The 72089-nt window shown below is 43.0% G+C and overlaps 1 protein-coding gene across 2 annotated transcripts; it reads right to left on the reverse strand.

The window, feature by feature from the left end:
• Window positions 1–20111: 20111 nt before the first annotated feature.
• Window positions 20112–48500, reverse strand: GDA (guanine deaminase). Of its 2 annotated transcripts, none has more exons than XM_075279111.1 (13): window positions 48291–48500; window positions 47293–47380; window positions 42118–42240; window positions 40350–40360; window positions 39877–39984; window positions 38030–38137; window positions 36423–36520; window positions 34958–35025; window positions 34741–34821; window positions 34570–34635; window positions 21601–21716; window positions 21228–21255; window positions 20112–20233 (listed from the first exon to the last, which is right to left on the reverse strand). In XM_075279111.1, the coding sequence occupies exons 1-13, from the start codon at window positions 48477–48479 to the stop codon at window positions 20163–20165; spliced, it is 1155 nt and encodes a 384-aa protein (XP_075135212.1). In that variant the 5' UTR covers window positions 48480–48500; the 3' UTR covers window positions 20112–20162. The 2 variants fall into 2 exon arrangements, with proteins under 2 accessions (XP_075135212.1, XP_075135205.1); XM_075279104.1 differs by having other exon boundaries at window positions 21598–21716; window positions 48291–48462.
• Window positions 48501–72089: the final 23589 nt, after the last annotated feature.

The raw sequence follows: 72089 nt of genomic DNA on the forward strand, positions 1-72089 counted from the left end.
GAAATGTCACCTTATACGTCAGCCATTTCAGATCCACCTCATCCAGAGGTTCGAAAGGAGTGATACAGAGTGCTGCTAGGACCGTACTGAGATCCCATTGGTGGACAGGAGCAGCTACTGCTGGTCTCAGCCTAGTTGCCCCTTTAATAAAGGTGCTCACTAAAGGATCCTGAGACAAACGCCTCCCCAGAAAGGCAGACAAAGCGGCTACATGTACCTTCAGGGTAGAAGTAGCAAGCCCCTTGTCTAGGTTGTCCTGCAGAAAGTCCAGGATCACCCTCACTGTGGGATCGGAGGAGTCATGATCTATGCACCAGGCGTTCAAGATGTTACTGATCCTATGGTAATTTCTGTTTGTAGAATCAGCTCTGGCTCTAGCTAGAGTCCTCAGGACACCTTGGGACAGTCCTCTATTCCTTAATAGGGACTGGTCAACCTCCAGGCTGTCAGGTTGAATCTCCTCAGATCATGGTACCTCAGCTCTCCTTGTGTTACCAGATCTGGGAGGGGGGGGGGGAGCCTCCAATAACTGCTTTGACTCATCCACATAGACTGGGCAAACCAAGTCCTTTTTGGCCAGAACGGGATTATGGCGATTCCTGAGACTTGGTCCTGTCGTATTTTCATTAGTACCTTGGGTATGATGGAAATTGGAGGGAAGATGTATATCAGCCTGACCCTCCATGGGGTGGACAGGGCATCCACTGCCAAGGGGTTGTCCTCCTGGTAAAGAGAGCAGAAGGGTCTCCACCTTGTCGTTGAGTTAGGTTGCCATAAGGTTGACATCCAGGAGACCCCATCTCTGGACGATTTGTTGGAATACATCTTGATTGAGAGACCATTCTCCTGATACAGGGATACCCCGACTCAACTGATCCGCTACTATGTTCAGGGAGCCTCTGATGTGGACAGCGGATAGGTGGGACAGGTTCTTCTCTGCCCACAAAAAAAAATAAGTTCGCCTCTCTCAGAATGGCTGGAGCTCTGGCGCCTTGCTTGTTCAGATATATTACTGTCATCATGTTGTCTGATCGTACCTTGACTGCCTTCCCTTTCAGAAAGGAGGCGAAGTGCATAAGTGCCAGATAGATTGTTTTCAGCTCTTTTAGGTTGGAAGTTCCCTCCTCTGGATTCCTCCATTGTCCCTGAACGGTCTTGTCGTCTAGGTGAGCTCCCCATCCCGTATGGGATGTATCTGTTGTCAACAGGGTCCAACGAGGTTGAACCGAGGACCTTCCGTCTTTCAGGTGTCTTCACCATCTGAGGGAAAGACGGGTATTGAAAGAAAGGCAGATTTTCTAGTGCAGTCCCCGTTCAGACCTGTTCCACTCAACACTTCCATCTGGAGGGGATGCAAATGCCATAAAGCCCAAGGGACCGCCCTGGCTGAAGATGACATTAAGCCGAGGACTTGCATGGTGATACGGATTGTGATCCGTCGGGTCCAGAGAAGGCATTGGGCGGAAGCTCCTATTCTCTCTTTCCTTGGGTTGGTAAGAAAAGTCTGCATATTCTGGGAACCCAGAATGAACCCTAGGAATTTCTTCTGGGTAGATGGCACTATTTCCAACTTCTCCCAACTGATTAGCCAGCCCAGCTCCTGGAGAAAGGCGATGGATATCTGGAGGTGATGATGGAGAATTGAAGTAGACTGAACTTTTATAAGCCAGTTGTCGAGGTAGGGAACCACAAAAAAGGCCTTGTAGACTGAGGGCGGCAGCAACGGGTGCGACCATCTTGGTAAAGACATACGGGGCTGATGAGATGCCAAAGGGCAGTGCGGTAAACTGAAGGTGCTCTCTGTAGCCTGCTATAAGAACAGCTATTCGTAGGTACCTCTTGTGTGGCGGGTAGATAGGGATATGTAAGTAGGCATCTTCCAGGTCTAGGGTGACCATGACCTTGTTGCACAATAGAAAGGTGGTTACTGAGTCTATGGACTCCATTCTGAATGGTTTCCTTTTGATATGACGATTGAGAAACCTCAGATCTATGATCTTGTGCCAACCTCCTGTGGACTTCGGAACCAGAAATATGGGTGAATAGACTCCTAGACCTATTTCTGAAGGAGGAACCCTTTCTAGGGCCCCATGATGTACTCTGCCACAAATGTTTCTAGGCAGGACTCCTGTTCCGCTGGTAATGACCGAGTAATGATGAAGCAGTCGACAGGGAGTTGGGTGAATTCTATTGCGTATCCACTTTGGATAACCTGGAGGACCCACGGATCTGTTATTTGATGATGCCACGGAGAACCGGGAAAGTCGTCCTCCCACAGGAGGACAGGCCACAGAGAGCGGCGTCCCATCAAAAGCTCTTCTTTTTGGGGTCTTCCCTGGAGGCACCATGACCTACTCCACTAGGGCGATATCTGAGACACCTCTGGGTATGTTGAGATCTGTACTGCCCCGAGCTGCGACCACTAGAAGGGGGAGGTCTTCTGCCTATGGCGGCTTGAGGCAAGGATCTGTCTCTGCCCTCGGCCAGCCCTTCCATTAGGTCGTCCAGCCCCCGGCCAAAAACCTTCCCTGGTTCAAAGGGGAGGGAGCAAAGTGAAAATTTAGAGGCGACATCAGCCCGCCAGTGTTTGAGCCACAAGGGCCATGGCTTTGGATGCCAACTTTAGTTGCTGTCTTGAGGATTCCCTTAAATAATCTGGCCAGATGGATTTCGCCCATGGAGGCTAGGATATCATCTCTATTGACACCCGAGTCAATGTCTCGTTCCAGACGGTCTAGTCGCTACCTCTTTAGAAGCAATGGCCACTGCTGCTTGGGCTGATGCAGATAAGTAAGCCTTCTTCAAGGTCGAATCCACTCTCCTATCCAAAACGTCCTGGAGGTTAGAGCCGTCATCAATGGGCACCACGGTGTGCCGGGATAATTTTGAAACGGCCAGATCCACTTTAGGTGGTGGTCCCCAATGATTCAGATGAGAGGAATCGATTGGGTACATTGATTTGAAGGCCCTTGTTGTCATGTAAGCCTTCTCTGGGTGTCTCCACTCCTGTTCCATCAGGTTGGCCTTGGAGGCATCCACTTGAAAGGCCCTCTGCGTTTTAGAGGTGGACGCAGAGGCTTCCCCCTCACCATCCTGGTCCCACGACCGGAAGGCCCTCAGCAGTTTGTTAGTTTTATCCCAGTGGAAAATGGGCCTGCTAGAACTAGAGGACTGATTATCCAAGGAACTGGATTCGTCCTCCACGTGTAGTCGCTCCAGAGAGGGTAATGAAGCGGAACGCCTTTCCATGCGTTGCTTCTTAGAGAGCTGAGCCAGTGAAGAACGTATATCTTTCAAGGAATCGTCCTGCAAGGAAAGATCCATGTAAACGGCCAGAGTGGAACATCCCACTTAATGGCTCCTGTACTCACCATGTACTCCTTAACCCATGCCACCATATCTCTATTGGAGGTTTGCTCCTGAGGACGTCCTCTACGTTGACGGCAGCGTGACCATTCATAGCCTATAGGCAAAACTGGGCGTTAGGACTCCCTTAATTGGGATTTTTAGATAGAGGAAAAAATAAAATAAAACCTCGCCACCTACCGTCAGGCAGTAGTATATCACAGTCAATGCATGCCGGGTGTTGTCTTTTTGAAGACATTCTCCTCCTCCCCTGATCACCGGGGGGTGTAGTAGAGGAGGACATATTTATAATCCGGCGAGAGGTAAATTTATTTATTTTTTTTGCGGTGAAAACACCTATACATGAGACATGAAATGGAGTACATTTTTAGGAAAGAAATACTGCAGCACTTACCCACTGTGATGGGACTCAGGATTGGAATTTACCAATTTCCTTTAGAGGTTGCTTTTAGTAGCTTTGAATACAGCTGAAACACACCAAGTCTAGTTTAGGATTAAACAGAACTCAGGGGAACCCACCAGTAAAACCAGGAGGCAAAGCATTTACTGAATTGCCGGCTTTTTACCTTCCAAAACCCGGAAGGGGTGTGGTTAGGTCTGCATTACTTTCCTATTATTGTTACCCTCTTTCCTCTTTTACTCCACTGTCAATCCCTGATTCCCCTTGTAATTCGCAGGGCTTCTGCCCCTCTGCATTATTCTTTGCGTGGTCCTGGAGCGGAGAGGAGAAGGGGCTTGTCGGGGGGCGTGGCTCCACAGGACTCTAACCCCGAAAATGCCGCAACTGTGTCTCCACAGAGGAGAACGCCCGGAACACTGCTCCCGCTAGAGGCGTTCCGCCGTGCCGCTCAGTGCAGCTACCATCGGCGGAGTTCAGAGCCGAATACATCTGAATCATAGCCCCGCCTCCCGCATGAACCTACATCAACAATATCCGATCGTCGGCAACTATGAGTTGAAAGATGCCGTCTGTGAGGTTTAGAAGGCTCCCGGAGCACTTACTACTGTACATGCTATACAAGGAACTGAGGTTGGCAGCGCGGAGGAACAGTGGAGGATTCAGGAGGAAGAGTGGCCTTACCAGTAAGATATGCAGGTGCATTTCTCTTTTCCTTTTTTTTTTTCTTTTTAAGAGGACATAGTGTCCTCCCAACCTGTCCGGTCCTTTCAAACAGGACAGAAAAAAAAAACACACAGTGGGGAAGTATCTGTGCCCTCTTAAAGGGTCAAGCCATGTGAAGTTAATACTGGCTAATAATGGCAGACTTGCACATGGGTCTGTCACACAGGGGATCAGGTCACGTGTTGTAGGTGAATGGGGTCGCAATGGGGAATAACGGAGGCAAACAAGTAGGTGCAGAGCTCTTCAGCATTCCCAAGCACAGATGGGCTGCCCTCTTTATTTATGGACCACCAAGAAATATGATTGGTTAACATACATTTCAATTGGTTTTAGAGGAGTTATACAATTTCATGTTTTTCACAACTTATCTAGTAACTATGGCTACTTAGCAATTGTTAATACGCAAGTGGCGTATCTTATGTGAACATAAGGCTACTAGCTAGTGTCGTTTCATAAGTCAGCTAGTTTAACAAACAGCAAGACGTCATTTTCTTGTTTATGCATCACAAAAATTAGAAACATATAAATATAGTTTCTGATCCAGGGTCTTGTAGAACCTTGAAGGGGGTAAATTAGTGACTTCTTCATCAGAGACATTTCCTTTCTGTTAAATGCACTCCTGTCTTTGGCTGAAAAAACTACAGCAAAATCTGCAACAAAAAAGCTCCATTTCCACAATGTGGGGTCTTTAGGGGCTTTTCTGGCTCCTAGTGCCTGTTTCATACCCATGATCTATCCACCTGAACATCACACATATCAATTATTCTGGCAGCCAGAATCTGCTGCAGTGGACAGGGAGTGGATGTATTCTGTTCATATTCAAGTAATAGGAGTGTAGCCGCAGGCTTGTCTATTGTATAGGGTTGTGCCAGAAAAACTGAAACTTTGCTCCTAATACTTGATTCACTTTCAATCCCCTTCAGCAGTTTCTGGCACCTGGACACTGCTGGAACAGCTCATCTTTGTAGCAACTGAGTGTCAGACCCCCACATATCTGATACAGATGACCTATTCTATATTAGGCTTGTCATGTATTAGGGGCATTAAGAAAGAAAACCTTTAGGAAAGGGAATATAATTTTTTAAAATATGGTTTGTTTACTTGCACTATGTAGTAAAATAAAAATTACTTGAAAATTAAGCTCCATGTATCATCAAACAAGAGATAGAAAATTTACATAATTAAACACAAAAACAGAAGTCAGGACTTTAAAATCTACATGTTGTGAGAGAGTGAAGGGTGTGGTCTGGGAAGACAGGTATATTCCAGCCAGGCACCTAAAGGGTGTTTGGTAAAGGCCCACACCAGGGAGGTCAGCTGACTAATCAAGGCCTGATAATAGTCTGTGTGTGAGGACTAGGAGCTGTGACACCACACTGACAGAGCTGATCTCTCCATACCAAACCTACAGAGCAGGTACTGTCCCACCCGTTGTTGTTGCCAAGGTGGGAGACTGGTAGCCAGTCTCCGGTATAGTCAGGGAAAAGTTTCCTTATGTTTAAGTTAGTTCTCAGCCGAGAAGGGTTTTGTTTTGGTTATTTGTGCTTTTGCATAGGCAGCTAATGCACTCAGGGGCGGATCCAGGGCCGGGCGAGCCGGGCAACCGCCCGGGGCCCCGCACCCAGCGGGGCCCCGCTGCAGGGCCCGGACCTAACAAAACGCAGGTTGGGGGGCGGAGCCTGACCGCGCATGGAGAAGGACGCTCGGAGCTAGAGCTCCTTCAATTCGGGCCCATTACACCTCGTCTAGCCTCTTTATAGCAGCCCCAGATGGGCAAAACTAACAGGGATCGGTCCCTGGAAGGCCCGAGCACACCCAGGGTCTCCAAACAAGGCGATATGCAGAAGTTCCTGCGGAAAAAAACACTTACCCCTCCGGCGAGTACTCACAAGATGGCGCCGGCTTGCAGGCAAGACGGTGAGTTCCTGGAGGATTCGGAGGAAGACGGCACTCCTGATACAGATGGCGGAGATAGTGGGATTGTCAGCGTGTCCAAACTCTTTTTACAGAAAGCTTTGACCAAAGCTCTAGACAAAGCGGTGTCTGAGATCAAGACTGAAATACAATCTGTTGGACAACGGGTGCAGGCCTTAGAAGAAGCATATTCGGCGGTAAGATCTCACTCTGATATTATTGCAGACCAATTTCAAAAGCATAAGGACATGATAGACAAGTCTTTATTATTAGTTGAAGATCAGGAAAACCGTTCCAGACGTAAAAATATAAGGATAAAAGGCCTCCCTGACTCTGTTTTAGCAGAGGACTTGCCCAAAATGGCGGACGATGTTTTTACAAATTTGCTGGGGAAAGAGAGGGCCCAGGGGATTGTAATAGAGCGCATTCATAGAGCCCTCAGGGCCAAGCCCAAACAAGGAGAACCACCGAGAGACATTATATGTGGCTTGCTGTCATTTGTGGACACTGCGGCATTATTATCTGCAGCCAGAGTGAAAGACCAGATACTTTATGAAGGTGCAGAGATTTCTCTATATCAGGATGTAGCCCCCTCCATTTTGAGCAAACGTAGGATGCTGAGACCGCTACTGGAGGTTCTTAGAGCGCGTAATATACCATACGCGTGGTTGTACCCATTTGGACTTGCTATCACGCTCCGGGGCAGACGCATTACGGTCCACACACCGGAAGACCTTGACCCGCTTTGGCATGTACTAGATATCGACCCACTACCTATTCAGTCATGGTTACCTACTGCTGATATTGATCAGCTTCCCGACCTTCCTCCGTTATCCACGTGGAATGGATCAACAGCCAAGTCGCCGAGAATGAGAAAAGCACTTTCAAAATTGAAACAAGTTACGTCTTGATATGGACTCCCTGGTCTCAGGTTTATTTTCTCAAACTACGTGCCTTCTTTCTTATAATTACCTGGTTTGTTATGTGTATTGCAGGACATCCTAGAATATTACTCATGGTTCCGGACTGTCATGCACTTTTCTATGCTATGGTTTAGAGCTTTATTACTTAGCTACTTCACTATCACTATGGTTTGCTCTTTTTCTACCCTATTTTGTATTGTACTGCATATTGCCATTTGTTGTATTTTTGGCTCTTTTGCCCACGAGCCTGTTCTGAGACGAGGTGTTCTGGGCTGGATACCGATCAGGAATATACTCCTACCCCCACCTCATAGTTCACCGACTTGTGTTTATTGATACCGCTGATCCCTCGGTTTGTCCTGGGTCTCACTTTCTTGGTTCCTCTTTTTTGGCCCTTGAGGTGTAGAACTAGGGCACCCCTTGGAATCGCAAGCTCCCTTCCTGACCCCCCAACCCTCCTTGCCCCTCCGTACCTTTAGCCTCTTCTTACCCCCCCCCCCCTTTTTTGTTTTTATTGGGTACACATTGACTTCTTTGTCCCTTGGGGATTTTCGTCTGGTACGTGCTCATTACAGATTTGTCTTATTTGTGATTAAGCTTCTCCACTGTTCTTTAGAAGATGTCCCCCCCGGCTAGGACCGAGCCTTCTCCCACACAGCTTATAATTTCTTCATTCAATGTGAAAGGTCTCCACTCGCCAAATAAGCGACATTGGGTTATGAATCTGTCTAAAAAGATTGGAGCTGATATATTGATGCTTCAGGAAACTCACTACTCCCAAAATAGCATTCCGAAACCCCCTAAATCACTATATTCCCAGTGGTTCTATTCTAATAGCTTGGTTTCTAATTCTAGAGGAGTGGCTATCGCCGTTAAGAACTCCTGTCCTTTTATTGTTACAAGCCAACTCACAGACCCAGATGGCAGATACCTCTTTCTTAAGGGCTTTCTTCACGCTCGTAAGGTCACATTAGCTACATTTTATGCTCCGAACAAGAGCCAAATCCAGTGGTTATGTGATGCTATTCAGAACCTTTCGACTTTCTCGGAAGGTGAAATAATCCTGGGTGGTGACATGAATGTGGCTTTAGATCCCTTCATGGATACGTCCACCTGTAAGTCAGCTATCTCCCAGAAAGCATTGCGGAAACTTCACATTGCCTTGCAGGATGCTCAGTTGATTGATACCTGGAGGTTGGTGAACCCCAAAGTGAGAGACTACTCCTTCTTCTCCACTCCGCATAATTCCCACCAGAGGTTAGATTATGTATTTTGCTCCACATCCTCTGCATCCCGGGTAATCCAGTCGACCATAGGTTGTATTAGTGTGTCTGACCACGCCCCTGTCACTACCACCATTGCTTTCCCAGACCTTCCTTCCAGACAATGGACGTGGAGGCTTAATGAGTCTTTGCTAGATGATGCAAACATAACGAAACAAGTAGCGGATTCATTATCTGAATTTTTTAAAATGAATGATACTCCTGATGTGAGTTCCCCAATCCTCTGGGAATCCCATAAATGCTTCATTCGGGGAGTGCTTATATCGAAGGCTTCAGCCAAGAAAAAAGCTAGGCAGAAAGAGATCGATTCCTTGTTGGCCCAAATATCGGCCTTAGAAAGGATACACAAGCAACAAGCGTTGCGGAATGTTCACGCTGAGCTGCTAGTTCTAAGGGAGAAGTTAAAAAAGGCATTGAATGAGACAGCTATGAAGAGTTTTTTATATTCTAAACTCAGAATTTATACACACGGCAACAAAGGCGGACGCCTTATGTCTGCCATGCTTAAAAAAGAGAAAGAAAAAACTCATATCGCTGCAATAAAAACTGCCTCTGGTGCTCTTGAGAGAGACGCTGAACGCATATCGGAGGCCTTTCGCGAATTTTATAACAATCTTTACAATTTAGACTCTAACGACACAGCCTCTCATACTTCAGATAGTAGTCAAGCGCTCACAAACTTTTTTAGCTCAATCTCACTTCCTAAGATACCCGAATCAGAACATTCTCAGCTACTTGCAGAGATTTCGTCGGCTGAAGTCCTTAGAGTCATAAATTCATTCCCAATTGGGAAAGCCCCGGGACCAGATGGCCTTCCATTGTTGTATTATAGAAAGTTCTCAGAGCAATTACTACCTTATATCACTAAATTTTGCAACTCTCTCCTACAGGGACAGTCTATGCCACGGCAAACGCAGGAGGCACATGTTGTCCTCATCGCCAAGGAAGGAAAAGACTCGCAAGAATGTGGCAGTTATCGCCCGATATCTTTGTTGAACCTGGACCTCAAAATCTGGTCAAAACTCCTGGCGATGAGGATGAGATCTTTACTCCCAGGCGTGCTATGCGACGAACAATCGGGCTTCGTCGCGCATAGAGAAGGTAAAGACAATACTATTAGACTTTTGCACGCGATGTCCATAGCTAGAAGAGAAAACACCCCGTTATTACTGCTTAGTGTAGACGCCGAGAAGGCATTCGACAGGGTGAGCTGGAGTTTTATGGAAGCTACTCTCCTGTCGTTTGGCTTCCCGGCCAAGTTTGTCAAAGCTATTTTTACATTGTACGAACAGCCACATGCTAGACTGCGGACGAATGGTGTGTTGTCAGATTATTTTGCCATCTCAAACGGCACTCGTCAAGGCTGCCCGTTATCACCATCTTTATTCGTTCTTACCCTGGAGGTGTTACTGCAAGCTGTAAGGCAGAATGTTAGGATTCGTGGCTTTTGTGCTGGGGATGCATCGCTCCAAGCTGTAGCTTTCGCAGACGATATATTGTTCTGTATATCCAACCCAAAGTCAGGCCTACCTGAATTACTAAAAATTATTCACATGTATGGACAGCTCTCGAATTACAAGATGAATGTCTCTAAGTCTGAGATCTTAAATGTGTCTTTGAACAAAGCAGAAGCTGACAGATTGGCCAGTACCTCCCCCTTTACCTGGAAGGCTGATACTATTAAGTATTTAGGAGTTCACCTTCCAGCCGATCCCGGAAACGTTTATAGATATAACCATCTCCCTCTTTTGTCCAATATCAAAAAGCTGTTAAGGGAATATGATCTTCCCATGATCTCTTGGATAGGCCGCAGGAACCTCTTACAGACGTACATAGTCCCTAAAATATTATATACTCTCCAAATGCTTCCTGTCTATGTCCCACCCGAATTCTTTACCTGTTTACGCAGACTTTTCTCTTCTTATCTATGGAAAGGGAGAAAACCTAGATTGCCTTACTCTTTCCTGACTAGAGACAAGCGAGATGGTGGACTGAGTCTGCCGGATATCCACTTGTACTACAGAGCGATACAATTGTCCAGATGGATGGCCTACACCTATCCGTCAAAATGCCCCTCACTTACGACTCTAGAGAGTATTAACCACGGCCCTCGCATGTTATATTGGTTATGGTTGCCAGAACGCAGAGATCTCGCGAAGACAGATGTGGATATTCTCTTGAAGGGCCCAGCAGAGACTTGGTGTCTCTATAAAGAAAGACTGGGAGGTGGTACCTCCATTTGTACGCCGGCTAGTTTACTCCCAAACCTCACCTCCTCTTGCAGGTTTCAGACGCCTCAGTGGTGGATGAGGCTCCGCAACTGGAAAGTATCAGATCTAATACAAAATGGCTCTCCGCTCTCTCAGGAGGAATTACAAGCCAAGCTATCTGTACCACATCTCACCTTCTTGGATTATGCTCATTTTGTTCATGTTGTAAATACCGCTCGGAAGCAGGTAAATCTTTCGAGATCACCCACTAATTTTGAGAAAAACCTGACAAGTAAATTAGACTCCAGTAGAAAGATATCGATGTGCAAGATGTTTTTATTGCAGCAGGAATGCCCTTCCAAGCCCACTTACTTGAGCTCCTGGGAACTGGAACTTGGAACTGCATTCACAGATCAGGAATCTGAATTTATCTTGACGCATTCCCACGGTTTCTCTAGGTGCGTGAGGTTGCAAGAGTCACACTTTAAGGTTGTATCGAGGTGGTACAGAACACCCCAGTGGCTGTTCCACAGACAGCTCTCAGAGTCAGATGTGTGTTGGAGATGTAAGAAGGCCCCAGGGTCGATGCTGCACATATGGTGGGGATGTGAAATTATACAAAAGTATTGGTGTGACATCTTGGAACAAATCTCTGTTATCACGAACAGCAAACACGCCTTCGGTCCGGCAGAAGTCCTCTTAGCCAAACCCTCTCTTGAGTACATTCCCTCTAAGAAAAATTTGACCACACACTTACTGGAAGCTGCTAAATCCCTTATACCACTACATTGGTTACAAGATTCTCCCCCTACTGTAAAAGCCTGGAAGGAAAAAGTATATCAAATAGCTAGGTTCGAGGAGCTAATCAGTTGGAAGGAGAGAACTCACGATAAATACTTGTGGACCTGGTCCCCTTGGTGGTCTTCTTCTACCTGATTCATGTCAATGGTTGCCCTATGACCCACCCCCCTCCTAATACCCCCCCCCACTCCCCCCCTTTTTACCCCCTCCATCTACTGACTCTACACCCAATTTTTGAGATCAGTTGATATAAGATTGGCTTACAAACATCTTCATACTTCCCCACGTTTTCCATCGTTGGTTGGTGTTATGTTTCTGGTTTCTTTATGTTTATTGTCTTTTATTTCCTCACAAATTATTTACAGACTTTACCTTTTTAGGTATTGCGCTATGTCTACAGTGTACAATCCTTTTTGTTTTTGTATTAGAGTATGTATGTGGTGAACATTTCTTCTTTGTAAAATGTTGTAAAAAATCATAATAAAATGAGAATTGAAAAAAAAAAAAAACGCAGGTTGGGTCAGTCGGCAGGGCAATTGCCGAGGGCCCCAGCATTTGCAGGGGCCCCCTGTCGGTCCTCTATCAGTAGCTGCAGCTCCCTGCGCTGGCTGCTCTCTGTTAGCCAATGCTGCAGGTACACAGTAGGGAAAGTATATGTCGGAAGCACACAGTGTACCTGCAGCATCGGCTAACAGAGAGCAGCCAGTGCAGGGAGCTGCAGCTACTGATAGAGGACGCTCCACTCAGTGCTCTCAGGAAGCTCCTCCTCACCCCCCTTCTCTGGCTGCCCTCTGTCAACCAATGAGAGGGTGAGAGCCCAGGAGGCGGAGCTTATCGCTATACAGAAGATGGACCCTGCCGTCCTGCATCCTGCCGTCTGCACTGGAGGAAGAAATGAAGAAGGAAAATGAAACTAAAGCTACACAGGTACGTACTGGGGTTACTATACTTATTAATGTCAGGCATTTGGGGGGATTACTTGTGTTTTAGTAACTCCATGTGCCTCATATTAATAGCAGTTAACCCCATCATCTCCCTCACATTAACCCCTGTTTGCCTCACCATAAGAGTTACTGATATGTGAGACATATGGGGGTAATAATAATGAAGATACTTTATTATTACCTCCATGTCTCTCACATATCGGTAACTCTTATGGTGAGGCAGACAGGGGTTAATGTGAGGGAGATGATGGGGTTAACTGCTATTAATATGAGGCACATGGAGTTACTAAATTGTAATGCACATGACCAGATTTTTTATCCACAATTTGTCCTGGTATAGCGGTCAGCGGGTGACGTGACAGTATTTAGTCCTGTAGGGGCCACTAAGGGACATAATACTGTGTGCAGTGGCCACTATTGGGTATAATACTGTGTGCAGGGGCCACTATTGGGTATAATACTGTGTGCAGGGGCCACTATGGGACATAATACTGTGTGCAGGGGCCACTATTGGGTATAATACTGTGTGCAGGGGCCACTATTGGGTATAATACTGTGTGCAGGGGCCACTATGGGACATAATACTGTGTGCAGGGGCCACTATGGAACATAATAGAGCGCGCAGGAATGCGTAGGAGGGACTCGGTTGAGATCTTCGGTGTCGGGGGGGGCCCATGTCAAAAGTTCGCCACGGGGCCCCGCCATTCCTAGTTACGCCACTGCCTGACACATTAGGTATACTGTCCCTTAAAGTCCCGAGGTCCGCCTCCACAGCCTGCTGAAACATGGTGTAGACCGGAGCCCGGGACTTCAAGGGATAAAAATTGGGATTAGTATATTGTACACCTACTTTACGCACAGTTTGATCATTAAAAGATGCATTTTCCTATTGTAATTGAATAAGGTTCAACAAAGAAACCTGTTCACGAAAAGTTAGGTCAATAAACATGTTATCACACATTGTGTTATTAGATTAAATATCAGATATAGATTCACCCACAGATGATGAACTTTGCTCACTGTCAAAAAAATGCCTCTTTACGGTAAGTAACCTAATAAATTTATTGATATCAAGCAAAGTATTGAATAGGTCAAAATTTTGACTGGGAACAAAGTTCAAGCTCTTAGCAAGAATACAATATTCATCAGGAGAAAAATCAAACGAAGATAAATTCACAACATTACCTGGTTAAGAAATAGTTAATTTTGAGGAATCAGACTTGAACGAGTTACATATTTGTGATGATGATTTATGTTTTCTTCCTGATCTCCGTTATCGTTTTTTGGCAGTTTGGAGAAGGCCCCCTTCAAATCTCAGGGACCTGGAGCAGTTTGCCAAAGAAGAATGGTCTAAAATTCCAGCAGGGCATTGTAAGAAACTCATTGATGGTTACCAGAAGCGATTGTTCGCAGTTATTTTGTCTAAAGGTTGTGCTACCAAGTATTAGGCTGAGGGTGCCAATACTTTTGTCCGGCCCATTTTTGGAGCTTTGTGTAAAATGATCAATGATTTTAATTTTTTTTCATTCTCTTTTGTGTTTTTTCATTGCAAGCAAAATAAATGGAGATATTAATACCAAAGAGTTTGTGTTTGCAATCATTTTCTGGAAGACAATGAGTATTATCTGACAGAATTGCAGGGATGCCAATACTTTTGGCCAACACTGTAGAACTTTTGCATGAGGATACTCCAAGGGTTCTTAATAGGGTTGTGGTTAGGGGAGGATGGTGGCCACACCATGGGTTTCTCTCTTTTTATACCCATAATAGCCAGTGCCTCAGAGGTATTCTTTGCTGTATTGTCATGCATGAAGATTATTTTGCTATGGAAGGCATGTTTTTTTTTCTTTGTATCATGGAAGATGGAAGAAAGTGGTTAATCAGGAACTCTAAATACTTTGCAGAGGTCGTTCACACCTTTATGGACCCTAAAGGGGCCTACCAGCTTTTTCTTCATGATTGCAGCCAAAAGCGTGACTCTGCCACCTTATTGCTGATGTCGCAGATATGCTGGGATATGGAGGCCATCCACCAACCATCCACTATAAGACTGGTACAAAATTAGTCCTCATGTGTGTCTTGGCTCATTGCAACAGTTTGGGTAAGAAATAGCTTTATGCACAACTGCAATCCTCTGCCGGATTCTATACCCTGAGGTTCAGAGGACTCCAAAATCACCAGCAACTTCAAATACCTGTTTCCTGCTTTGTAATGCTATTTTATCAGCTGCTCTATTAGGCCAGGGCCCCACGGGACGTAAATGCTGTGATTTGCCCGCAAAATCACAGCGTTTTACAGTGCAAGCAAAGGGGATTAGATTCATGAGAATCCCATGCCCACTTTGCGGAAAAAAAAACGCAGTGTGGACACGCTGCGATTTGCAAAGCCGTTGCGGCTTTGCAAATCGCAGCATGTCAATTATATCTACGGAAACACCGGCGGCTTTCCCATAGATATAATTGTAACAGAAAGTCCGCAGAGGAAAACTCTGCAAACTTTCTGTTGAAAGCGCTGCAGAAAGAACCGCAGTGCGTTCACACCGCGGTTCTTTCCGCAGCGCTTTAGCGCTGCGATTACGGCCCGTGGCACCTTAGCCTTAATCTGTTTTTGTTTGGCAGAAACCTTCCTCATGATGCCTTTACCTGCACAAACCATTATGTGCTCTGAATAAATCACAAATCTCTCCACAGTACAATGATCAGTATTAAGTTTTGTGACATGTGTAATGTTTTCATACCTTGTCCAAGACATTGCATGTGGAACATGGAAGGTCTCCTTTAATTGGTCTCTCCTGGTAAACTAATTATCACATATCTTAGAGATTAATTTCAGTGATCCAAATAGCCCTGAGATACAATATCACCCATGGGTTTAATTGAAAAACACAAAATGAACTCTCTATGACACTTAAATCCGATTTGCATAATAATTTGGAACGTGGTGTACTGTGTAACCAATGAATATGGTGTCATCAGCACCGAGAAGAGGCCACAGTATTCTAGAGTGCTGTCGATTCTTCAGACAGGGGTCCTAGGTGGCAGAACCCCATGGAATAAATATTGGTGACCTGCCCTATGGATAGATCATCAGTAGTTTAATCCCACAAAACCCCTGTAACCCGGGGGACAACACGGTGGCTCAGTGGTTAGCACTGCAGCCCTGGAACCCTGGGCTCGAATCCCGCCAGGAACAACATCTGCAAGGAGTTTGTATGTTCTCCCCGTATTTGCGTGGATTTCCTCCCATTCTACAAAGACATACTGATATGAAAATAAATAAATGAATAAATAAATAAATAAAACGTACACTGTGAGCCCTATATGGGGCTCACAATCTACAAAAAAAAAGAAAAGAAAAAAAACCTGTAATAACTGAGTATTTTTAAAATAGCTTTTCTTAAGCTGAGAACATCTGATCATTCTTCTGTTAGGGAAGTTTTACAAGACTGTGTCTGCACCAGAAAAGATGATCCGTATGTCAGCAGGTCTGAGAGTAACTTGGCTGACCTGAACTAACATGCTGAGTTCAGTTCAGCCGAGCTGCATTTGGGCAATGTGAAACCAGTCTTAATCAAAGACGTTTCATAAAATTTCTCTTCTCATGTTATATTCTCCAACATACATTCATCACAAATACACACAGATTAATAATTTATAGATCAAAAAACCCCACAAAGGTTTGATTAGAAATGTATTATCTGCACGTTTGATATTTATTATGGTGGAATGAATATTACATTTTATAATTTGAAGAATAAAGTACACCAAACACTTCAAATGTTTTTAGTCAAAAGATACAATACTTAAAATTACATAAAAAAATAGTAATGATTTAAATTATTAGTAGACTAGTATCTAGTGTGACCAATAGAGATTGCAGTCTATAGGTGATCCACTTAATGGTAAGGTTCCATGTTGTGAAAAAGCTGCTTTTTTGTTATGCCCTGTTCAAATCTGCTTATATATTCCGTCCGGGGAGAGTCCGCATGGAGACCCCCCCCGAATACACTGCCTGCACGAATCATATAAATATAAGTATTTCCTGTGTATTTCTTATTCCTTCTCCATTTATGGCTTTGACTCACAGCAAAATCTGCAACAAAAGAAGCTGCGTTTCTGCAACATGGTAGAGAAAACAAAAAACCAGGATGGAATGTGAGCACCACTGGATGGAATCCAAGGAAACCAAAACTTAAATAAATTATTATTCGTTTATTGGTCCCCAAAAGACAGGCAGAAGGTGGCTACGTTTCGACACCGGACCAGCGTCTTCTTCAGGCCAATATAGAACGTGCTGTCCAGCTTTAGGAACCGACAAAGTTTTTTTTTGTTTTCTCTACTCCCATTGTCTCTCACCGCCCTCTGGGTGGGTGTCCAGGTAGGAGCTGACGCTGAGCTATTTATCCTGATCTAGGACATTCATTGGGTTGCCGGGCATTTTTCATTTTTATACTTAGACTAATGCTATAGGTCTTCCTTGAGGCTAAGGGCCCCTTGACACGGCATAAGCGTGCGGCTCATTCCGAGCCGTACACGCGAGCGCTTCTAAACACTTCCCATTCACTTCAATGGGAGCACGCGTAAAGCCGGCTTTACGCGCGCTCCCATTCTAAGGCCCTATGTAGCAGGCCGAAGTAAAAAAGCGAGAAAAACTGCAGCAGAAACACATTGCGTTTTTTTCCAGCATTGCTTTTCACAGAAAGTCTGCAGCATTTTCCTCTGCGGATTTTCTGCAGCAATTGTACCTATAGGGAAACCACCAGCAATTCTGTAGGTATAAGTGACATGCTGTGATTTCCATAAACGTGATCATAGCATTTCCGTTGTGGTATTTTTCTGCAATGTCCATTTTGATAGAATTGCAAAACGTTTTTTGCATTTTTAAGAAGCGTTTATTGTTGCATTTTTCATATTGATTATTCATATATATATATATATATATATATATATATATATATTTTAACAAACATTTTATTCTGCTATTGTCATGTGTTATAGTGAAGCCAATCAAAAACCATCAGATAATAAGTTTGAAAGAAAAAAAAACATTTGGTTACACCTTCCTACAGAAAAAGTTCCATTCTATATCTATCTTTATATTTTAAAGCTAAAGAGGAAGCATTCTTTTAATTGAAAAAACTATTTCTGTATTTTGTTTTGAAAAATACTATAATAATATTGATATAGTTCTTAAAATTTAGCAGTCAAAAAATACATAAAACTCTTATCTACTAAAAAAAAAAAAGCTAGTTCCTTTTTAAAAAGTATTTTTAAATCTCTTGCATCAGGTGCACACAACCAACAAAGGGTATACAATACATGTTACCATGTTACATATAGACGAGGATGAAGATTGGAAGGATAAAGGATGTAAGAATAATTAAACTATGGCTTTTATTAAAGGGATTCTATCATTAGAAAATGATGTTTTAAAGTAATGGCATTTTGGAATAGCCTTTAAAAAAGCTAATCTACTCTTACCTGTCATTCTTTTGTGCTCCCCGCCGTTTCTGTAAAAAAGTGTTTATTCTGATATGCACAGAATATAGTTAATGGCGCGGGTGTTCTTCAAGCACAAGTGCCATTAACTATTTGCTGCCCATTAGTGCCTCTTGTTCACCCCACCCACCCCCGCGCGCGCATCTGCTCCTCATCTTCAGTTTTGCGTAGCTATTCAACAGTGTGCTATACGCAGTTGAAATCCCGCAGATTCGCAGTCGGCTCTGCCACGTTGGGTTCGGGAGCCGACTGTGCTTTCTCTGTTGGCCATTTTGTGGAAGTCTGTTACACATTTTCAGCCGTGTATAGTGAGGACAAGATGCAAGGGGTAGTGAACAGGAGGCACTAAGGGGCGGCGAGAAGTTGATGACGCTTGTGTGCTCCCTGAGCATATCAGAATAAACACTTTTTTACAGAAACGGCAGGGAACACAAGAGAATGAGAGAGAGGAGTAGAATAGCCCTTTTAAAGGCTATTCCAATGAGCCATTACTTCAAATGTCATTTTCTAATGATAGAGTCCCTTTAAGTATACTTTAAATGAAAATCAGTCCACCAAACTAACAGAATATGTGGGTCAGATCAACCTTAACTTAGATCAATAAGCTTGAACTCCCCAATACAGTAATATTAATTAACCAGCCATGCCACCAAATTATTAATCTGCTTTTCCAAGATTCAATAATAATAGCACATTATATGGAGCTGTCTGTTACTGGATCCCACTTGACTTTATGGCACAGGCTCAAAAGCTAAGTATGCGCTGTATGTGAAAGGTGATGTCAAAAAAGAGTAAACAAATGTCACTTTATGGTAAATGTTGTAAAATAAAAATATCAGGTTACAGTTTCACCTCATCTACAAAAAACTTACCATAAATTAAATGTGATCAAAAAGTTTTATGTACATGAAGATGATGGCAATAAAAACTATAGCTCACTGCAAAAAAACAAGCCTTCACACATCTATGTCGATGGAAAAATAGGCTATGGCTATGTGAAACAATTTTTGTTTTCATTTTTTTTTTTTTTTTTTACAAGTAGTAAAAAATAAAAAATGAAATAAATGTCGTAAATCTGAAACCCAATCAATTAAGGCATTTCCTATTCCACTGTGAAATTAATTTTTGAAGTTGCTCAATGCATTATATGTAACATTAAATAGTGGGATTAAAAATATAACTGATCCTGCAAAAAATAAGCTATGGCTCATATGGCTATGTCTAAATACAATTTATTGGGATTGAAAGGTAATGATTGAAAATTAAAAAAACAAAACAAAACTAAAAAACTAAAAATGACTGTGTGTGTGTGTGTGTGTGTGTGTGTGTGTGTGTGTGTGTGTATGTGTGTGTGCATAAGGGTTTAAACTAAATACATGCTCAGATTCCCTTTCTGTGAATCATAGGAATCTATCAATTGGTCACCCTAAGTCACTGGAGACACTAATCTTGTTCCAAATGTATTACTGTAGTCAATGATGGTGATAAATTTGGAGCTAGTCTAGTCTACATTTATACGACATGTTACTTGACTTGCCTTGTGCAAAAATATTGGTTCAATTTTGATGCACAATGTCACATCTTAAGCCATACCCCTTTTCCAACAAGCCACATCCTTCCAAGCTAAGCTACTCCCTTATGTCAACGAAAAAGGTGTTTTAAAGGTGTCTAAAACACAAGGTGAAAAAAAATAAGTACTGGCCCCCTAAAAAAAAATCAAGAAATTAAATTTGTTTTAGGCAAATACAATATCTCTGCCATACTATATTTATAGTTTGGTGGTTACTATATTGGGGACATCGAGCTTGTTGATCCTGGTATGGTTTGAACTGACCACCATATTCTTTGTTGTGAGGAAATATGTTAGTTATATCATATCATAAAGAATTCCTAACAATATTTATTTATTCTTGCATACGCTATTCTATTCATACATACACTATCTATATTTAATCAGCTGAACCTTTTATATTTAATAAATTGCATACCTAACTTTGTCATAACTGAGCATTCAGCTAAAAACTGTAATATTGACCTGCTAGTTAAGCTTCCATAAAAACTACATTTCATAGCATATTCATGTAAAACATTAGTATTACTCTAGGCATTGCTAAGGAATGGAACCACACATCTTCCAGCCACATAAACAGCTTTGATGTTCCTGTCGTCACCTACGGTAAATTAAAGTAGATAAATAATGAGAAAAATATAGTAATTAATACATATCAATCAACATTACAATAGTGTACCATGTCCAAATGTGAATTAACTTAAAGGGGTTGTCTAGTATATGAAGATAGTTGATATTGCTGACCTATTCAAAGGATAGGTCATCAGTACCAGATCGGTCTTGGTCCGATACACGGACCCCACCGCAATCAGTTGATGAGGCAGGTATGAGGTATGCAGTTGGAAGCAGCCTTGCTCGTATTCAAGTGAATGGGAGCAAGTTGCAGTTCTAAGCACCACCACTACAGTGTACAGAGCTCCATACACTACTTCCAGTCCATATACCATAGCGGAGTAGAGGAGGCTTCTGGAAAAACACATAAATTATTGCTGTCACTATACTTTCCTACACTGTGAGTAAGTCTAAGGCCCCATGTAGCAAGCTGCAGCCTAAGGGTCCATTCACACGGAGGAAAATGATGAGGAAATTGGTGTGGAATTTCAGCACTGAAAAAAAAGCCTTCCATTGACTTCAATGGGTTCCTTTTTCTGCTAGCAGAAAAAAGAACCCATTGGTAGCAGAAAAAGGAATGCATTGAAGTCAATGGGAGGCTTTTTTTTCAGCGTGGAAAATTCCACACCAAATTCTTCATCATTTTCCTCCATGTGAATGGACCCTAAAAACAATGCGGAAAAGACCACAGCATAAATGCATTGCGTTTTTGTTCCACAGTAATGCTCCCCTGCGGACTTTCTGCCTCTATTAAACCTAAATAAAACACCAGTGTTTCCATATGTAGATTGACATGGCTAAAACACTGCGTGACCTTAGCGTGGGGCCCCAGCCTTCTGACTCTATCCATGTATGGACAGAGGTTGTGAGAAAACAACTTTTGGCTAAAGTACCACAATTATCATATTTTGCCATTTCTTTTCACTTCTGTATACTGAATTCTTATTTTTTTCTTAAAGTGCAAGAACTATTAACATACATACCAAGATATAGGAATCTCTGCAGCAATTCCTTAAAAAAAAAAAAAAAAGAAATTAGAAGAAAATTCCACTTTATCAGCTTTATATATTAACTGTATATAAAATGCTTGGTAGATTTATGAATGCTTTTCTTTTTTGTTTTTACTCTTCTGTTACCAGATTATAGATTATGAAGGTGGGGGGATAATTAAACATGACTCTTCTTAGGGAGATAAAATACTGCCAAAGGTGTCTGTAGACTATTTTCTTTTCCCTATATGGAACACAAGCATACCTGGCCGTGTTAGCATGCTAATGTATATTTAATATATAACCATCAGCATCTAAAGTAGATGGCCTTATAAAGAATGAAATATAGACAATTGAATAATACCGCCTTAGATAAATGGGAAAAGACTTCGAAGGGACTGTCTTTGGCTTCAGGGTTGATTAGCAGTGCATCAAATTCCTTGCCAACTTCAAAGCTCCCGGTTATGTGGTCAATGCTTAAAGCTGTAAGGAAATGAAGGTAACATAAATCGTATCCACAATCATTTAAAACACAGCAATGTACTGCTATGAATAAATATAAGAGGAAGGAAAGAGATGTTCATAGCACAGTTCAGAGTGTGACTGGGGAAATTGGTGACGGAAAAGATCCAAGTCAGGCTGTAGCCGTTGCAGAACAGGTTTGGACAATATCTAATGCTTTAGGTGATGTATTGATGGATTAAATGGAATTTCTATGGGGCATACATATATATGCAATTTGATCATTATCAGGCAGAATTGTCTGATCTCACTATGTTGACCTTTAGGTAATAGTGAGCCTAGAAATTTATATACATAATAAACAACAACACTGTGTTTGTGACTGATGTACTAATTTAAAGTGAACATTCACCTCTGAATAACATTTATACCTATATATAGTCTATATATCTTCATAGCCTTCAGTGACTACCTTTCTAATCTAGACGTCCAGCTCTCCCAAACGGATTAAAGAAGTTGTGTCTCGAATTAAATTCATATCAATATTTGCACATGGCTACATAGCAAGAACAAAATCTCACTTAGCAAATAATAAAACTTAATTTTTATTCACTACTTAAAAAACATCTTTATTTATAAGTGCTGACTAATAAAATGAAAAATATAGTTTCTGGCCAAACAACCCATAAATTATGCCATGCGTTATTTTCTCACTAAATTTATTGAAACAGTTTTCTTCTTTCAAAGTCTTACAGTGTTCACTTTACACCCACAAGTGCATCTCAATAAATTAGAATATCATCAAAAAGTAATTTTTTTTTTAGTAATTCAATTGAAAAAGTGAATCCCATATATTATATTGAGTCATTACAAACAGGGAGAACTTTTTCCAGTGTTTCTTTTTGTTAATGTAGATGATTATGGATTACAGCCAAGGAAAACCCAAAAGTCATTATCTCAGAAAATTAGAATATTATTAGAGATGAGCGAACAGTGTTCTATCGAACTCATGTTCGATCGGATATTAGGCTGTTCGGCATGTTCGAATCGAATCGAACACCGCGTGGTAAAGTGCGCCATTACTCGATTCCCCTCCCACCTTCCCTGGCGCCTTTTTTGCTCCAATAACAGCGCAGGGTAGGTGGGACAGGAACTACGACACCGGTGACGTTGAAAAAAGTAGGCAAAACCCATTGGCTGCCGAAAACATGTGACCTCTAATTTAAAAGAACAGCGCCGCCCAGCTTCGCGTCATTCTGAGCTTGCAATTCACCGAGGACGGAGGTTTCCGTCCAGCTAGCTAGGGCTTAGATTCTGGGTAGGCAGGGACAGGCTAGGATAGGAAGGAGAAGACAACCAACAGCTCTTGTAAGAGCTAAATTCCAGGGAGAAGCTTGTCAGTGTAACGTGGCACTGACGGGCTCAATCGCCGCAACCCAGCTTTCCCAGGATCCTGAATGGAATACACTGTCAGTGTATTCCCGTATACCCGATATATACCCCGATACCCGTTCCAACGGTGTGCCCCCCCACCTTCACCCCAGAAATACCCTGCAAGTCCCCTAGCAATAGAATTGGGGCTATATACACCCACAATTTTTACTACTGGTATACAGTGCCATTGTCTGACTGGGAATTCAAAGAATATATTGGGAATACAAATACCCTCATTTCTTGCTACTGCCATATAGTGCCAGTTTCTGACTGGTAATTCAAAGAATATATTGGGGTTACGTGCACCCACAATTTTTACTACTGGTATACAGTGCCATTGTCTGACTGGGAATTCAAAGAGTATATTGGGAATACAAATACCCTCATTTCTTGCTACTGCCATATAGTGCCAGTTTCTGACTGGGAATTCAAAGAATATATTGGGGTTACGTGCACCCACAATTTTTACTACTGGTATACAGTGCCATTGTCTGACTGGGAATTCAAAGAATATATTGGGGTTATAAATACCCTCATTTCTTGCTACTGCCATATAGTGCCAGTTTCTGACTGGTAATTCAAAGAATATATTGGGGTTACGTGCACCCACAATTTTTACTACTGGTATACAGTGCCATTGTCTGACTGGGAATTCAAAGAATATATTGGGAATACAAATACCCTCATTTCTTGCTACTGCCATATAGTGCCAGTTTCTGACTGGGAATTCAAAGAATATATTGGGGTTACGTGCACCCACAATTTTTACTACTGGTATACAGTGCCATTGTCTGACTGGGAATTCAAAGAATATATTGGGGTTATAAATACCCTCATTTCTTGCTACTGCCATATAGTGCCAGTTTCTGACTGGTAATTCAAAGAATATATTGGGGTTACGTGCACCCACAATTTTTACTACTGGTATACAGTGCCATTGTCTGACTGGGAATTCAAAGAGTATATTGGGAATACAAATACCCTCATTTCTTGCTACTGCCATATAGTGCCAGTTTCTGACTGGTAATTCAAAGAATATATTGGGGTTACGTGCACCCACAATTTTTACTACTGGTATACAGTGCCATTGTCTGACTGGGAATTCAAAGAATATATTGGGGTTATAAATACCCTCATTTCTTGCTACTGCCATATAGTGCCAGTTTCTGACTGGTAATTCAAAGAATATATTGGGGTTACGTGCACCCACAATTTTTACTACTGGTATACAGTGCCATTGTCTGACTGGGAATTCAAAGAATATATTGGGGTTATAAATACCCTCATTTCTTGCTACTGCCATATAGTGCCAGTTTCTGACTGGTAATTCAAAGAATATATTGGGGTTACGTGCACCCACAATTTTTACTACTGGTATACAGTGCCATTGTCTGACTGGGAATTCAAAGAGTATATTGGGAATACAAATACCCTCATTTCTTGCTACTGCCATATAGTGCCAGTTTCTGACTGGTAATTCAAAGAATATATTGGGGTTACGTGCACCCACAATTTTTACTACTGGTATACAGTGCCATTGTCTGACTGGGAATTCAAAGAATATATTGGGGTTATAAATACCCTCATTTCTTGCTACTGCCATATAGTGCCAGTTTCTGACTGGTAATTCAAAGAATATATTGGGGTTACGTGCACCCACAATTTTTACTACTGGTATACAGTGCCATTGTCTGACTGGGAATTCAAAGAGTATATTGGGAATACAAATACCCTCATTTCTTGCTACTGCCATATAGTGCCAGTGTCTGACTGGGAATTCAAAGAATATATTGGGGTTACGTGCACCCACAATTTTTACTACTGGTATACAGTGCCATTGTCTGACTGGGAATTCAAAGAATATATTGGGGTTATAAATACCCTCATTTCTTGCTACTGCCATATAGTGCCAGTTTCTGACTGGTAATTCAAAGAATATATTGGGGTTACGTGCACCCACAATTTTTACTACTGGTATACAGTGCCATTGTCTGACTGGGAATTCAAAGAATATATTGGGAATACAAATACCCTCATTTCTTGCTACTGCCATATAGTGCCAGTTTCTGACTGGGAATTCAAAGAATATATTGGGGTTACGTGCACCCACAATTTTTACTACTGGTATACAGTGCCATTGTCTGACTGGGAATTCAAAGAATATATTGGGGTTATAAATACCCTCATTTCTTGCTACTGCCATATAGTGCCAGTTTCTGACTGGTAATTCAAAGAATATATTGGGGTTACGTGCACCCACAATTTTTACTACTGGTATACAGTGCCATTGTCTGACTGGGAATTCAAAGAGTATATTGGGAATACAAATACCCTCATTTCTTGCTACTGCCATATAGTGCCAGTTTCTGACTGGGAATTCAAAGAATATATTGGGGTTACGTGCACCCACAATTTTTACTACTGGTATACAGTGCCATTGTCTGACTGGGAATTCAAAGAATATATTGGGGTTATAAATACCCTCATTTCTTGCTACTGCCATATAGTGCCAGTTTCTGACTGGTAATTCAAAGAATATATTGGGGTTACGTGCACCCACAATTTTTACTACTGGTATACAGTGCCATTGTCTGACTGGGAATTCAAAGAGTATATTGGGAATACAAATACCCTCATTTCTTGCTACTGCCATATAGTGCCAGTTTCTGACTGGTAATTCAAAGAATATATTGGGGTTACGTGCACCCACAATTTTTACTACTGGTATACAGTGCCATTGTCTGACTGGGAATTCAAAGAATATATTGGGGTTATAAATACCCTCATTTCTTGCTACTGCCATATAGTGCCAGTTTCTGACTGGTAATTCAAAGAATATATTGGGGTTACGTGCACCCACAATTTTTACTACTGGTATACAGTGCCATTGTCTGACTGGGAATTCAAAGAGTATATTGGGAATACAAATACCCTCATTTCTTGCTACTGCCATATAGTGCCAGTGTCTGACTGGGAATTCAAAGAATATATTGGGGTTACGTGCACCCACAATTTTTACTACTGGTATACAGTGCCATTGTCTGACTGGGAATTCAAAGAATATATTGGGGTTATAAATACCCTCATTTCTTGCTACTGCCATATAGTGCCAGTTTCTGACTGGTAATTCAAAGAATATATTGGGGTTACGTGCACCCACAATTTTTACTACTGGTATACAGTGCCATTGTCTGACTGGGAATTCAAAGAGTATATTGGGAATACAAATACCCTCATTTCTTGCTACTGCCATATAGTGCCAGTGTCTGACTGGGAATTCAAAGAATATATTGGGGTTACGTGCACCCACAATTTTTACTACTGGTATACAGTGCCATTGTCTGACTGGGAATTCAAAGAGTATATTGGGAATACAAATACCCTCATTTCTTGCTACTGCCATATAGTGCCAGTGTCTGACTGGGAATTCAAAGAATATATTGGGGTTACGTGCACCCACAATTTTTACTACTGGTATACAGTGCCATTGTCTGACTGGGAATTCAAAGAGTATATTGGGAATACAAATACCCTCATTTCTTGCTACTGCCATATAGTGCCAGTGTCTGACTGGGAATTCAAAGAATATATTGGGGTTACGTGCACCCACAATTTTTACTACTGGTATACAGTGCCAATTTCTAACTAGGAATTCAAAATGCGCAAGGCTCCCGGAAAGGGACGTGGACGAGGCCGTGGGCGAGGTCGGGGGAATGGTTCTGGGGAGCAAGGTAGCAGTGAAGCCACAGGGCGTCCCGTGCCTACTCCTGTGGGGCAGCAAGCATTGCGCCACTCCACAGTGCCAGGGTTGCTTGCCACATTAACTAAACTGCAGGGTACAAACCTTAGTAGGCCCGAGAACCAGGAACAGGTCTTGCAATGGCTGTCAGAGAACGCTTACAGCACATTGTCCAGCAGCCAGTCAGACTCTGCCTCCTCTCCTCCTATTACCCAACAGTCTTGTCTTCCTTCCTCCCAAAATTCCGAAGCTTTACAGAACAATAACCCAAACTGTCCCTGCTCCCCAGAGCTGTTCTCCGCTCCTTTCATTGTCCCTCAACCTGCCTCTCCACGTCACGATTCCACGAACCTAACAGAGGAGCATCTGTGTCCAGATGCTCAAACACTAGAGTCTCCTCCATCTCCGTTCGATTTGGTGGTGGATGACCAGCAACCCACCCTCATCGACGATGATGTGACGCAGTTGCCGTCAGGGCATCCAGTTGACTGGCGCATTGTGCGGGAGGAGGAGATGAGACAGGAGTTGGAAGAGGAAGTGGTGGATGATGAGGACACTGACCCGACCTGGACAGGGGGGATGTCAAGCGGGGAAAGTAGTGTGGATGTTGAGGCAGGTGCAGCACCAAAAAGGGTAGCTAGAGGCAGAGGCAGAGGTCAGCAGCTTAGGCGAAGCCAGGCCACACCCGGAATCTCCCAAGATGTTCCAGTTCGTACCCAGCCCCGAAAAACTCCCACCTCGAGGGCACGTTTCTCGAAGGTGTGGAGTTTTTTCAAGGAATGCGCCGAGGACAGATATAGTGTTGTCTGCACAATTTGCCTCTCGAAATTGATTAGGGGCTCTGAGAAGAGCAACCTGTCCACCACTTCAATGCGCCGTCATTTGGAATCCAAGCACTGGAATCAGTGGCAGGCAGCAACGGCAGGACAAAGGCCGCCTGCCGTTCACGCCACTGCCACTGCCTCTGCCTCTGCCACTGCCACTGCTGACTGTGCTGGCGATGCACTCCAGAGGACGAGCCAGGACACCACTTCATCTGCCTCCGCCACTTTGTTGACTTCTACCTCATCCTCCCCTGGTCCTGTCTTATCTCCTTCTCCTGCACCATCAAAGGCACCATCAGGCGTTTCTTTACAACAACCCACCATCTCTCAGACATTGGAGCGGCGGCAGAAATACACTGCTAACCACCCACACGCGCAAGCCTTGAACGCCAACATCGCTAAACTGCTGGCCCAGGAGATGTTGGCGTTCCGGCTTCTTGAAACTCCCGCCTTCCTGGACCTGATGGCAACTGCGGCACCTCGCTATGCCGTCCCTAGCCGTCACTACTTCTCCCGGTGTGCCGTCCCCGCCTTGCACCAGCACGTGTCACTCAACATCAGGCAGGCCCTTAGTTCCGCGCTTTGCACAAAGGTCCACTTGACCACCGACGCGTGGACAAGTGCATGCGGACAGGGACGCTACATTTCACTGACGGCACACTGGGTGAATGTAGTTGAGGCTGGGACTGCTTCCCAAACTGGCCCGGTGTACCTCGTCTCCCCGCCTAACATTCCTGGCAGGGACACGAGAAGAACACCCCCCTCCTCCTCCTCCTCTACCGCCTCCTCCTCCGCCACCGCGGATGGGTAGACATGGAGGATGAGGAGGAAATGGAGATTGAACTTTCCGGTGGGGCCAGAGGAGTCATGCCAACTAACACTGTGGCAGACATGGCTGAGTTCATGTTGGGGTGCTTTACAACCGACAAGCGTATTGTCAAAATCATGGAGGACAACCAGTACTGGATCTTTGCTATCCTTGACCCCCGGTATAAAAACAACATCTCGTCTTTTATTCCGGTAGAGGGGAGGGCCAATCGCATCAATGCTTGCCACAGGCAATTGGTGCAGAATATGATGGAGATGTTTCCAGCATGTGACAGTGGCGGCAGGGAGGGCAGTTCCTCCAGTAGGCAACCAAGTTCTCACCGGTCCACACAAACGAGGGGCACACTGTCTAAGGTCTGGGACACCTTGATGGCACCCCCTCGCCAAAGTGCCGCCACGGAGGGTCCTAGTGTCACCAGGCGTGAGAAGTATAGGTGCATGTTGCGGGAATACCTTTCCGACCACAGCCCTGTCCTCTCCGACCCCTCTGCGCCCTACACGTATTGGGTGTCGAAGTTGGACCTGTGGCTTGAACTTGCCCTATATGCCTTGGAGGTGCTGTCCTGTCCTGCCGCCAGCGTCCTATCTGAGAGGGTGTTCAGTGCAGCCGGTGGCATCATCACTGACAAGCGCACCCGTCTGTCAGCTGAGAGTGCCGACCGGCTCACTTTGATAAAAATGAACCACCACTGGATAGAGCCTTCATTTTTGTGCCCACCTGTGTAAAGCACCCCAACATGAAACTCCATGTCTGTACTCAACCTCTCCAATTCCTCCGCATCCTCATACTCATCCACCATAAGCGTTGCACAATTCTGCTAATACTAGGCTCCCTCCAACATGATTTCCCCCAACTCTGCTGGTTAGAGGCTCCCTCCACCCTGATTTCCACCAACTCTGCTGGTTAGAGGCTCCCTCCACCCTGCTTTCCCACAACTCTGCTGGTTAGAGGCTCCTTCCACCATGAATTTGCCCAAACTGGGCTGTTTAGAGGCTCCCTCCACCATGAATTGGTCCAAACTGGGCTGGTTAGAGGCTCCCTCCACCATTAATTGGTCCAAACTGGGCTGGTTAGAGGCTCCCTCCACCATGAATTTGCCCAAACTGGGCTGTTTAGAGGCTCCCTCCACCATGAATTTGCCCAAACTGGGCTGTTTAGAGGCTCCCTCCACCATGAATTGGTCCAAACTGGGTTTTTTAGAGGCTCCCTCCACCATGAATTGGTCCAAACTGGGGTGGTTAGAGGCTCCCTCCACCATTAATTGGTCCAAACTGGGCTGGTTAGAGGCTCCCTCCACCATGAATTGGTCCAAACTGGGCTGGTTAGAGGCTCCCTCCACCATGAATTGGTCCAAACTGGGGTGGTTAGAGGCTCCCTCCACCATTAATTGGTCCAAACTGGGCTGGTTAGAGGCTCCCTCCACCATTAATTGGTCCAAACTGGGCTGGTTAGAGGCTCCCTCCACCATGAATTTGCCCAAACTGGGCTGTTTAGAGGCTCCCTCCACCATTAATTGGTCCAAACTGGGCTGGTTAGAGGCTCCCTCCACAATTAATTGGTCCAAACTGGGCTAATTAGAGGCTCCCTCCACCATGAATTGGTCCAAACTGGGTTTTTTAGAGGCTCCCTCCACCATGAATTTGCCCAAACTGGGCTGTTTAGAGGCTCCCTCCACCATGAATTGGTCCAAACTGGGCTGGTTAGAGGCTCCCTCCACCATGAATTTCCCAAAACTTGGCTGTTTAGAGGCTCCCTCCACCATGAATTGGTCCAAACTGGGCTGGTTAGAGGCTCCCTCCACCATGAATTTCCCAAAACTTGGCTGTTTAGAGGCTCCCTCCACCATGAATTGGTCCAAACTGGGCTGGTTAGAGGCTCCCTCCACCATTAATTGGTCCAAACTGGGCTGGTTAGAGGCTCCCTCCACCATGAATTGGTCCAAACTGGGGTTTTTAGAGGCTCCCTCCACCATGAATTGGTCCAAACTTGGCTGTTTAGAGGCTCCCTCCACCATTAATTGGTCCAAACTGGGCTGGTTAGAGGCTCCCTCCACCATGAATTGGTCCAAACTGGGTTTTTTAGAGGCTCCCTCCACCATGAATTTGCCCAAACTGGGCTGTTTAGAGGCTCCCTCCACCATGAATTGGTCCAAACTGGGTTTTTTAGAGGCTCCCTCCACCATGAATTGGTCCAAACTGGGCTGGTTAGAGGCTCCCTCCACCATGAATTGGTCCAAACTGGGGTGGTTAGAGGCTCCCTCCACCATTAATTGGTCCAAACTGGGCTGGTTAGAGGCTCCCTCCACCATTAATTGGTCCAAACTGGGCTGGTTAGAGGCTCCCTCCACCATGAATTTGCCCAAACTGGGCTGTTTAGAGGCTCCCTCCACCATTAATTGGTCCAAACTGGGCTGGTTAGAGGCTCCCTCCACAATTAATTGGTCCAAACTGGGCTAATTAGAGGCTCCCTCCACCATGAATTGGTCCAAACTGGGTTTTTTAGAGGCTCCCTCCACCATGAATTTGCCCAAACTGGGCTGTTTAGAGGCTCCCTCCACCATGAATTGGTCCAAACTGGGCTGGTTAGAGGCTCCCTCCACCATGAATTTCCCAAAACTTGGCTGTTTAGAGGCTCCCTCCACCATTAATTGGTCCAAACTGGGCTGGTTAGAGGCTCCCTCCACCATGAATTGGTCCAAACTGGGCTGGTTAGAGGCTCCCTCCACCATTAATTGGTCCAAACTGGGCTGGTTAGAGGCTCCCTCCACCATGAATTTGCCCAAACTGGGCTGGTTAGAGGCTCCCTCCACCATGAATTGGTCCAAACTGGGTTTTTTAGAGGCTCCCTCCACCATGAATTTGCCCAAACTGGGCTGGTTAGAGGCTCCCTCCACCATGAATTGGTCCAAACTGGGCTGGTTAGAGGCTCCCTCCACCATGAATTTGCCCAAACTGGGCTGTTTAGAGGCTCCCTCCACCATTAATTGGTCCAAACTGGGCTGGTTAGAGGCTCCCTCCACCATGAATTTGCCCAAACTGGGCTGTTTAGAGGCTCCCTCCACCATGAATTGGTCCAAACTGGGTTTTTTAGAGGCTCCCTCCACCATGAATTGGTCCAAACTGGGCTGGTTAGAGGCTCCCTCCACCATGAATTTCCCAAAACTTGGCTGTTTAGAGGCTCCCTCCACCATGAATTGGTCCAAACTGGGCTGGTTAGAGGCTCCCTCCACCATGAATTGGTCCAAACTGGGCTGGTTAGAGGCTCCCTCCACCATTAATTGGTCCAAACTGGGCTGGTTAGAGGCTCCCTCCACCATGAATTGGTCCAAACTGGGTTTTTTAGAGGCTCCCTCCACCATGAATTTGCCCAAACTGGGCTGTTTAGAGGCTCCCTCCACCATGAATTGGTTCAAACTGGGCTGGTTAGAGGCTCCCTCCACCATTAATTGGTCCAAACTGGGCTGGTTAGAGGCTCCCTCCACCATTAATTGGTCCAAACTGGGCTGGTTAGAGGCTCCCTCCACCATGAATTTGCCCAAACTGGGCTGGTTAGAGGCTCCCTCCACCATGAATTGGTCCAAACTGGGGTTTTTAGAGGCTCCCTCCACCATGAATTTGCCCAAACTGGGGTGTTTAGAGGCTCCCTCCACCATGAATTTGCCCAAACTCTGCTGGTTAGAGGCTCAATCCACCCTGATTTTCAAAACAAATGTTGGTGCCAACCTCAACTTACTACAAGGGCCAAATTCACTGCTGGTGACAAGCTCTCCTCACTGCAAGTGCCAAATACACATGTTTCAAGGTGTTTTCCTACTGTCAGAGAGGTGGTATTGAGTGTGTAAAGTGTGTAGTTGTTAGGCTGTGATGTTGGGGTAATAGAGGGTCTTTGGTGTGTTAGATGCCCCCAGACATGCTTCCCCTGCTGTCCCAGTGTCATTCCAGAGGTGTTGGCATCATTTCCTGGGGTGTCATAGTGGACTTGGTGACCCTCCAGACACGGATTTGGGTTTCCCCCTTAACGAGTATCTGTTCCCCATAGACTATAATGGGGTTCGAAACCCGTTCGAACACACGAACATTGAGCGGCTGTTCGAATCGAATTTCGAACCTCGAACATTTTAGTGTTCGCTCATCTCTAAATATTATATAAGCCCAACTGTAAATAAAAGATTTAACACAGAAATGTTGGCCAAATGAAAAGTCTGTCCAGTAAATGCCCTCAATACTTGGTGGGGCTCCTTATGCAGGAATGACTGCACCAATGTGACATGGAGGGATCAGCCTGTGGCACTGCAGAGGTGTTATGGAAGCCCAGGTTGTATGATAGCAGCCTTCAGCTCGTCTGCATTGTTGGGTCTGGGGTCTCTCATCTTCCTCTTGACATTATCCCATAGATTCTTTATGGGGTTAAGGTCAGGTGAGTTTGCTGGCCACCCAAGCACAGTGATACTGTGGGTATTACACCAGGTATTGGTACTTTTGGCAGTGTGGACAGGTGCCAAGTCCTGTTGGAAAATGAAAATGCGTCTCCAAAAAGCTTGTGGGCAGAGGGAAGCATGAAGTGCTCTGGAATTTCCTGGTAGACACCTGCACTGACTTTGGTTTTGATAAAACCCAGTGGACCTACACCAGCAGATGACATGGTCCCCAAACCATCACTGATTGTGGAAAATTCACACTAGACCTCAAGCAGCTTGGATTGTGTACAGCAGCCTCTGCACTCTTCCTGCAGACTCTGGGACCGTCCAAATGAAACGCAAAATGTACTTTCGTCTGAAAACAATGCCTTTGACCACTGAGCTACAGTCCAGTTCTTTCTCTCCTTGGCCCAGGTAATACACTTCTGGCGTTGTCTTTTGGCCATGGGTGGCTTGACACATGGAATGCAACACTTGTAGCCTATGTCTTGGATACATCTGTGTGTGGTGGCTCTTGAAGCACTGCCTCCAACAGCAGTCCACTCCTTGTGGATCTCCCCCAAATTTTTGAAAGGCTTTTTCTTAACAATCCTATCAAGGCTGCGGTTATCCCAGTTGCTTGTGCACCTTTTTCTACTACACTTTTTCCTTCTACTCATCTTTCCATTAATATGCTTTGATACAGCACTCTGTGAACAGCCAGCTTCTTTAGGAATGACTTTCTGTGGCTTACCCTCCTTGTGAAGTGTGTCAGTGACTGCCTTCTGGACATAAGTCAGCAGTCTTCCCCATGATTGTCACCTACTGAACCAGACTAAGGGACATTTTAAAATGCTTAGGAAGCCTTTGCAGCTGTTTTAGGTTAATTATTCTAATTTTCTGAGATAATGACTTTTGGGTTTTCCTTGGCTGTAAACCATAATCAACATTAACAGAAAGAAACACTTAAAAAAAAGTTCACTCTGTTTCTCGATATAATATGAGTTTCACTTTTTCAATTGAATTACTAAAAAAAAAAAAAATAACTTTTTGATGATATTCTAATTTATTGAGATGCCCTTGTGCTTCCTCGTTTTGCATAACCTTACGGGTTGTTGCAATTTCAATGTTGCAGAGTTTAAAACTTCCCCTATAAACAATGGACCCACACTAGTCAATTCCTCAACTCGATTTTGGAAATTTTGACATAAGGCTTATTTGGAATATTTGTTATTTCAACTAACTTTATTCCCTATCCACGGGAAAGGAAGTACAAGAGGTCTCTGAATGATGCAGTATGTCAAATCTGCATGTTGCAGAAGAGAAGCCGAATACAGCATTTACCTATCATTGTTAGCCCCATACAACTGAATGGAGTAGCAGCATGTATGAATGACTGAAGCTCTATTCAAATGAGGGGAGTTGAAGTCAAGCTCATGTGATCAGCGGGGGTCCCAGCAGTTCAAATCCCCACAATCGCAAACTTTTCACCTATCCTTGTTACAACTCTTTAAAGAGTATAGGCAGGCTTGAAACCAGGGGCCTTCTAGAAAAATCTCACCAATTTTTTTATTTCATTCAGTACTATTTACCAGTACCAATACTAACTGTATGAATTCATATTCAAGCTGTCTGTTAAATGGTGACCTTACCTTCACTTCCTCCGAGAGTTGCTAGCCGGAAGGCCTCCTTGTAACTTAAAACATTATGATTTTTTTCAGTTTTCACTGTATCGTTTTGAGAATATTTAGTTTTTCTATTTGGTTCCATTTCCTTCTTCTGTTTGATATCTATTTCATTATTGTCCTGTTGGTTTTTTGCTCTTTCCATGAAAAGAATTTTTGACGTTTCTATTGCTTTCCGAATGGCATCAAGTAACGATATGGAATACCCACCAGCAATATCTAATGGAGATAATATATTTACTTATTTAACTGTTTTTACAGTAAATTATTCATATTTGCTATACTAAAAAGAAATATATAAATTCGATATTATATACTGTAGAAAGCACATAAAATTCATATGTAAGAATCTTACCAGTCCCAAGGCCGACTTTAACTCTATGATTTAGAGCATTGCGAACATCAAGATGACCACTGCACAATCTGAAAGTAACGGAAAAGTACTTTTAAAGTTAGAATACAATTTCATACTTACTAACCACAGGACTGATACTTTTACACTACAGATTCATATTAAAGCTGATTCACTGTGTTATACCTTGTGCACAGCCAGAGGAAGTGGAGAGTGACACAGGGATCTAAAGGGAGTCTATCACTGCCTAGATGGGGTTTTTAATAAGAATATCTTTAACCAGCCTTTAGGCTGGTCTTACACGACCGTAGTTTAAGTCCGCAAATGGTCCGCAATTGAGGGTTTTCAAATGCGGACCATATGCGGACACATTATATTCAATGCGGCCTCTTACACCACCGGATATTTTATCCGTGGTGTGCCGGGCCACAACTGAGGTCCGCACTTTATGGAACATGTCGTAATGGCCGTAATTCACTGCACTGCACGGACTCACCCATAGAACTCTATGGGCGAGTGCGGCAGTTTACGGGCATCTGCGGAGTCTATGTTGCTGATCAGCAATTAATGTTGCTGACCAGCAACTTGTGGACCGTAAAAGCATTACGGTCGTGTAAGTCCAGCCTTCGAGAGGCTATTCCAGGCATACCTTTCATTTATTGATCTTTGCTGCCGTTTTTTAATTAACCCGGTTTTCTTCATATGCTAATTACTCTTCAGAAGAACCGGAATCCTTATCCCTGTTCCCCAAGTACTGTTGCGTGTTGAAGTACTTTCAATGAGAACAAAGCATTTATAGACACTATAGAATGAATGCTAATGTTCTGGTAACACTTCCCACCCCCTTCTTTACAGACAATCCCTCCTTCTATATCTCTTATAATAAGTTAATGCATGAGGTGTTACCAGAACATAGCATTCCAAAATTTTAACAAAGCAATTTAAACATCAGACATTCCACAACATTGTATAAATTAAAAGCAAAAAACACACCTTATGCAGCCCCACATATGGAAATATTAAAAAGTTAAGCATGTCAGAATACGGCGACTCTAAAACTTTTTTTAAGGTGTTAAAACATAACTAAATAATGTTTTGGTATTGCTGAAATCATGCTGACCTGCAGAACATAGGTAAAATGTCATTTTGGCCATGCAACGAATGCTGTAAAAACAAAACCCATAAGAAAGTGGCACAAACTCTGTTTTTCTGTAATTCCACTAAATTCAGAATTTTTGCCAGCTTCTCAGCACATTGTATGGAATATTATTGTATCATTATTTCTCCTGCAAAAAAATAAGCCCTCATATGGCTCTGTGAAAAATAAAAAAAGGTTATGGTTTTTGGATGCTTAGTAAAAGCTGAGTAAAAATACAAAAATGGCTGCAAAGGGAAGGGGTTAAATGCTCACAGTGAATTACATGAGTAATAGCTTGAGTCTCATTTCCATATACTGTCATAAACTTACGAAATATTTGAATTAGGGCAATGCGATATAGAAGCGCCCCTTTCTCTAAATACATGCAGCTCCTTATCAGTCAGGTAGCAGCCGTGAGCCATAACTGTCTGAAATAGCAAACCAAGGAAAAGAAAATGTCAGCAATTGTACCACACCATACTGAGAATCTTACAGCCTAATTCAGTAGATCACAATGGTAGGATTTGACGTCCAGTGTACTCTTGGCTTCAGATTGTGATGCAAGTGGTCAATCGACATGTTGCACACAAGGTTGAACATAATTTTTGAGTAAAAATCCTAAAAAATGGTTAATGATATGAAGTGTTTTCTTGGTCCCCTTAAGGCTAAAGCCTTACATAGCGAAAAAGCGCAAGTGGAAACATTTTTCTCCAAAGCATTTTTCATTGCGTTGCTACATTTTTCTCTGTTTTTTCTTCCCTTATTAAATCTATTGGGAAAACGTGAGAATTTCTGAAGGTATAATGAACATGCTACATTTTTCATAAATTCACACAGCTTTTCTGCAGCATTTTTTCACAATGTGTGGATGGGATTAGCCATCACCTGGTATTGTAAAATACAGAGTTTATTTTTTGTTGCATTTCTGTCTCTAAGACTGATGACTTATTCTCAGGATAGGCCATCACTATTAGATCTGCCAGGGTTCGACACCTGGGACCCCCACAGATCACTGATATCGAGGCAGCACAACAATTGTTCTGCTCACTCGATCTACAAACTGTAGCGGCAACTGTAGGTATTACAGCATTGCCCTATAGACTTTATCCATATGTGTGTTTACTCCTATTAAACCCATACTAAGAACCACTGATAGGATGGGTTCACATGTTCAGGACAATTTGCAGTTAAAAACCACACTTTAATACTGTATGTCAGAATACCATATTTAATACCGTATGTCATTTCTTTTTTGGAAACAGAAATCAATACATAAACAACAAATATTTTGCAATTTAAGTACTGCTTTTGTTTTTTAAAAAACTGTCTTTTAGAAACTGCATGTAGTTTCTGACGTATAGCACCACAACGCGGTTTTTAACTACAAAGTGACCTGAACATGTGAGATCTGCCAAAAAAAAAAAAAAATGCCTACATACACCACCTGTTGGGCATTGATATCTAAAAACAAAACTATGGTTTGCTGTAATAACATTGTCAATGAAACCAGATAGGGCATTATTCACATTCCCCATACATATGGGTTCTGCATTTTTCATACCCAAACATCTAATTTTTTAAAATGTGCTCCTAATTTTTTGCCCTGGATGTGCAGTCATCATAGAAGCAACATGCTGAAGTCTGTGGGTCCATGAAAAAGAATGGATGGCATCCAAACGTCTTCCATTTTTTTGTGGACCCAAAGACAAACATTGAAATACTTGGAAAAATAAAGGATTTAATTTTTCACGAATGTGAAAAGCAGATCTCACGTTGACAAGACACGATCCAGGATCATGTGCTGTCTGTGTGTGGACACGTTGGGGTGCATTTACTAATTTAGAATCTGTGAATGTACGTTCTGAAGCCGTAAGTGTGGATTATACTAGATGAGAACCTATAAATGACAGATAATACTTCTCTTTTTTTCAACTCACCTTGTTTGTCAGAAGTTTATTATTATTATATACTTCAGTATAAGTTTTGTAGCCAGGAAAGAGTCTTAGGACCTCTTTAATTTCTGCAGGGGACTCACTAATGTGACTCTAAGAGAAGATTTAGAAATGTACTATTACTGAAAGTTAGATTTTACTCATGGTATATAGTGGATATGTCACACCAGTACACAAATGCATCTTCCTTGTATCCTACCTCTCTCCTACCTTTTTGGCTTAAAAAAACCACAGCAAAATCTGCAACAAAAAAGCTGCGTTTCTGCAATATGGGGCCTTAGCCTAAAATAGTTTTTCCTCTCCGCTACAGTAAGTTTTATTTTGTACTAATAGAATACCAGCGGCTTTGCTCGCGGAAAATATGTTAAATTATTGGTTATGCTAGCTAAAATAAAATTTTCAGTGTCACACTGAAATTGATATTTTGAGAGTGTTACAGTAAATCTTTTTTCCACTTTAAATTTTTATTATTTTGACATTTTACTAATTTGTCGTAACATTGATGTGAGCAATTTTTTTTGCATTTCAACATTTTTATTGATTTTATATATTCAATACATATTATGTAGTATAAACTATTACAAATATTTTTTGAACTATTTTTTATCACAAATTAAAATTTATGCCCCTTACACAAACATATAAAACATTTACACCATCGGTGTAACTACCGGGGTAGCAGTGGTAGTGGCGGCCACAGGGCTCAGGACATTAGGGGTCCCGGCGACAGCCACTACTGCTGCGTTTTTTTTTTTTTTTTTAATAGGCCGTTACCGGCTGGAGTTACTCCAGATGGTAAAAGGTCCTATTTAGAGATGAGCGAGTACTGTTCGTATCAGCCGATCCGAACAGCACGCTCCATAGAAATGAATGGATGCACCTGGTACTTCCGCTTTGACAGCGGCCGGCCGCTTAACCCCCCGCGTGCCGGCTACGTCCATTCATTTCTATGCGAGTGTGCTGTTTGGATCGGCTGATCCGAACAGTACTCGCTCATCTCTAGTCCTTCAAAAAACTGCTTCATAAAACCATTTCCTAATTCCTGAAGCGGATTTTTTCCTCTCCAAAATCCTCGCCAAAAAACTCCATGTGAACTCTAACAGCCTCTGATGCTGGTGGATCATGTGACCACCAGATGAGAAGGGAGCAGCATCATGGCGGCTCCCATAACTGTGTATACAACGCTCATTGAGTGATGTGTACACAGCGACTGGGATGGCAGGGACGCTGTATATGAATAGTGCAGCAGATCACACATGCATGCTGCCTCTGCATTCTAGTGAATGATTATAGCAAGCTCAATATTCAGCTTCTCTGGAGTGGTAGTATGCATCAGACATACAGCTGCATTTATACAGGGCACACACAAATCCAAACCTATCAGTCAGTTATCCCTTATTATTAAAAAAAAAAAAAAAGTGATCCAATGCTTAATTCCAAACATTAGCAGAGTGACCACAAAGCACAAGTCACATACAGGTAAGTAAAAGCATGGAAAAATTAATACATTGACTGGACTTTTCTCACCGCATGTTTTGTGTGGAAACTGAGTAGAAACCACACGGTCCCCATTATAGTCTATGTGGTCCATGTGGTTTCTTAAGTAACCACTATTTCATGCATTTGGTATTCCATTTGGGGGGGGTCCCCAAGCGGATTCCCCAAACGGAATATCGAACAAAGATGTGAACCAGGCCTTAGATGTATTTCTGGTGAGCTGGTATCTTCTCCATTTTTCAGTTACCCCCTATCCTGAGGATAAGCAATAACTTGCAGTTACTGGGATACACTGCATATAATACATATACTACATCATGCGGTTTACATACTACCTGTATATGGAGGTCCTGTTCATCAGCAAATTTGCCAAGCTCATAGAGCAACTTTTCACTGCAGGATATTGCAAACCGCGGAGTTATAATGGGTTTCACTCTGTCATACTAAAAAGTTACAAAAGTTACATTACCTAAATAATTCTATAGAGTAGGTTAATTAGATATACTGGAATATATTACTAACAACCACAAGAACGTTACAACTGCTCCATAAAGCCGTCTTTGATGAACAGTCCAGGTAATTTATTTGGGGTCTTCTGCTTATGAACCAGAAACATCACTGTGCAAGTATTTAGCACTTAGAGAAAGATGCTAGGATACAGTATAACTAAGGGGGCGTTCACACTACCATCAGTGTCTGACAGGTAGTGTCCGCTCCTAGTGTCCGTTCAAAATCTGGCATGGACATTAGGAGCGGACTCTAGCTGTGTCCGAGACACTTGTCATTCATTTAAATGGCGATCGGGTGCGTTCTCTTGCACTCCGTGCCCTTCCTTAAAGATGTCCGACTGTTCAAGCGAACAGAAAAAACCTACATGTCGGATTTTTCTGTCCGCTTGAAAAGTCGGACATCTTTACATGCGGATAGTGAAGGAAGGGCACGGAGTGCAAAAGAACGCACCCGATCGCCATTTAAATGAATGACAAGTGTCACGGACACAGCTAGAGTCCGCTCCTAATGTCCATGCCAGATTTCGAGCAGACACTAGGAGCAGACACTACCTGTCGGACACTGACGGTAGTGTGAACACCCCCTAATATAATATACAGTACATACAATAGTTTGTTTTTTTTTTAAATATAGACTTTAACGCCTTAAAAACTTCATCACTAATTTTATTTTATATAAGACTGCAACTTATAACAGACTTAGGGAGCGTTCACACTACCGTCTGTGTCTGACAGGTAGTCTTTCCGCCGTGTTTCTTTGCTCGGGCTCGTTGCGTGGGGCCTTAGCCTAAATGAAAATTGGCTTCTACTTCATGGATTTTTTGCAGAAGAATAGGCTAAACTGGATGTAACTATGTTACTATGTGTTATGACCCTGCTTATGAGAATATAATGACTGAAACTTGATCTTTACAGGGCAGGAAGAATCATTATATTGTTAGATTCAGTGGCCAATGTGAGAATTGAAAGATTTAAAAACATTTTTTTTTTTTTTTTATATAGCAGTTATACCTGTTGCTTTCCTTAGGCCACTGCGGCTATGGATTAGCCTACGTGGTCATGTGCAGCGAGGGCTTCCAAGGACAGGTGAGTTCGACTTTTTTTTTTTTTTTTTCACCTTCCACAGCCTCCTGCAAAGTAATTTCTGGACAACCTTTTTATCATAAAAATGTGATTTAAACAATGGGCCATTATTTGATGATATAATAAGGGATTGCCAGTAATACAAATTATTATTATTATTAATAATAATAATAATAATAATAATAATAATAAATATCTTTTAGTATACTTTAGGTTGTGTACTCACTTTTTTAGTTTTTAGGACATCAACAAACCTGTGAAAATGTAACATAGTATACGGAATTATAATTTTCTTTCTAACTAAAAGTCACCACATTCTTTAAGTCTAATCATATATGGTAAGGTATAGTTTTTAATATTTAGCGGTTATCTATGAGAATATATTTCATTCAATATGTATTGAGCCATCTATTATAAAATTAAAGAAGTTGCACAAAATTTGGCAAAAAGTATGATTTGATCAAGAAACATCAATCTTGTATATGACATGCCTAGTATTATAGCTTACCCCATTCATGTGCAAAGGGCTAGAATGGTTGTACCTTGCAAACATTTCTGACATATCCACATAATATTCACAACAGGAAAGTAATCTGTATGTGTGCAGAATGTGTGCATATTGTATTCTGCTCTCCAGTCCCAATGGCACCATAGCAAAAGTTCCCGGAGCAGAATAGAAGATGCAAGAACATGTCCTTGGAGTTGCATTAATAACCTAGTAAGTGGAAAATGGATCCTGTGGACACTTACCAGGTGATGCCCGATGCTCGTATGCTGCAAATTACACTTAGCATAGGAGCATCAGCCCAGCACCAAGTGGTCCATTCTGATGCATTTTTAATTGTAAATCTGCCCCACTGAGTCAACTATAGGAGTGAATTTTAGAAGTTGCAAATCTGATGTCTATTCTCCATGTGATGGTGACCTTTAATACTAACAGTACTACTAAAACACATGGTGTTATTATAAATAGCTGCAGTAGACACAAAACTTTATAGTACCTTTTAGTTTCCGAAATAGATTCTTCAGTGGTTTCGCAATACTTTTCAAATGAATCATTATGATCCATGCAAACTTTTCCAATAAATGCTCTTTGACCATACTGACCTGTGGAAAATAGAGAGGGGAAAGAAGAATTTGTTAGAATTTGTTATTAGAGCCTTTGTTTTCAGACTGCCCCTTGTAGCCCTATTGAGGCATGTTTTACTAACAGGCGCATCCCCAATTCTTGCACAGCTTTCAGCAGTGCAACCTATGCAAAATATCCTAATCGGCCACCCTGAAATACAGATTTAGGGCAATTAATATAGTAAATGAGGCCATATATTGTACATATATAGGATGCTATTTTGTTTCCGGGATTTTGACTAGATGCAATTGCCTACTAAAAAATGCAGCTTAAGAAACAAAAGAAACCTCCTACATTAACTATGTAGGGGGTTACATCTCTTAAAGGGGTCATGCTGCGAAAAGTTATCCTCTGTCCATCCAAGGTACGCTGTTACAATCACTACTAGTGTAAAACATCCCCCATTCTTCGAATTAGTGAGATCTTAGCAATCAGACCCCCACCGATCAGCAATTTTTGGAAAAGCTGTTTTTTTATTGCAGATTTTGCTGTGGTTTTTAAGCTACAGAAGTAGATTGAGCAGAAGGGAGAAGTATAAGAGCTTCCTTTACATTTGCCATTCCTACTGTAGCCTCTCCTAGGTTTGGCTCAAAATACTGCAGTAAAATCTGCAAAATCTGCAATGTGGAAATTGTCATCATCTCATCACCTGTAATTTTTTTGCATTGAGCACTTGTCCTTCTCTGGAATAGCCAGACATCCTCATCCGTGTTAATACTCTTACATGGTATAATGACTAGAGATGAGCGAACAGTGAAATGTTCGTTCAATATTCGATTCGAGTAGCCCCTCAAAACTCGACTGTTCGAACGAATATTGAACCCTATTATAGTCTATGGGAAAAAAATACTCATTTAGGGGGAAACCAATATTCGACTCAGGAGGGTCACCAAGTCCACCTCAGCAAATGATGACAACACCTCAGGAATGCAACTGGGACAGCAGGGGAAGCATGCCTGGGGGCATCTAACATGCCAAAGTCCCTGTATTACCCCACCATCACAGACCAACAACTACACACTTTCCACACTCAATACAACCTCTATGGAAAGTTCAAAAATACCTGGAAACCTTCTTTCCTCCCCAATAGTATGGACAGAAACCAAATTTTAATCTAAAGAAACATTAGCATGCGCTCATCACAATCCCTGACTTGATAGCTGCGTTAAGCAGGGTACCACACTAACCAGGCCCGAGCACCAGGAACAGGTATTACAATGGCTAGCGGATAATGCTTACAGCTCCTTATTCACCAGCCAGTCAGCCACTACTTCAAGTCCTCTTCTTTGCTATGAGCTGGAAACGCTGCAACACTGGCATGGGGAGATGTCATCAGGCCGTGCTGAAGCTCATCAGCTTGGGGGACAGACAGCACACTGCTCCGAGGTGAGGGATGCCATCCTCGATAAGACAACAATATGGTTTTCGCCGCTGCACCTGGGCCTATGCATGTTTTCGTGTGTGATAATGGCCGAAACCTAGTAGCGGCTCTGGAGCTTGCCAGCCTCCAACACGGTCCATGCCTGGCCCACGTTTTCAACTTAGTGGTGCAACAGTTTTTGAAAACGTACCCCAATGTTCACGAGCTACTGGTGAAAGTGCAGCACTTGTGCGCCCACTTCTGCAAGTCTACAGTAGCCGCTGCTAGCCTCAATACACTCCAGCAGCGCCTACATCTGCCTGAAGCACCGGCTCTTTTTTCAAGGTCACCACACGCTGAAACCCTATGTAACATATGTTGAGCAGGGTGTGTGAGCAGCAGAGACCTTTGATGGAGTTACAACTCCAAAACCCAAGGGTTCATCAAAGTCAGCTCCCTCAGTTTCTCAACCATGAGTGCCCATGGATAAGATAAGATATTCCTTTAATAGTCCCACAATGGGGAAATTTCAGTGATACAGTTTAGATGGTACAGTAGTATATAACAGGAGAGAAACACATACAAGCTCATGGCAGATAGAGAAATCCTAGGAATCAGAGCAACTAAAAAAAGAAAGAAACACAGACACACCGCAGGATCATTTAGTTCTCTGTGCGGATTGATGTTAATAATAATAATAATAATAATAATAATAATAATACAGCCAACTTGGTTGTAGGACACGAGGAGGGGGGTCACAGCATGTAGATATAACAAGCAGAAAATTTGGCAGCCTTATGTGAAATCCTATCCCATTCTTTCCACTGGACAATTTACAAACTCACTAGAACCTCTATGAAAGTGGAAAAATACTTGGAAACCTTCTTTCCTCTACATTAATACGGACAGAAACATAAATTTAAACCGAAAGAAAGATTAGCATGCGCTCCTCGCAATTCCTGATATGACAGATGTGTTAAGCAAGGAGCAGGGTACAACACAGACCAGGCCCGAGCACCATGAACAGGTGTTACAATGGCTAGTGGATAATGCTTCCAGCTGCTTTTCCACCAGCCAGTCAGCCACTACCTGCAGTCGTGTTCATAACCAAGAGTCTGCCCCTCCCTCCTCCCAACATGTCCAATCTTCCCAACAGAGTCATCCCACCCTTGCCCCTCCCAGGATCTATTTTCGGGTCCTTTTACTGTCTCTCCCTCTGTTGAACCACTTCCCGATTCCCAGGAGCTACCAGATGACTTTTCGTGTCCGGATGCCCAAGTACTGGAGCATCCACCATTTCCTGCCAATTTTATGGTTGTGGACCCGCAACCGGCGTTTCTTGGCTTCAGTGATGATGACGAGACACTGTTGACATCAGGGCCAGCTGTAGTTATGTGGGGTTTGCAGTAAGAGGAGAGTGAGCAATTGGAAGAGGAGTTGTTGGACGACGAGGCCACCGACCCGACATGGACAGGGGTGATGTCTAGCGGGGAAAACAGCATTGATGTTGAGGCAAGCTAAGCAGGAAAAAAGGGGGTTGGAGGCAGAGGCATGGACAGGGGTTATGTCTAGCAGAGGAAAAGCAGTGTAGATGTGGAGGCAAGCGCAGCAGCAAAAAAGGTGGCTAGAGGCAGAGGCGTGTCCAGAGGCACAGGACAGCTGAATCACAGAAGCCAGGCCAGAGGCAGCAAGGCCCAAGATGTTCCCTCTTCTAGTCACCTGAGAGAAACCACCAGCCTGGACACCTCAACATCTGCCTCTGACACTCTGGGGAGTTCACCCTCATCTGCACCTTTTCCTGCCTCTGCTCCTCTCGCCTGTACCATCATGCTCCTCTTCCCAGAAACTCCCCATCTCCCAGGCCTTTCATTGCAGGCAGAAGTACAGCACAACCCACCCACATGCCCAAGGCTTCAACAGCCTCATCTTAAAACTGCTGGCCCAAGAGATGTAGCCGTCCAGGCTTGTGGAGACTCAGGCCTTCTGTGACCTGCTGGCAGGTGCGGAACCTCGCTATGATGCCCCTAGCAGTCACTACCTCTGTTGGTGTGCCGTCCCCGCCTAGCGCCACCACGTGTCCCCTAACATAAGTCGGGCCCTGAGTTCTGCGCTTTACTGTTCCACTTGACCACCGACGCATGGCCAAGCGCCTGCGGTCAGGGACACTGCTTCTCTGTAATGACAGGCCAGGTGAATGTAGTTGAGGATGGGCCCGGGGAACAAACTGGGGTGGCCTATCTCCTCTCCCAGCCCAAAATTCATGGCGGGGGTGGACTGAAAGCCTACTCTGCTGCAACCTGGGGTGTGCAGACCACAGCAGGTCGAGCTGAAGCTACTCAGCTTGGCCGACAGAAAACACACTTCCCCTGAGGTTAGGGATGCCATCCTCGATGTGACGGCAATATGGTTTTCGCCACCACACCTGGGACAAGGCATGTTTGTGTATGTGATAATGGCCGGAACCTGGTAGCAGATATGGAGCTTGCCAGGCTCAAACACGGTCCCCACATGGTCCACGTTTTCAACTAGTTGGTGCAATGGTTCTTTGAAACCTACACCAATGTGCCTGATATACTGGTGAAAGTGCGGCCATTTTCCTAAGTGAAAAGTAGCCTCTGCTAGGCTGAAAACATTCAGAGCACACTCCTGTCATCTTTGCACCGTTGGCTGGCGGAGGAAGACGAGGGGGATGAGTGGTATTTGATGTCACTGTCCCACACGAGGCTTCAGGGTGCACTTCAGTGCATCCCATTGCTTCACCACAGATGGTGTGAAGGGGAGTGGAAAATGGAGGAAATGGAGAGTGACTCTTACAGTTGGGGGCAGCAAAGTCATGCCAAGTAACACACTGGCACACATGGCTGACTTCATGTTGAAGATTTGGTGGGGTACACACCGGTGAAACCTGGATTATGCGTGTATAAGGTATATGGGCTGACAATTTCAACGTATCCCACTTTCGCTAGGTTCACACTAGCGTTCGGCAGTCCATTCTCAGCTTTCCGTCTTCTGCATGAGCGGCGGCTGTGAGCGTTTTATGCTCTCCACCGCGAAACCGTTTTTTTTTAATCGGACACAGAGTACTGCATGTCCGACTCTGTGTCTGATTTTTAAAAAACGCTTTCGCGGCGGAGAGCATAAAACGCTCACCTGCGCTCATTGCCGGACATCTTTAAAACCCATTCAGTTTATTCCACACTGCGGAAAGCTGGGTTGAGCGGATATAGCCTGGCTTTATTGCTGTGTATCCCACTTTGGCGTTTGTGGGTACACAAAGCTGGATTGAGCATCTCCCTGAAGTGTAGCTCTTAAAAGAGTTGTTGTTCTTCTTATTATTATTTTGATTTCCTGCCTAGCAGAATCTAAAACCTATCTAGCCCTAAGCAGATGTCTGTCTCTAACTAAGTACAAGCCGCAAATGAATCGGAGATGACGTCGCCTGTTCTTATGAATCAGAGGTCACAAGTCCTCGGCAGCCAATGACTTTTTCCTAGTTTTTTTCAATGCCTCCATTGTCGTAGTTCCTTTCTCACCTCCCCTGCGCTGTTATTGGTGCAGAAAAAGCGCCAGGGAACGTGGGATTTTTTAACAGTATGTGACCCTTGAAACAAGGAAAAAACAGCAAATGGGGTTTTAAGAGCCAAATAATAGGGAGTAATGTTCTTCTTACTTGCAGTGTCAGCCAGCACAATGGAAGCATCTGTATGTATTGTAGCAAAGTAACAAGCTGTTGTTGTACCATTTCTCAAAGTTCTCCTCTTAAAAAGAATTAAAACAACCAATAATATATAATATTCTCAAAGCACTATTTTCAGAAAAGGTAACATCTATACATATAAGAGCGGAGGATTTTATAATATTGGAAAATAGTAAATTATATTTGATTATCCAGGTATTGAGTATTGTGGCTAAAATCTAATGTAGAGAAAAAGCCACAGAATAGTTGTTAGAAATACAAAGATTAGGGGTTATCCAGTTTCTAATATTAATGGCCTATCCTTAGGATAGGCCATCAATACTGGATCTGCAAGGGGCCCCCACAGATCTGATGCCCTGGGACAGCTGCTCGCTCTCAGTATGATTTGTCGTGGCAGGTTATGTTACTTTTGAAACTGCAGTGCTGCCCCACTGAAGTCTATGGGGAATCCCTGCAATACCAAAACCTGCCAATACAGTTTTATGGCAAATGAGTAGCATGGCATGTAAACAATACCAGGAGCCACGCTGTCTTGGTGCATAATATCTGCATGGTTCTAAACTATCGGATATACTCAGCTCTAATACTGATGATGTATCCTAAGGATAGGTCATATTAGAAAATGTATAAGCTTTTTAAGGTTGATGCTCCATATTTGGAAAAAGACAGTTTTTTTTGTTTCAGATTTTGCTGCATTTTTTTCAGTCAAAGCCAATGGCTAGAAAAGGAATGGGAAATATATAGGAAGTTCTAATACTTCTACCTTCTGCTCAATCCGCTCCTGGCTTTGGCTCAAAAAAATGCAGCAAAAGCTGCAACAAAAAATCTGTTTCCACAATGTACTGCCTTAGCATCTTCTAAAGAAAGCTCAAACTTAACCTTACCAAACATAACCAAATATTTATAGTCTGGTTTGGATCATATATTGAATCTATTAATAATAGAAAAATGCATTATTTGTGCAGACCTACCACAATTGCACTGTATACGTTCCTAGCCATTTCTAAATTTGAGAATTTATCTTCTGTTGGGAATGTAGTATGGGCCAACCACTCCAGAAGAGGCCTTTCCATTCCTGTTCCAATAAAGGCATACTGGGGTGCATGGATATGAGTATCAATCATTCCTGGCATAAAGAATTCACTAAAATCATAAAGCATGATATATTAACAAAGGATCACATAAACTCCATACTTCCATAAATTTGTAGAACTGGCAAAAAATTTACAGATATGGTCAGTGAGTGACATATATGTTCCAATTCTCACCTTTCCCATGAGCTATAGGAATAATCAGGTCATTGCTGGAGAAACTGATAACTTCCCTTAGAGAAGACCTTTAGCCACCTCTACCAACTTTAACTCTTTGCATTCTTCATTAGGCGCAGGCCCATTGATTCTAGCACAGTTGAAGGTTTTTCTGTAGCCCTCACCATTCTAGAGCAATCATTTCTCTTAGTTTCAACGCAATTATGCTCTCTGCTGTCTGATGGGTGGTCCCTGTCTGTTTGCCTCAGCCCTGGACCGCCCACTTGACAGTACAGAACATGTGCTGAAAGTAGCAGAAGTGATTGATCTGGAATGCTGAGGACTCAGAAAAATTCCAACTGCACCAGAATCAGAGAACCTATTGAAGGGTGCAGTTAGTTGGAGATGGTGGAGTTGGCAAGAGGTCCTCTTTAAGGACATGAGTTTTTGACCACAACATCAATAAAATTATTCTCAAAGTAGACATTAGCATAAGTATTTTTACACAATGGTTTCCTACCCATCCGTCCCATGTTATGTAAGAGTGAGCTGAGGAGGGAACATTGAGGTTTTCTATAAGTCATGTCTTTGCCTTCTTATGAGGCAATATTGTGGCATGGACAGTATAAATGATTTACCATCAGCAGTTTGTGATGGGTAGTAAAATCTGGATGTATTGGTGGATTTAGATCTACTAACAAAATTAAATATTAACAAATGAAATTTTCTGTGATTTTGATTTTTCCTTTGTTTTGTTGTAAATATCCCCCTACAAGGACAGAAACAGCAAGAAAAGACAAGAAGTGTGTAGGCAAATGGAAAAAAAAAATTGATAACTGCCACACAGGCTAAAGGGATTTTACTATCTGAGAATCTTACCCTACCCACAGGATAGGGGATAGGCTGAAGATGGGTGTGGTGCCACCGCTGAGGTCCCCAACAATCACAAGAAAGGGGTATTTTGTTCCATGTTCCAATTGGAGCAATGGTTGGAAAAGTGTGCTCCACCTCCATTCATTTCAATGGGATGGCTGAAGGTAGCCAAGATCTGTACTTGAAATCAATGAAGCAAAAAGGGGTCAGACACCAATTGATCTGCAACATATCCATAGCCCATGGAATAAGCTGTTAAGGTGGAAACCTCCTATTCGTTTTAAATAGTCACGCTTTATTTTAACAATTCTTAGTTTAATACTGTATAATCAATGTCATCCAATTTAATGTTTTGGCTGATCAGCGTTAATAAGGGCTGGTCAGCACCATCCACTAATGCACAACTACTCCACTCTACTTGACATAGTAAAATTGTATTGTAATCACCACTGCAAAACTGGTAAAAGCAATGAATTGTAAGAGATATGTACTTCTTTCCAAGTTCTTGAATCTTGTTTTCATCAAATCCCCACTTCTGGGCCAGTCTTGATTGTTTCTTAGCATCTTCAAAGAACAGAATCTAAAGAAAACAAGTTAGGCATATGAGCTAGTGGCATCAGTTTCACCGAATTTCCACATTCTCTGTTCTGCTTGGATATTTATTATCCATCATCATTAGCATCACTGAACCAGATTTCATTTTGTATGTACATATCTAGACACACAAAAGACATACTAGGGCAAACTTATGAAGATTGGAGTATCGTACAACAGTCTTAATAAATGTCCCATGTGACGGAGAGACCATGAGATTTATGAAAAGGCAATGTCAGTATGAAACTCTATGACAGTTAGCAACTGGCATAGATTTCCATTGTAACTCCCAATATGCAACTGCTGTGAGTTATAATAAATCTGTTGAACCAAGACACAGACTAGTGATTCCCATCCACATATTATAATATAATATATGCTATTCTGTCCTAGACACAATGTCTTCTTCTAAGTTTGTTGCATCCTATGTGAAATTCCACAACTTTTGAGCTGGACTGAGCTGCAGCACAACACATAACCTATAGACCAATAAGGCAATGGTTTTAAAAGAAAGCTGCTGTTTTTCTAATCTTTGGCAGCGCCTTTAAGTAAAGATCATGGGTGAATCCTAAATGTAAAAATCCCAATATTGGCTTTAAAAAAATATTAATAATTTTAACCACTTCAGTACCTGACCAATTGCTGGTCCAGGCCCAAACACACTTTCGGGTTTATTTCTATGCTGCTTTTATTTTTTTATGTTTTTTTTTATTTTTACTTTTTTATATCTGGGAAAATATAAACAAAAGAGGAGGGAAAAACTGTCTTTCATTTTTTTTTTATTTAATGGCAGAAAGTGCTATTAAAAAACTTTTTGAAATAGTTTTTCCCCTCCGTTACAGTAATTATTATTTTGTATTGTCAGAAGTGGGGATAAAACCTGTAATAAGGGCATGTTATTGGCATATTATTGTATTATTTTTTAACCCTTTCGCTGCCAGGCACATACACTGTACGTGCTCCCAAGGTGGCACTTCAGTAGCCGAGGACGTACTTAGTACGTCCTCCCTACTAATGCCAATATCTCTGGACTGCATCAACATATCTTGATGCTTTAAAATGCATTTTAAAGAAGAGACTCTCATCTTTAAAATGATACCAGGGACTTGATGATTTTACTTACAGTCTTGGAGCCATTCACTGTTGAAAACACTATTTGGCATTGAGATCCAACTGCAGATCTCAATTCCCGACAGTGTTTCAACAGTGAATTTCTCCAAAACTGTAAATCCAATCATCGAGTTCTTGATATCATTTTAAAGATGAGAGTCTCCTCTTTAAAATGCAATTGGAAGCATCAAGATATGTTGATGCAGTCCAAAGATATAGAGCTCCAAAGTGTCCCCCCTCCTGTCTAAGCAAGCAATTTGCGATCTAAGGGTGCATTCACACTGAGTAAACGCTAGCTTATTTTGTAGAGTAAAATTACACTTGTAAATTTTGCTATCCCATTGACTTCAATGACATTTTACAGGCGTATTTTTACAGGCGTATTTTTTACAGGCGTATTTTTTACAGGCGTATTTTTACACTTGTAAAAAAATATCATTGAAGTCAATGAGATAGCAAAATTTACAAGTGTAATTTTACTCTACAAAATAAGCTAGCGTTTACTCAGTGTGAATGCACCCTAACAAGAAAGGAAGAGGGACACGAGCAGCCCAGCAGAGAGAGACAGACAGAGAAACGATCTCTCTCTCTGCATAACTTGTATGTGACAGCAGGAGGGGGGTGGCAGGGACTCTATTGTCCCTATTAACCCTTCTCCTGCCAATCAGAGCGTATACTATACATTTGTCTCTGATTGTCACATACAGTTATAATGTAATTCCCCCCTGAGTTTTACTAGTGGGGTATTCTTATGTTATACCTCCTGAACATAACCAGGAAGTTTGTTGGCACTGTGACCCAGACGTTTACCATTGTCCAGGTCGCAAGCCAAAAAAAAAAAGTCGCACCAAACACTTACACAACATATACATAAAGTCGCAAATAAAGTTTACATTTCACCCAATCCCTGTCCTGTCTATACCTGAGCTTTCTACAGTAAAATACGTCTCTAGTGATGTCCGTTACACGCTAAAATAATAATAATAACGATTATCACTAGAGATGAACGTATAGTTTGCTAAAATTTGTATAGGGGGATGGAAAATAACATTTTTATGTAAAGTCCTATTTAATTTGCATGCACAAAATGGGATGGCGCATTTCTGCGATTTTGGTGTTTCTTTAACACCCGCCCCTGTAAATATATACATGTGTGGTATGTATGAACTCCTCACATATTGCAGTTTTATGGACAGTACATTATGTTTGCAGAAAGGGATTTCTTGAGCCGCACTTTAGTGGCAAATTTGAATTTTTGCGCAATTTTTGCTAGCAATCTCTGTTTGCGGCAAAGTTGAATGAAGGTGGTTGTATATATAAACTATTAAATTGTGTTTTTTATATACGGTATGCTGTGTACTCTGAAAAAAGTTAGATTTTGGTATCACAGTCACAGTTTGGTAGATGCAGTATAGCTTTTTAACATATTAGTGAACAACAGCAAAATCCTGCTTGTCTTCTGTATTCGTGTTTTTGGGAGTCCGAGCTCTTGTTGTAGTTGATGTTTGCGGTACATATAGTATATATACACATTGTATACACCATAAGCTATTATTTTAAAAGTATTTTGTATATGAATGTGAGATTGAACATGAGTTTTAGGTGCAAATATGTGTTTTAGCGTATTTTTTCAAAAAATTATTTGTGTTGGTCGCAAAGTTGCATGAAGGTGGATGTGGCTATCGATGATCCATTAAGACATTTGTAATCTTCAGATTGTCTACTTTCAAAAAATATATAGGGTTTAGGGGTTCACTTACTTTTCATGGTGTGTAATCCCTACATTTTATAGGATGATACTTTTTTAACATTTCCAGCTTCAAAGCAGAATTTTGTTCCTTCCAGTTCTAGCGATTTTCTGAAGACACATGCATGCGGGTTCAGGCCATAGTGATATGTATGAACTCTGCACATGTTGAACTCTTATTTTTAGGAGGTTTGGTGCATTTAATTTTTTTGTTTGGTTTCCGCTTTTAACAACTAATATACATTTATTTGCATTTTTTCATAAAACATTCACTTTAAATCAAAATTGCATGAAGGTGCCTGTTCGTATACAGTACCAAGTGGCATTCTGACAATGCTGCAGGTGTCTACTTTAAGAAAATATATAGGTATGGGGGGGGGGGGTTGGATGCTTTTTTAATGTTGCAATTTAGGTTTGATTTGTCCATCACAAAACTGTGAAAATTGCTCTGGCTACTGGAGGTGCAAAATTTCCAGAGACCCTTGTCAGCGAAAAGGTTAAATAATTTTACTTACATTTTTTTTTTTTTTTTTTACTTTTACTTTCACTTTTCACTTTCATTTTGTTTTTATTTTTTTTACATTGTGCCCCCATAAAGTTGTAATAGACCTTTTGTGGATATTTGATCACTTTTTTATGTGGCGGAGGCTAATTTCCCCTGTAAGGGTGCATTCACACTGAGTAAACGCTAGCTTATTCTGAACGTAAAACACGTTCAGAATAAGCGGCGTCTAAAGCAGCTCCATTCATTTCTATGGGAGCGGGGATACGAGCGCTCCCCATAGAAATGAATGGGCTGCTTCTTTCACTCCGTGCAGTCCCATTGAAGTGAATGGGGAGTGCCGGCGTGTACGCTCCGGCATGAGCAGAGCTTGCCGTATACGCCGGCACTCCCCATTCACTTCAATGGGACTGCACGGAGTGAAAGAAGCAGCCCATTCATTTCTATGGGGAGCGCTCGTATCCCCGCTCCCATAGAAATGAATGGAGCTGCTTTAGACGCCGCTTATTCTGAACGTGTTTTACGTTCAGAATAAGCTAGCGTTTACTCAGTGTGAATGCACCCTAAGAGTCCATTCACACGGAGTAAATGCGCACTCATTTTGGCGTGTTTTTTTGACGTGTATTTTGACTTTTTTTTACGTGTTTTTTTACACGTGTAAAAAAATGTCATTGAAGTCAATGGGAGTCTTATTTTTACACGTGTATTTTGCCAAAATGAGCGTGCGTTAACTCCGTGTGAATGGACCCTCAGGGGGCATTCACACTTGGGCCCCTGTCCACCCGCCGTGTTTCCTTTCTAATCCCCAGGGAAACTGCATAGGGGATGGCTTCCCGGCGGTCAGTTTGAAAACCTATTCATCTCAATGGGTTTTTAAAGCAAACCACTGATGTCCGTATGCAGCCTCTCTGTTTTTTTTTTACATGGACACAAAGTCAGAAATGCAGAACTTTGTGTCTGTGCACAAAAACTGGTTTCAAGGCGGAGAGGCTGCATATGGACAACGGTGGTTTGCTTTAAATTAATGGGTTATTAAACTGACGGCTGGGATGCCGTCCCCTATGCAGTTTTCCTGGGGATTAGAGCGGAAACATGGAGGGCTGACGGCGGTGCAAGTGTGAACGCCCTCTAACTGGGACTGATACAGTTACAGCCTCAGTTACAGGAGGAATATCGACTCCTTCCCATAACTCCAGAGCTGGTCTGGGTCCTGTAGGACCCAGGAGCTCTAACAGATTCTGATGCCAGCGGATCACGTGACCATAGGGTCAGAGGGGACACAGCGATCAGGAAGGCAAGGAAGGTAATAAACTGCACCTGCTTTCTCTAGGGGGGCTCTGGTTGTAGTTACTGCCAACTTCCCGTTTCTGCAGCTGCTTAACACTGCATGGACATACCGCTACGTCATTGCAGAACTAGACAATCACTCTCTGGACATAAAAATCCAATGGGCAGTCCAGAAGTGATTGATAACTAACATATACAAAACAACTGCATCAGTGCTGCATCATGTGAACAACAGTTTTTATGATAGACAGGCCTCTGGAAATGTGCGTATCTTTAAAGAGGACCTTTTATGGTTTGGGGCACAGGCAATTCTATAAACTGCTGAAAAGCCGACAGTGCTGAATTCAGCGCACTGTTGGCTTTCCCAATCCGTGCCCTGGGTGAAGAGCTATCGGTCCCAGTACCGTAGCGCTTTACAGTCAGAAGGGGGTTTCTGACAGTCAGTCAGGAACGTCCTTCTCCACAGCAGCGCCTATCGCGCTGTACTGTGTGAGCGGGGAGGAACGCCCCCTCCCCTCCTGATAATACTCATCTATGGAAGAGCACTGTGAGGTCTATAGATCCATATTATTATAAGTATGGATTTCAGACAGGGTTGTAAACATCAGGTAATATTTGCAGATAGCTAAATAGTGGGGCCCCAGAATGAATTTTACTGGGTGGCCCTAGAGAAGCAACACTCCAATAGATCCAACAAAGTGTGAATGTGTTACCTCAGTGTATATTCACATCTTATTGGATATTCTGCATTACTTCATTGCCCTTGGAATTCTGCAGCAAGTATAACAGGTGATGCAGCAGAAACAAATCCATTATACGATGTGACATTATTCCCTTACATGACTGTGCTGTTGCATCATTTCTGACCATGAAAAAACTAAATATAATGTGACAACATAATTAAGGGAGGAGGAAATAATTAATCGGAGGAGGAAATCAATATCAGAATACTGAATGGAGAGATGTAGAACAGAATGTAATGACAGTTGTCTTGAATTTCTCTCTGTACTTACGCCTTGACACATTATCCTTGGGTATTTCTGTAATCACTTGTATAAAGGGTTGAAGTTAACCCCAATTAAGCAATCTATGTGAGGCAGAGACGTGCAGCAGCATTTCCATATAGAAAACCAAAATCAGGTGGTTTTTGCCTCCAGCTCACCTGTAGATTTCACTGTACAGTAGTTGGACCCATGGCTTTTAACCCTTGCATTGCAGTAGTAATTGACATGCTGCAGATATAGAAACCTACAGCACAAGTCACTACACAATGTAGGTTTTCTATGTAGTATGTGAATGGGATATGCTGCAACTGTAAATTGCCGCAGGTTAGGTGGCAGCATATTTGTGGCAGGTAATCCATGGCGATTTCACCCAGTGTGTCCCTGACATTAGTCTTTTACACAGCATCTCAACTTTTTTTTTCCCTGGAATTGGGGTTGTAAAATTTCCACTCTGTCCATTCAGCTCAGTATACAGTACCTTGCAAAACTATTCATACCCCTTGAACTGTTCCACATTTTGTCACCTTACAACCACAAACTTAAATGTATTTTATTGAGATGTTAAAGAGGACCTTTCATCAGATTGGGCACAGGCAGTTCTATATACTGCTGGAAAGCCGAGAGTGCGCTGAATTCAGCGCACTATTGCCTTTCCCGATCTGTGCCCTGGGTAAAGCTGTATCGGTCCGATACCGTAGCTCTTTACAGTCAGAAGGGCGTTTCTGACAGTCAGGTACGTCCTTCTTCCCAGCAGCGCCTATCGCGTTGTAGAGTGTGAGCGGGGAGTAACGATATTGCGATAGTGCGCTGAATTCAGCGCACTGTCGGCTTTCCAGCAGTATATGGAACTGCCTGTGCCCAATCTGATGAAAGGTCCTCGTTAAGTGATAGACCAACACAAAGTAGCAGATAATTGTGAAGTGGAAGGAAAAAGATAGATGGTTGTCAAAATATTAATCAAATAAAAATCTGAAATTGTGACATTCAAAAGTATTCAGTCCTCCTATAACAATACTTTGTAGAGCCACCTTTCACTGCAATTAGAGCTGCAAGTCTTTTTGGATATGTCTCTACCAGCGTTGTGCATCTAGAGACTAATATTTTTGCTTATTCTTCTTTGCTTAATAGCTCAAACTCATCCAGATTGGATGGAGAACATCTGTGAACAGCAAGTTTCATTTCTTGTCACAGATGCTCAATGGGAGTTAGGTTTGGAATTTTACTGGGCTGTATGTATAGGGTCATTGTCTTGCTGGAAGGTGAATCTCCTTCCCAGCCTCAAGTCTTTTGCAGCCTCCAACATGTTTTTCTTCCAGGATTGCCCTGTATTTAGCTTGATCCATCTTCCCATCAACTCTGTCCAGCTTCCCTGTCCCTACTGAAGAAAAGCATTCCCCTAGCGGGATGCTGCTACCACCATGTGTCACAGTTGGGATAGTGTGTTCTGGGTGATGGGCAGTATTACCCATAGTGCACCTACACTCACCGGCCACTTTATTAGATACACCTGTCCAACTGCTCGTTAACACTTAATTTCTAATCAGCCAATCACATGGCGGCAACTCAGTGCATTTAGGCATGTAGACATGGTCAAGACAATCTCCTGCAGTTCAAACCGAGCATCAGTATGGGAAAGAAAGGTGATTTGAATGCCTTTGAACGTGGTATGGTTGTTGGTGCCAGAAGGGCTGGTCTGAGTATTTCAGAAACTGCTGATCTACTGGGATTTTCACGCACAACCATCTCTAGGGTTTACAGAGAATGGTCCGAAAAAGAAAAAACATCCAGTGAGCGGCAGTTCTGTGGGCGGAAATGCGTTGTTGATGCCAGAGGTCAGAGGAGAATGGCCAGACTGGTTCGAGCTGATAGAAAGGCAACAGTAACTCAAATAGCCACCCGTTACAACCAAGGTAGGCAGAAGAGCATCTCTGAACGCACAGTACGTCGAACTTTGAGGCAGATGGGCTACAGCAGCAGAAGACCACACCGGGTGCCACTCCTTTCAGCTAAGAACAGGAAACTGAGGCTACAATTTGCACAAGCTCATCGAAATTGGACAATTGAAGATTGGAAAAACGTTGCCTGGTCTGATGAGTCTCGATTTCTGCTGCGACATTCGGATGGTAGGGTCAGAATTTGGCGTCAACAACATGAAAGCATGGATCCATCCTGCCTTGTATCAACGGTTCAGGCTGGTGGTGTCATGGTGTGGGGAATATTTTCTTGGCACTCTTTGGGCCCCTTGGTACCAATTGAGCATCGTTGCAACGCCAAAGCCTACCTGAGTATTGTTGCTGACCATGTCCATCCCTTTATGACCACAATGTACCCAACATCTGATGGCTACTTTCAGCAGGATAATGCGCCATGTCATAAAGCTGGAATCATCTCAGACTGGTTTCTTGAACATGACAATGAGTTCACTGTACTCCAATGGCCTCCACAGTCACCAGATCTCAATCCAATAGAGCATCTTTGGGATGTGGTGGGACGAGAGATTCGCATTATGGATGTGCAGCCGACAAATCTGCGGCAACTGTGTGATGCCATCATGTCAATATGGACCAAAATCTCTGAGGAATGCTTCCAGCACCTTGTTGAATCTATGCCACGAAGAATTGAGGCAGTTCTGAAGGCAAAAGGGGGTCCAACCCGTTACTAGCATGGTGTACCTAATAAAGTGGCCGGTGAGTGTATAGTGCTTTGCAGTTAGGTCAAAAAGTTAAACTTTGGCCTCATCTGACCAGAGCACCTTCTTCCACGTGTTTGCTGTGCCCCCTATATGGCTTGTGGCAAACTGCAAGTAGCACTTCTTATGTCTTTCTTTCCACAATGGTTTTCTTTTTGTCACTCTTCGGGTGCCTTCACACGGCATAGCCCGCCATTTCTTTAGACACGTATACACGTGTCCGAGCGTGGCGCTTCAAAACAGAGCCCATTGATTTCAATGGGTGCTGATATACGCGCGCTACCCATTGAAATCAATCGGAGGCTTTTTTACCTATTGATTTCAATGGATAGCGCGCGTATATCGGCACCCATTGAAATCAGTGGGCTCTGAAGCACTGCACTCGGAAACGTGTATACATGTCTAAAGGAGCGGCACGCTACGCCGTGTGAAGGCACCCTAACATAAAGGCCAGATTTGTAGAGTTCACCACTTATAGTCGTCCTGCGGACAGATTCTCCCACCTGAGGTATGGATTTCTGCAGTTCCTCCAGATTTGACGATGGGCCTTTTGGAGGCTTCTCTCCTTGCTCAATCTCTCAATTTAAGTGGATGGCCATGTCTTAGTAGGTTTGCAGTTGTAGAATAATTTTTCCATTTTTGGACAAAGGATTGAACAGTGCTCCTTGTGATGCTCAAAGCTTGGAATATGTTTTTATAATTTAATCCTGCTTTAAATTTCTTCAACTTTATCTCTGACCTGTCTGGTGACTTCCTTCAGGATTTTATTTTTTCACTAGTGTTCTCTAACAAACCACGGAGGCCTTCACAGAACATGTGTATTTATGCTGAGGCTAAATTACACACAGCTAGACTTTATTAAAGGGGTTGTCCAGGCAAAAATGTACAACCCTTTTAACTTTTAAATCAGCAGGAGGAGTGAAGCCAAAAGGGACAGTGAGGTCACTACCTGTGACATCACAGGTCCTCTTCTTGAAGCCTGCTGAGGCTGCCGAGACAGAAGAACCAGGAGGCGCAGGAGGACACTAGAGCATTGGGGACAGGTGTGTATTTTTTTTTTTTTTTTTTTAAATTTTCACTGTTAAAATTGTGGACAACCAATTTAACTAATTAAGTGACTTCTGAAGACAATTGATTGCACTGAATTTTATTTAGAGGTATCAGAGTACAGCGGCCTGAATACTTTTGCACATCACACTTTTCAGATTTTTATCTGATTAAAATTTTGAAAACCCTGTATCATATTCTTTCCACTTCACAATTATCTGCTACTTTGTGTTGGTCTATCACTTAAAGTCTCAGTAAAATACATTTAAGTTTGTGGTTGTAAGCTGACATAATGTGGAATAGTTCAAGGGGTATGAATACATTTGCAAGCCACTGTATGGATCCTCTAAAAAGTCAAAGCAAAGCAGGACTTTGGATGCAGTCACAATGTTTTCTCCTTGAGCAGACAGCAACAACTTGCATGAGCATAGAAACAAATGAAAAACACAAGTACCCATGTAGAAAGTAATAAAACATTTTCTTCATTGAAATGAACTTAAACCATTGAACAATCACTGACATAATCTAAACTAAAACCTATAAGTTACAGGTTGCTGATGTATCTGTATATAACAATTCCATCTATAGATTTTGCTATAACTGCGTGCACAAATAAGCACAAATCCATCCGATCACTGTTCCTGAAGAGTCAGATTAAACTGTTACTTATAATTCCAAACTTTCATTACTTTTAGCACCAAAGCATAGAAAACCCCTTTAAGGGTGCATTCACACTGAGTAAACGCTAGCTTATTCTGAACGTAAAACACGTTCAGAATAAGCGGCGTCTAAAGCAGCTCCATTCATTTCTATGGGAGCGGGGATACGAGCGCTCCCCATAGAAATGAATGGGCTGCTTCTTTCACTCCGTGCAGTCCCATTGAAGTGAATGGGGAGTGCCGGCGTGTACGCTCCGGCATGAGCAGAGCTTGCCGTATACGCCGGCACTCCCCATTCACTTCAATGGGACTGCACGGAGTGAAAGAAGCAGCCCATTCATTTCTATGGGGAGCGCTCGTATACCCGCTCCCATAGAAATGAATGGAGCTGCTTTACACGCCGCTTATTCTGAACGTGTTTTACGTTCAGAATAAGCTAGCGTTTACTCAGTGTGAATTCACCCTAAGTCATTGACAGGCGTATTGTAGGTTTATTATAATGTGAGCACTTCATTTGTTTGCTTTCTGCTTGACAAACAAACCCGGATATGAGCTAGACAAGGCTTATTTACCCTACGCAAATTACTAATTCCTGCTAACATACAGTACAGACCAAAAGTTTGGACACACCTTCTCATTCAAAGAGTTTTCTGTACTTTCATGACTATGAAAATTGTAGATTCACACTGAAGGCATCAAAACTATGAATTAACACACATGGAATTATATACTTAACAAAAAAAGTGTGAAACAACTGAAAATATGTCTTATATTCTAGGTTCTTCAAAGTAGTCACCTTTTGCTTTGATTACTGCTTTGCACACTCTTGGAATGATCTTGATGAGCTTCAAGAGGTAGTCACCGGAAATGGTTTTCCAACAGTCTTGAAGGAGTTCCCAGAGATGCTTAGCACTTGTTGGCCCTTTTGCCTTCACTCTGCGATCCAGCTCACCCCAAACCATCTCGATTGGGTTCAGGTCTGGTGACTGTGGAGGCCAGGTCATCTGACGTAGCACCCCATCACTCTCCTTCTTGGTCAAATAGCCCTTAGACAGCCTGGAGATGTGTTTGGGGTCATTGTCCTGTTGACAAATAAATGATGGTCCAACTAAACGCAAACTGGATGGAATAGCATGCCGCTGCAAGATGTTGTGGTAGCCATAATGCTTCAGTATGCCTTCAAGTTTGAATAAATCCCCAACAGTGTCACCATCACACCTCCTCCTCTATGCTTCACAGTGGGAACCAGGCATGTAGGCACCAAATTTGGACTCGTCAGACCAAAGCACAGATTTCCACTGGTCTAATGTCCATTCCTTGTGTTCTTTAGCCCAAACAAGTCTCTTCTGCTTGTTGCCTGTCCATAGCAGTGGTTTTCTAGCAGCTATTTTACCATGAAGGCTGCACAAAGTCTCCTCTTATCAGTTGTTGTAGAGATGTGTCTGCTGCTACAACTCGGTGTGGCATTGACCTGGTCTCTAATCTGAGCTGCTGTTAACCTGCGATTTCTGAGGCTGGTGACTCAGATGAACTTATCCTCTGCAGCACAGGTGACTCTTGGTCTTCCTTTCCTGGGGCAGTCCTCATGTGAGCCAGTTTCTTTGTAGTGCTTGATGGTTTTTGCAACTGCACTTGGGGATACTTTCAAAGTTTTCCCAATTTTTCGAACTGACTGACCTTCATTTCTTAAAGTAATGATGGCCACTAGTTTTTCTTTACTTAGCTGTTTTTTTTCTTGCCATAATACAAATTCTAACAGTCTATTCAGTGGGACTATCATCTGTGTATCCACCTGACTTGTGCACAACACAACTGATGTCCCCAGCCCATTTATAAGGCAAGATATCCCACTTATTAAACCTGACAGGGCACACCTGTGGAAAACCATTTCAGGTGACTACCTCTTGAAGCTCATCAAGAGAATGCCAAAAGTGTGCAAATCAGGAAACAAAGCAAAAGGTGTTACTTTGAAAAACCTAGTATATAAGACATATTTTCAGTTGTTTCACACTTTATTGTAAAGTATATAATTCCTCGTGTTAATTCCTAGTTTTGATGCCTTCAGTGTGACTCTACAATTTTCATAGTCATGAAAAATACAGAAAACTCTTTGAATGAGAAGGTGTGTCCAAACTTTTGGCCTGTACTGTATGACTGTTGTTATTTAGAATTTATAGAAAATAATTGAATAGAAATTTCAAATTATAAATGTATTCTCCAAATCGGGACTGGCACTAGGGAGGGGGGGGAGGGGTTGAGCTTTCACCCAGAATCTCTATTCTGAAAGTGTCCCTCTGCAACAGCGTTGTGCTGTCCATGGAACCAAGGCACAGGGTAAATCATTCCAATTATAAACAGACAACAGATCATCCCTAACTTTCTGCCTGTGCATGGTACCTGCACTCCGTCTGCTTCTGCTAACTTCCTGCTGGCTCCTGTGAGGAGAGCAACCTTCTCCTGCATGTACATCATACACAGTAAAAGTTCTCACGGCAACACTCACTGAAGTGAGGACACATCTTGAGGTAAGACTAAGGGCTCGTTCACACTGGGCAAGAGGGGGCGGATTCTGATGCCGAATTCACCTCACAATGGAGGTCTATGTAGACCGCTAGCTTTCTTTTTTCCATGAGCGGTATGTTCTGGCTCACGGAAAAAAGAAATGAGCTGTCCTTTCTTAAGGCAGATTCTGCGGCTAAGTCAGCCCCGGCATCCGCCTCGCGACAGCACCCTCCGGACTAGGCCCATTCATTTGAGCCTACTCCGGAGGGGGAAACCGTGACTGTCAGAAGCCGCGACAGTGGTGGCAGGTGCATTTTGGTCCAATTCTGATGCAGCTTACCGCATCAAAATCAGGACCAAAATAAGCATGTCCTGTGCCCCGTGTGAACGAGGCCTTAGAGTGGTTTAACACTACCATTACTTAATTTCCTATGATGGAGGAGAGCAATAAATATTAAAAGACAGATGCACACACAACCCCTTTGTTGGTTGTCCATCTGCATTTGATGCAACCCGGTGGAGGAAACTGGATGATGGGAGTAGTAGTGGCATTGGCTGTGCCACCTTCTAGGCTGAGCACACTCCTCATACACCCCAACCCCACTGTGTCCCAGAGTCGGACACAGTCAAGGGGGGTCCTGCAGCACTACCGGATGGTGGTGGTAGTAGCAGTATTCCCCCAGGGAACTTCTAGTTAGGAGAGGGGACTCTCCAAACTCTCTGAGTCGGTGTGGTGGTGTTCAGAAGGGCTTTGATGGTGAAGCAGACATGACTCAGGAGTCCAGGATGCAGTGAAAACTAGGTAACTGTTTATTAACTGGAATGAATAGCAGAACCAACAGCTTGCAGATGGGGGTAGTAGTTCACAGTCCAATCCCCCTGCCTTGGTCATAGAAGGCTGCCCAGAGATGTTACAGGCTTAGGGATAACAGTCTATAACTCCTCCTCCTCTTCTGTCACTCCCAATGTAGGATGATGGGGGCTGTAGTGGGGCAGTGAGCCCTGACAGTAATCTAGTTACCTGGAGACTAAGCCTGAATGAGTTTCTCCTTTCAGGATCCTCCATTGCTCATCCTGGCACAGCTGACAAATGTTCAGTAGAGATGCACAAATGAATTCCCTGACTCAGGGCTGTCTCTGAATGAGCCTGAGATGCTGAATAATCCTCCTAGAGGCTGTACTGGTGGCCATTGAACTCCAGTCTGGGTCTTCCCTCTGCATAGCTCAACATGAACTGTGCAGGGTGGCTGCTAACATTAGACTGGATTTCAACGGTCACCGGGAAGACTATGGTCTTCCTACAATCCGCCCAGTGGCCTGTGATTGGCCAGGGCTGAACTATAGTTTTGAACCGTGAGGGGAAAAAAATAACAGGGAAAAGCTGCATTACCATGACATATAACAGTGAACATAGTTGACAGGACCAGTGGCGTAACTAGGACCGACGGGGCCCCGTGGCGAACTTTTGACATGGCCCTCCCTCCCGACGCCTGCTGAAGACCTCGACTGACCCCCCCCCCGCATTCCTGCGTGCTCTATTATGCCCCATAGTGTTCCCTGTACACAGTATTATGTCCCATAGTGACCCCTGCACACAGTATTATATCCCATAGTGGCCCCTGCACACAGTATTATGCCCCATAGTGGCCGCTGCACACACTATTATGCCCCATAGTGGCCCCTACACAGTATTATGCCCCATAGTGGCCCCTGCACACACTATTATGCCCCATAGTGGCTCCTGCACACAGTATTATGCCCCATAGTGGCCCTGCACACAGTATCATGCCCCATAGTGGCTCTTGCACACAGTATTATGTCCCATAGTGGCCCTTGCACACAGTATTATGCCCCATTGTGGACACCCATGTACAATTATTATACTCTGAGGTGTTTTCAAACCCCAGAGTATAATAATCGGAGACCCAGGGGGGATAAAAACATAAAAAAACACTGTTACTTACCTATCTCCGGCTCCGCTGCAGTCCTCAGTAGCGTCGGCCTTCTGTAATGACGTCCGGGATGTTACATGACCGGGCCCTGCGTCTCGGGTCATGTGACATCAGGAAGCGTCCAGAAGTAGGCCCGAACCTGCCCAGAGCGTGGAGAGGTAAGTAACATGGTTTTTTATGTTCTCTTACCTTTTCTGGACCACCGATCATTATGCTCGGGGGTCTGAAAAGACCCCTGAGTATAATAATGATGTCTGTGGGGCTCGTGACTAACTCCAGCCGGTAAAGGGAAAAAAAAACCCCCAGTGGTAGCGGCTGTCGCTGGGCCCCTAATGTTCCGGGCCCTGTGGCAAGCACTACCCCTGCTACCCCGGTAGTTACGCCACTGGACAGGACATACCAACATAACCTGGAGGCACAACAGACAAACACATAAAATAGCAGCACTCCAGGATGCTGCATATTCACCCCCATGTAAAAAACATGACACTTTTTCTAAAATTACAAAAGTAAACAAACACTTTTACTTTCATAGTCAATGGGAGCAGAGTCGGACAGACTGGGCGCTGCCTGTGTCCAATACTCTACTACCATTATAGTGGGACTGTAATACTGACTATAATAATGGTAGTGTGAACTTCCCCTAACACACTTGCTGACAATTACTCACTTTATTTGACACTAGCTTTTACCCGCGACTTCGTCTGCGGTGATTTGAGAATTGGGCGGACACAGACGTGTGAAACTGTAAAAGTGCTTTAAAAATTTTGGTGGGGTAGCAAATGTGATATTTTATATTGTGTATGTAGTAATACAGCCAATTTGTTGTTATTTTCGGAGGAATTTTTTTTTTTACTTTTAGCTGGTATATGGTAAAGTAGAAATGTACATACTGGACCTTTTTTATGCTCTCCGCTGCAAAACCTTTTTTTTAAAGCAGACACAGAGTCAGACATGCAGTATTCTGTGTCTGATTTTAAAAAAAAAACGGTTTTGCGGCGGAGAGCATAAAATGCTCACCACCGTTCATGGCCGGACCCGGTCTGACAGGTTTCTGTCTTCTGCATGCAGAAGATGGAAACCTAATACGGAGTGCTGAACGGTAGTGTGAACCCAGCGTCAGCCGCGCTTAGGGGCGAACTGTGTGACAACAGAAGATGGAACCGCATGAATGGAGAGCAGACGGTGGTGTGAACTGAGTGTATGGGAGCCTTGACACGGAGTGAACGTGTGTGTATTTGTGTAAAATACACGTGTAAAAATAAGACTCCTATTGACTTCAATGACATTTTACAGGCGTGTAAAAATATCATTGAAGTGAATGGGAGTCTTATTTTTACACGTGTATTTTAGCAAATACATTCAGTATGCTCCCGGCTGGCAGCGGAACAGGTCAGCTCCTGTGAGGTCAGCAGGCAGGAGCCGGTCTGCAACGTTGAAGGTAAGGGGAAGGGGTGTTTGAGGGGGAGGGGGGGTCAAGTGTTAATGCCTGCAATCCCAGTTCATTTTAATTGCAGGCAGGAGCAACAGGCCTCCGTGTGTAGTGGAAAGCGATATGTAAATGTGAGTGAGTAGAGTGAGGGCTACAGTAAGGAGTGTGCAGGCAGTTTGTGGCAGGAAATGCGTGAGTCTATAGCTGGGGTTAGGAGTCCTGCTTTTGTGAGTCTCCTGCTAGGAAGCCATGTTGTTTAGTGGCACCAAAAGTAGCCTATGTTTCAACCCCAAGGAAAAATTATGTTTGTGGAAAATTGCACGCAAATCCGTCCAGGCGTTATAGCGTGATTGAGGAACAAACATCCAAACTCACAAACATCCAAACACACATTATAATATTAGTAGGATAAGCACTGACTGACATGCTGCACTTACTGACACACTGATAAAAGCACTGAGTAACATATTGTTACAGACACTGACTGACATACTGCACCTACTGCCACAAACCTTTAGTAACTAGTATATTCTGTGAAGGAGATTTTGTCAGTTCTACACATTAGACAAGATAAATGATGTAAAGTTACTAGAAGGCATTTGCATAATATTTTTACTCTGTATGGGACAGCTTAACAAAATGTTTGTAACAGTACTTAAGAAGTTCATGTACCATTCACATTTATACATCATATGCTAGTGTTACATCTCTGTTGTTCGGTTCAGTCGGGGAAGCCGAGCAACAGAGAGGTGGAACCTCCAAAACAGCAAAAAAATAATAATCATAATAATAATAATAATAATAATATGCATACTCTCCCCGTTGCCCGGTGTCCTTCCATGTCTCCCGGATTAATCTACTCCGGCGGTGTCTTCTGGTGTTGTGCTGCACACACTGAATAGCCTCAGCAGTAATGTGACACAACACTTTTTTGCTGCATTTTTCTACAGCATCTTTTAGCTGCTTTTCGCTACATGGGGCCTTTGCCATACACAGACTGCTATTTTAAATAAAATGGTAACTGCACCTTATCTTCTCTGAAAACAACACAGAGGAAACCGAACTGTTATATCAGACAGTCTGGTGGTTGTCATACAGCATATTCATAGCAACCAGTCTGACATCTGATGCTGATCCTCAGACCAAAGCAGAATTGTGCTGAGGCTTGCTACTATGTGGGAAGGCCTTGCAGGACCATGGTTTTCCCTGTCTGCTGTTGCCATGCTAACAAGACCCTCTAAGAATAAATTTAGTTGAAAATGATAAAAATATTTAAAAATGCCAGCTGAAACTAAAGTATTTATTAGAGATGAGCGAGTAGTGAAATATTCAATATTCATTTTTCGTTTCGAGTAGCCCCTCAATATTCAACTATTCAACCGAATATCGAATTTGATCGAATATCTACTCGATCGAAAGGTATTCGCTCATCTCTAGTATTTATATGAATGGTCTAAAATGAAAATAAGTTATTTATACCTAAAGATGCAAATCAATGGAGTTGTATAGGAGTATGTATCTTTCTGTATCTACAGTCTTTCTTTAAAGATGACCTTTCATGGGTTTAGGCAGTTCTATACACTGATGGAAAGCCGACAGTGCATTGAATTCAGCGCATTGTCGACTTTCATGATTTGTGCCCAGGTGAGGAGCTATTGGTGCCGGTACTGTAGCTCTTCATCGTCAGAAGGGCGTTCCTGACAGTCTGTCAGGAACGTCCTTCTCCACAGCAGCGCCTATCGCGCTGTACAGTTTGAGCGGGGAGGAACGCCCCCTCCCCTCCTGATAACATTCATCTATGGACAAGTACTGTGAGCAGAGGGAGGGAGGCGTTCCTCCCCGGTCTAACTGTACAGCGCTATAGGCGCTGCTGTGAAGAAGGACGTTCCTGACAGACGGTACCGAAATCGATAGCTCTTCGTGAAAGCCGACAGTGCACTGAATTCAGCAGTATATAGAACTGCCTGTGACCAAACCCATGAAAGGCCCTCTTTATTCACTTTATATGTTGTTGCGACAATCTAGTTTAATGTTCTTTAAAAAAGACCAAACATTTCAAGGTATTTCAGCTAGAAATCATTAACTTTTATAATCTGAATTTGTGACATGAATTAAAGAATTTTGTCGTATGAAGCTTGTTTTCCTGTACTTTGCTCCAAGTGCAGAAAAAGAGAAGTTGAAATTCCCTACAGGTTAAAAGGAGTCAGCAGTAAATTGTTTATAAGCCAACTGTAGAGATGATTCTCAGTGGCGGATCCAGGCTTTGCGGGGCCCTGGGCAATTGACTGTGGCGGGGCCCTACTTACAAAAACCCGATATGTAGTTTTTTTCTGTCCGCTTGAAAAGTCAGACATCTTTAGGACAGGCACGGAGTGTAAAACAATGCACCCGATGTCCATGTAAATTAATGCAGAATGTCACGGACACAGCTAGTGTCCGCTGCTAATGTCTGTGCAAGATATTGAACAACATTAGCAGCGGAAACTGACGGTAGTGTGAACGCCCCCTAAGATACTCTATGTGCCTCATGTTAATAGCAATTAACCCTATCATGTCCTTCACATTAACCCCCTGTGTGCCTCACATAAGAGTTACTGATATGTGAGAGACATGGAGGTAATAATGAAGTATCTTCATGATTAGTACCCCCATATATCTCACACATCAGTAACCCTTATGGTGAAGTACACAGGGGGTTAATGTGAGGGACATGATAGGGTTAGTTTCTATTAATATGAGGCACATGGAGTTACCAAAACTAAATGAATAACTCCAAATGCCTGACATTAATAGGTATAGTAATCCCCCTCCCCCCTCCAGCCTGTACCTGTGTGTTCTATCTTTACTTTCACTTTGCTGAAGCTTTGTCTTCTCCCTCTCATGTGTGCAAGATGCAGGACGGCAGGTTCCATCTTCTGTATAGCGATAAGCTCCACCTCCTGGGAAGGAGGATCTTCCTGAGAGCGCTGAGTGGAGCGTCCTCTATCAATAGCTGCAGCTCCCTGCGCTGGCTGCTCTCTATTAGCCGATGCTGCAGGTACACAGTGTGCTTCCAACATATACTTTCCCTATACTAATAGGGAAAGTATTCCACCGACAGGGGGCCCCTGCAAGTGCTGGGGCCCTCGGCAATGGCCCTGCCGACCAACCCGACCTGTGTCTTGTTAGGTCCGGGCCCTGCCGTGGGGCCCCGCTAGGCGCGGGCCCTGGGCGGTTGCCCGGCTCGCCCGGCCCTGGATCCGCCCCTGATGATTCTACAGTTTCCAAATATGCCTCAATTATTCACCTTTAGAGTCCCATCTTCATGTAAATTGTCATTGTATTGTATGTAAATGAAGGGAAAGTGCTTTTCCCAGGAAACTAGATCTGAGACTGAAGCCCATCAAGCTATGGCATACCCACAAAGAACTAGTCCCTTCATTTTCATAGGAATAAAACAGCAATTTCCATGAAATTTTGCTCCAGAACCGAACAACGGTCCAATGAGTGGAAACTCCACTACAAACTAATGTGGTTAGGTTTAGAACCAATATGCTGCTTAGAATGGTTTCCCGAGTCTGGCAGTAATCCAAGGTTTATTTTAGTTTATGAATAGGGCAAAACTAAAATATGAACAACTCATAGACATCTGTTTTGAAATGCTTTAGAATGTCTTTCATTGTCTGCTCATTGTTAGTGGTGTATAACAAGTTATTACATTATAGTCTATGGGGTCCATGTGCTTTCAGTGCTCACAGTTTGTCAATGCGTTCAATATTCCATTCAGGCGGTCTATATTACTTTTTTTCTTTACTTCTTTGCAGCCGTTTTTGAATAAATTTGTAGTTCTTGATATGCAAATTGAGCTCAGGGAGCACAGCATCGTACCACCTGAAGAATGTCTCTGGCTCCTTTCTTCTACACCCTCTTGAATCCTCCTATTGGTCCTTTTCGTTGTGTAATGAGCAGCAAGTGACGTTGCCAAGAACAAAATCTTGCGCATGTGCTGTATGCTCCATCAAGAAGAAAGGAGAGATGGCTGGCAGAGCATATGCTGTCCGCCCAGCCCAAACCCAAAGTGGCTGAGTATACAGCGCATGAGCTAGATTTTAGTCTTGGTAACATCACTTACTGCTTGTTACGCAGAACTATAAATTTATTCAAAAACATCTGCAAAGAAATAAAGAAAAATGTGTGCCTAGAATAGCTTTTCTAAAGGCTTTTGGAACATAAGCTTATACTGTATAAAAATGCATTTCTGCAATGATAAACTTCCTTTAAAGCATAATAAAATATACAGTTACTGGGATATCATAATTTAATATGTTCATTTAATGAGGACATGAAAGGTCTGCTATAAAGGCGACATGCGCTGAATTCAGCACACTATTAGCTTTCCTGGTTTGTACCCCGGGGCTGTATATATCAGTGCTGTTAGTTTTGGCACCATCTCCACACCATCAGAAGGGCGTTCCTCCTAGCTTAGCATCATCGCTGGGCTGTAAGGTACACCCCCTCTGACTTTACTCTAACATAGCCTTGTACTGTCATTGGGACGTTCCTTACCGTCCAGCAATGATGCTGTGAGGAACGCCCCCTCCCAGTACAAGTCTATAGACGATGACGCTGGGTGGTAATGAACACCCTTCTGACAGTGGGGGCATAGCGGTGCTGAATCTAATGGCACTATCTCCTCCAGTGGGGCACATATCAGGAAAGCCGACAGTGTGCAGAATTCAGGGCAATATTGGCTTTCTAGCAGTGTATAAAACTGCATATTCACGCAGACATGAAAGGTCCTCAATAAGCAATTGGTTCCCTCTACAAGTACCCGATAAATACACCACAATGGTTTTCTCAGTGACATTAAAAGGGTTGTTCAGGATAAATTAAAACTTTACCCCTGCGCTAAACCCCCTCCCCCCGTTTCTAATTTACACCCTTTAAAAAAAAAAATATTTTTTCCATACTGCAAAAAGAAACAGCGTTCTATTGCGCATGTGTGGCTTCTGCCAGCGTTCTATCGCACAGCCACCAGTTCTGGATCTCAGGTGCGGGCAGAAGAGGAGGCAGTGGTACCCCAAAGTCATCTCCAGGATGACAAGACAGGAAAGTATTATGGAGTGGGGAGAGGGTTGGGGGACTGAGTTAGCTAGGTAGGTAGATAGGGATTTTAGTTAGTGGGCTAGCTAGGGAAACGGGGGGTTGTGAGGGAGGAATTGAGAGGAGGATCTGAGTGAACTGCCATGTATCATTGTAGTTGTAGACTAAGACAGTAGGAAACAAATGTAGAGGACACCAGAGAAAGCCAGAAATCATTCAAAATACTGTGAAAGGTATTTGGAGCACTTAGTGCTATTAATGGGTTAAAAATAATCCATTTTTTTGTTGTTGTTTGGTTTTTTTTATGAAAGAGGAGAATAAAATGTTCTCAAACCTAAAAGGATCTCATATGATTAAAGGGGTTCTCCCATCTCAGCCTTTCAGCCAGGCTGTATGCAATGTCTGCTTATCACTTCCTGTATTCTTCTCCCTCCTCCCCCCTCCTGCTGTACAGATTCTTGTACAGAACAGACTCCGTGTTATTTGTGTGTTTAGAGAGAGATAACAGACCGGGCTTTATCAACAAACTGCAATTATCTAAACGGATTGCCCTGCTGGCACTGAGTAAGTGACGTCACTTGTCCCATCTCCCAGGTCCGTGGTTATAGCAATGCTGTGTAAACAATGGGAGGAATAAATTCACATAGCAGGCAAAGAAAGCAGAATTTCTAAAGCAATATGTTTAGGAAAAGTCTTCAATTTACATAAGCTACCAGTATAGATAGGATTGTTAAGATGGGACAACCCTTTTAAATGCAAAATATTTGGTCTCTACCCCTATCTAAATTTTCATGAGGTAATAAAATAAGGATCTCATTGTAAAACGTAAAATCTAAGCTTTTCTCAGTGTAAGAATTAATGTTTTAGCCTTATTCCTATGCAGTGGAAACCCACAGAAGAATGCCACAGAATGTAGATTTCACTTTGTGCATATCAAAATACAGCATTAATCCACATCACAACAGAACAGGCTACAAATCCCCAATAATCTCAATATTTTAGTTGATATTATTCTTCTGCAAATACAATTCTCTGAATCTCAC

The sequence above is a fragment of the Leptodactylus fuscus genome, chromosome 1, assembly GCF_031893055.1.
Source record: "Leptodactylus fuscus isolate aLepFus1 chromosome 1, aLepFus1.hap2, whole genome shotgun sequence".
NCBI classification, from domain to species: domain Eukaryota; kingdom Metazoa; phylum Chordata; class Amphibia; order Anura; family Leptodactylidae; genus Leptodactylus; species Leptodactylus fuscus.

Excerpts from the sequence above, each read along its gene's own strand:
- GDA (XM_075279111.1), bottom strand. The coding sequence starts at position 48,479 with ATGCTTTATGATTTTAGTGAATTCTTTATGCCAGGAATGATTGATACT. Across the intron at positions 36,521-38,029 it reads ATAAACTTCTGACAAACAAG|ACAGTTATGGCTCACGGCTG; the intron begins GTGAGTTGAAAA and ends TTGCTATTTCAG. Across the intron at positions 34,636-34,740 it reads AAAAATTCTTTTCATGGAAA|AAAAAAATCATAATGTTTTA; the intron begins GAGCAAAAAACC and ends CAGTGAAAACTG.